Raw genomic sequence first — 69,113 nt, forward strand, 5'->3', positions numbered from 1 at the left:
GGTCTGGCCCTATCACTAGAGGCCCCCTGACCCCGGGCGCGGGCCGAGACTCTGCGTTTGTTGTGGCCCAGCCCTCACGCCGTGGCATCAGGGTTGGGCCGTTAAGGCTAGGGTTAGGGTTAGGGTTAAGAGTTCCAGACCTCCGGCACCCCCATCCTCGGTCTGGCCCTATCACTAGAGGCCCCCTGACCCCGGGCGCGGGCCGAGACTCTGCGTTTGTTGTGGCCCAGCCCTCACGCCGTGGCATCAGGGTTGGGCCGTTAAGGCTAGGGTTAGGGTTAGGGTTAAGAGTTCCAGACCTCCGGCACCCCCATCCTCGGTCTGGCCCTATCACTAGAGGCCCCCTGACCCCGGGCGCGGGCCGAGACTCGGCGATTGGCATGGCCCAGCCCTCACGCCGTGGCATCAGGGTTGGGCCGTTAAGGCTAGGGTTAGGGTTAAGAGTTCCAGACCTCCGGCACCCCCATCCTCGGTCTGGCCCTATCACTAGAGGCCCCCTGACCCCGGGCGCGGGCCGAGACTCGGCGATTGGCATGGCCCAGCCCTCACGCCGTGGCATCAGGGTTGGGCCGTTAAGGCTAGGGTTAGGGTTAGGGTTAAGAGTTCCAGACCTCCGGCACCCCCATCCTCGGTCTGGCCCTATCACTAGAGGCCCCCTGACCCCGGGCGTGGGCCGAGACTCTGCGTTTGTTGTGGCCCAGCCCTCACGCCGTGGCATCAGGGTTGGGCCGTTAAGGCTAGGGTTAGGGTTAGGGTTAAGAGTTCCAGACCTCCGGCACCCCCATCCTCGGTCTGGCCCTATCACTAGAGGCCCCCTGACCCCGGGCGCGGGCCGAGACTCTGCGTTTGTTGTGGCCCAGCCCTCACGCCGTGGCATCAGGGTTGGGCCGTTAAGGCTAGGGTTAGGGTTAGGGTTAAGAGTTCCAGACCTCCGGCACCCCCATCCTCGGTCTGGCCCTATCACTAGAGGCCCCCTGACCCCGGGCGCGGGCCGAGACTCGGCGATTGGCATGGCCCAGCCCTCACGCCGTGGCATCAGGGTTGGGCCGTTAAGGCTAGGGTTAGGGTTAAGAGTTCCAGACCTCCGGCACCCCCATCCTCGGTCTGGCCCTATCACTAGAGGCCCCCTGACCCCGGGCGCGGGCCGAGACTCTGCGTTTGTTGTGGCCCAGCCCTCACGCCGTGGCATCAGGGTTGGGCCGTTAAGGCTAGGGTTAGGGTTAGGGTTAAGAGTTCCAGACCTCCGGCACCCCCATCCTCGGTCTGGCCCTATCACTAGAGGCCCCCTGACCCCGGGCGCGGGCCGAGACTCGGCGATTGGCATGGCCCAGCCCTCACGCCGTGGCATCAGGGTTGGGCCGTTAAGGCTAGGGTTAGGGTTAGGGTTAAGAGTTCCAGACCTCCGGCACCCCCATCCTCGGTCTGGCCCTATCACTAGAGGCCCCCTGACCCCGGGCGCGGGCCGAGACTCTGCGTTTGTTGTGGCCCAGCCCTCACGCCGTGGCATCAGGGTTGGGCCGTTAAGGCTAGGGTTAGGGTTAGGGTTAAGAGTTCCAGACCTCCGGCACCCCCATCCTCGGTCTGGCCCTATCACTAGAGGCCCCCTGACCCCGGGCGCGGGCCGAGACTCTGCGTTTGTTGTGGCCCAGCCCTCACGCCGTGGCATCAGGGTTGGGCCGTTAAGGCTAGGGTTAGGGTTAGGGTTAAGAGTTCCAGACCTCCGGCACCCCCATCCTCGGTCTGGCCCTATCACTAGAGGCCCCCTGACCCCGGGCGCGGGCCGAGACTCTGCGTTTGTTGTGGCCCAGCCCTCACGCCGTGGCATCAGGGTTGGGCCGTTAAGGCTAGGGTTAGGGTTAGGGTTAAGAGTTCCAGACCTCCGGCACCCCCATCCTCGGTCTGGCCCTATCACTAGAGGCCCCCTGACCCCGGGCGCGGGCCGAGACTCTGCGTTTGTTGTGGCCCAGCCCTCACGCCGTGGCATCAGGGTTGGGCCGTTAAGGCTAGGGTTAGGGTTAGGGTTAAGAGTTCCAGACCTCCGGCACCCCCATCCTCGGTCTGGCCCTATCACTAGAGGCCCCCTGACCCCGGGCGCGGGCCGAGACTCGGCGATTGGCATGGCCCAGCCCTCACGCCGTGGCATCAGGGTTGGGCCGTTAAGGCTAGGGTTAGGGTTAGGGTTAAGAGTTCCAGACCTCCGGCACCCCCATCCTCGGTCTGGCCCTATCACTAGAGGCCCCCTGACCCCGGGCGCGGGCCGAGACTCTGCGTTTGTTGTGGCCCAGCCCTCACGCCGTGGCATCAGGGTTGGGCCGTTAAGGCTAGGGTTAGGGTTAGGGTTAAGAGTTCCAGACCTCCGGCACCCCCATCCTCGGTCTGGCCCTATCACTAGAGGCCCCCTGACCCCGGGCGCGGGCCGAGACTCTGCGTTTGTTGTGGCCCAGCCCTCACGCCGTGGCATCAGGGTTGGGCCGTTAAGGCTAGGGTTAGGGTTAGGGTTAAGAGTTCCAGACCTCCGGCACCCCCATCCTCGGTCTGGCCCTATCACTAGAGGCCCCCTGACCCCGGGCGCGGGCCGAGACTCGGCGATTGGCATGGCCCAGCCCTCACGCCGTGGCATCAGGGTTGGGCCGTTAAGGCTAGGGTTAGGGTTAAGAGTTCCAGACCTCCGGCACCCCCATCCTCGGTCTGGCCCTATCACTAGAGGCCCCCTGACCCCGGGCGCGGGCCGAGACTCTGCGTTTGTTGTGGCCCAGCCCTCACGCCGTGGCATCAGGGTTGGGCCGTTAAGGCTAGGGTTAGGGTTAGGGTTAAGAGTTCCAGACCTCCGGCACCCCCATCCTCGGTCTGGCCCTATCACTAGAGGCCCCCTGACCCCGGGCGCGGGCCGAGACTCTGCGTTTGTTGTGGCCCAGCCCTCACGCCGTGGCATCAGGGTTGGGCCGTTAAGGCTAGGGTTAGGGTTAGGGTTAAGAGTTCCAGACCTCCGGCACCCCCATCCTCGGTCTGGCCCTATCACTAGAGGCCCCCTGACCCCGGGCGCGGGCCGAGACTCTGCGTTTGTTGTGGCCCAGCCCTCACGCCGTGGCATCAGGGTTGGGCCGTCACCCCTATCCTCGGTCTGGCCCTATCACTAGAGGCCCCCTGACCCCGGGCGCGGGCCGAGACTCGGCGATTGGCATGGCCCAGCCCTCACGCCGTGGCATCAGGGTTGGGCCGTTAAGGCTAGGGTTAGGGTTAAGAGTTCCAGACCTCCGGCACCCCCATCCTCGGTCTGGCCCTATCACTAGAGGCCCCCTGACCCCGGGCGCGGGCCGAGACTCTGCGTTTGTTGTGGCCCAGCCCTCACGCCGTGGCATCAGGGTTGGGCCGTTAAGGCTAGGGTTAGGGTTAGGGTTAAGAGTTCCAGACCTCCGGCACCCCCATCCTCGGTCTGGCCCTATCACTAGAGGCCCCCTGACCCCGGGCGCGGGCCGAGACTCGGCGATTGGCATGGCCCAGCCCTCACGCCGTGGCATCAGGGTTGGGCCGTTAAGGCTAGGGTTAGGGTTAGGGTTAAGAGTTCCAGACCTCCGGCACCCCCATCCTCGGTCTGGCCCTATCACTAGAGGCCCCCTGACCCCGGGCGCGGGCCGAGACTCTGCGTTTGTTGTGGCCCAGCCCTCACGCCGTGGCATCAGGGTTGGGCCGTTAAGGCTAGGGTTAGGGTTAGGGTTAAGAGTTCCAGACCTCCGGCACCCCCATCCTCGGTCTGGCCCTATCACTAGAGGCCCCCTGACCCCGGGCGCGGGCCGAGACTCGGCGATTGGCATGGCCCAGCCCTCACGCCGTGGCATCAGGGTTGGGCCGTTAAGGCTAGGGTTAGGGTTAAGAGTTCCAGACCTCCGGCACCCCCATCCTCGGTCTGGCCCTATCACTAGAGGCCCCCTGACCCCGGGCGCGGGCCGAGACTCTGCGTTTGTTGTGGCCCAGCCCTCACGCCGTGGCATCAGGGTTGGGCCGTTAAGGCTAGGGTTAGGGTTAGGGTTAAGAGTTCCAGACCTCCGGCACCCCCATCCTCGGTCTGGCCCTATCACTAGAGGCCCCCTGACCCCGGGCGCGGGCCGAGACTCTGCGTTTGTTGTGGCCCAGCCCTCACGCCGTGGCATCAGGGTTGGGCCGTTAAGGCTAGGGTTAGGGTTAGGGTTAAGAGTTCCAGACCTCCGGCACCCCCATCCTCGGTCTGGCCCTATCACTAGAGGCCCCCTGACCCCGGGCGCGGGCCGAGACTCTGCGTTTGTTGTGGCCCAGCCCTCACGCCGTGGCATCAGGGTTGGGCCGTTAAGGCTAGGGTTAGGGTTAGGGTTAAGAGTTCCAGACCTCCGGCACCCCCATCCTCGGTCTGGCCCTATCACTAGAGGCCCCCTGACCCCGGGCGCGGGCCGAGACTCGGCGATTGGCATGGCCCAGCCCTCACGCCGTGGCATCAGGGTTGGGCCGTTAAGGCTAGGGTTAGGGTTAGGGTTAAGAGTTCCAGACCTCCGGCACCCCCATCCTCGGTCTGGCCCTATCACTAGAGGCCCCCTGACCCCGGGCGCGGGCCGAGACTCGGCGATTGGCATGGCCCAGCCCTCACGCCGTGGCATCAGGGTTGGGCCGTTAAGGCTAGGGTTAGGGTTAGGGTTAAGAGTTCCAGACCTCCGGCACCCCCATCCTCGGTCTGGCCCTATCACTAGAGGCCCCCTGACCCCGGGCGCGGGCCGAGACTCTGCGTTTGTTGTGGCCCAGCCCTCACGCCGTGGCATCAGGGTTGGGCCGTTAAGGCTAGGGTTAGGGTTAGGGTTAAGAGTTCCAGACCTCCGGCACCCCCATCCTCGGTCTGGCCCTATCACTAGAGGCCCCCTGACCCCGGGCGCGGGCCGAGACTCTGCGTTTGTTGTGGCCCAGCCCTCACGCCGTGGCATCAGGGTTGGGCCGTTAAGGCTAGGGTTAGGGTTAGGGTTAAGAGTTCCAGACCTCCGGCACCCCCATCCTCGGTCTGGCCCTATCACTAGAGGCCCCCTGACCCCGGGCGCGGGCCGAGACTCTGCGTTTGTTGTGGCCCAGCCCTCACGCCGTGGCATCAGGGTTGGGCCGTTAAGGCTAGGGTTAGGGTTAGGGTTAAGAGTTCCAGACCTCCGGCACCCCCATCCTCGGTCTGGCCCTATCACTAGAGGCCCCCTGACCCCGGGCGCGGGCCGAGACTCGGCGATTGGCATGGCCCAGCCCTCACGCCGTGGCATCAGGGTTGGGCCGTTAAGGCTAGGGTTAGGGTTAGGGTTAAGAGTTCCAGACCTCCGGCACCCCCATCCTCGGTCTGGCCCTATCACTAGAGGCCCCCTGACCCCGGGCGCGGGCCGAGACTCGGCGATTGGCATGGCCCAGCCCTCACGCCGTGGCATCAGGGTTGGGCCGTTAAGGCTAGGGTTAGGGTTAGGGTTAAGAGTTCCAGACCTCCGGCACCCCCATCCTCGGTCTGGCCCTATCACTAGAGGCCCCCTGACCCCGGGCGCGGGCCGAGACTCTGCGTTTGTTGTGGCCCAGCCCTCACGCCGTGGCATCAGGGTTGGGCCGTTAAGGTTAGGGTTAGGGTTAGGGTTAAGAGTTCCAGACCTCCGGCACCCCCATCCTCGGTCTGGCCCTATCACTAGAGGCCCCCTGACCCCGGGCGCGGGCCGAGACTCGGCGATTGGCATGGCCCAGCCCTCACGCCGTGGCATCAGGGTTGGGCCGTTAAGGCTAGGGTTAGGGTTAGGGTTAAGAGTTCCAGACCTCCGGCACCCCCATCCTCGGTCTGGCCCTATCACTAGAGGCCCCCTGACCCCGGGCGCGGGCCGAGACTCTGCGTTTGTTGTGGCCCAGCCCTCACGCCGTGGCATCAGGGTTGGGCCGTTAAGGCTAGGGTTAGGGTTAGGGTTAAGAGTTCCAGACCTCCGGCACCCCCATCCTCGGTCTGGCCCTATCACTAGAGGCCCCCTGACCCCGGGCGCGGGCCGAGACTCGGCGATTGGCATGGCCCAGCCCTCACGCCGTGGCATCAGGGTTGGGCCGTTAAGGCTAGGGTTAGGGTTAAGAGTTCCAGACCTCCGGCACCCCCATCCTCGGTCTGGCCCTATCACTAGAGGCCCCCTGACCCCGGGCGCGGGCCGAGACTCTGCGTTTGTTGTGGCCCAGCCCTCACGCCGTGGCATCAGGGTTGGGCCGTTAAGGCTAGGGTTAGGGTTAGGGTTAAGAGTTCCAGACCTCCGGCACCCCCATCCTCGGTCTGGCCCTATCACTAGAGGCCCCCTGACCCCGGGCGCGGGCCGAGACTCTGCGTTTGTTGTGGCCCAGCCCTCACGCCGTGGCATCAGGGTTGGGCCGTTAAGGCTAGGGTTAGGGTTAGGGTTAAGAGTTCCAGACCTCCGGCACCCCCATCCTCGGTCTGGCCCTATCACTAGAGGCCCCCTGACCCCGGGCGCGGGCCGAGACTCGGCGATTGGCATGGCCCAGCCCTCACGCCGTGGCATCAGGGTTGGGCCGTTAAGGCTAGGGTTAGGGTTAAGAGTTCCAGACCTCCGGCACCCCCATCCTCGGTCTGGCCCTATCACTAGAGGCCCCCTGACCCCGGGCGCGGGCCGAGACTCTGCGTTTGTTGTGGCCCAGCCCTCACGCCGTGGCATCAGGGTTGGGCCGTTAAGGCTAGGGTTAGGGTTAGGGTTAAGAGTTCCAGACCTCCGGCACCCCCATCCTCGGTCTGGCCCTATCACTAGAGGCCCCCTGACCCCGGGCGCGGGCCGAGACTCTGCGTTTGTTGTGGCCCAGCCCTCACGCCGTGGCATCAGGGTTGGGCCGTTAAGGCTAGGGTTAGGGTTAGGGTTAAGAGTTCCAGACCTCCGGCACCCCCATCCTCGGTCTGGCCCTATCACTAGAGGCCCCCTGACCCCGGGCGCGGGCCGAGACTCTGCGTTTGTTGTGGCCCAGCCCTCACGCCGTGGCATCAGGGTTGGGCCGTTAAGGCTAGGGTTAGGGTTAGGGTTAAGAGTTCCAGACCTCCGGCACCCCCATCCTCGGTCTGGCCCTATCACTAGAGGCCCCCTGACCCCGGGCGCGGGCCGAGACTCGGCGATTGGCATGGCCCAGCCCTCACGCCGTGGCATCAGGGTTGGGCCGTTAAGGCTAGGGTTAGGGTTAAGAGTTCCAGACCTCCGGCACCCCCATCCTCGGTCTGGCCCTATCACTAGAGGCCCCCTGACCCCGGGCGCGGGCCGAGACTCTGCGTTTGTTGTGGCCCAGCCCTCACGCCGTGGCATCAGGGTTGGGCCGTTAAGGCTAGGGTTAGGGTTAGGGTTAAGAGTTCCAGACCTCCGGCACCCCCATCCTCGGTCTGGCCCTATCACTAGAGGCCCCCTGACCCCGGGCGCGGGCCGAGACTCTGCGTTTGTTGTGGCCCAGCCCTCACGCCGTGGCATCAGGGTTGGGCCGTTAAGGCTAGGGTTAGGGTTAGGGTTAAGAGTTCCAGACCTCCGGCACCCCCATCCTCGGTCTGGCCCTATCACTAGAGGCCCCCTGACCCCGGGCGCGGGCCGAGACTCTGCGTTTGTTGTGGCCCAGCCCTCACGCCGTGGCATCAGGGTTGGGCCGTTAAGGCTAGGGTTAGGGTTAGGGTTAAGAGTTCCAGACCTCCGGCACCCCCATCCTCGGTCTGGCCCTATCACTAGAGGCCCCCTGACCCCGGGCGCGGGCCGAGACTCGGCGATTGGCATGGCCCAGCCCTCACGCCGTGGCATCAGGGTTGGGCCGTTAAGGCTAGGGTTAGGGTTAAGAGTTCCAGACCTCCGGCACCCCCATCCTCGGTCTGGCCCTATCACTAGAGGCCCCCTGACCCCGGGCGCGGGCCGAGACTCTGCGTTTGTTGTGGCCCAGCCCTCACGCCGTGGCATCAGGGTTGGGCCGTTAAGGCTAGGGTTAGGGTTAGGGTTAAGAGTTCCAGACCTCCGGCACCCCCATCCTCGGTCTGGCCCTATCACTAGAGGCCCCCTGACCCCGGGCGCGGGCCGAGACTCGGCGATTGGCATGGCCCAGCCCTCACGCCGTGGCATCAGGGTTGGGCCGTTAAGGCTAGGGTTAGGGTTAAGAGTTCCAGACCTCCGGCACCCCCATCCTCGGTCTGGCCCTATCACTAGAGGCCCCCTGACCCCGGGCGCGGGCCGAGACTCGGCGATTGGCATGGCCCAGCCCTCACGCCGTGGCATCAGGGTTGGGCCGTTAAGGCTAGGGTTAGGGTTAAGAGTTCCAGACCTCCGGCACCCCCATCCTCGGTCTGGCCCTATCACTAGAGGCCCCCTGACCCCGGGCGCGGGCCGAGACTCTGCGTTTGTTGTGGCCCAGCCCTCACGCCGTGGCATCAGGGTTGGGCCGTTAAGGCTAGGGTTAGGGTTAGGGTTAAGAGTTCCAGACCTCCGGCACCCCCATCCTCGGTCTGGCCCTATCACTAGAGGCCCCCTGACCCCGGGCGCGGGCCGAGACTCGGCGATTGGCATGGCCCAGCCCTCACGCCGTGGCATCAGGGTTGGGCCGTTAAGGCTAGGGTTAGGGTTAGGGTTAAGAGTTCCAGACCTCCGGCACCCCCATCCTCGGTCTGGCCCTATCACTAGAGGCCCCCTGACCCCGGGCGCGGGCCGAGACTCTGCGTTTGTTGTGGCCCAGCCCTCACGCCGTGGCATCAGGGTTGGGCCGTTAAGGTTAGGGTTAGGGTTAGGGTTAAGAGTTCCAGACCTCCGGCACCCCCATCCTCGGTCTGGCCCTATCACTAGAGGCCCCCTGACCCCGGGCGCGGGCCGAGACTCGGCGATTGGCATGGCCCAGCCCTCACGCCGTGGCATCAGGGTTGGGCCGTTAAGGCTAGGGTTAGGGTTAGGGTTAAGAGTTCCAGACCTCCGGCACCCCCATCCTCGGTCTGGCCCTATCACTAGAGGCCCCCTGACCCCGGGCGCGGGCCGAGACTCGGCGATTGGCATGGCCCAGCCCTCACGCCGTGGCATCAGGGTTGGGCCGTTAAGGCTAGGGTTAGGGTTAAGAGTTCCAGACCTCCGGCACCCCCATCCTCGGTCTGGCCCTATCACTAGAGGCCCCCTGACCCCGGGCGCGGGCCGAGACTCGGCGATTGGCATGGCCCAGCCCTCACGCCGTGGCATCAGGGTTGGGCCGTTAAGGCTAGGGTTAGGGTTAAGAGTTCCAGACCTCCGGCACCCCCATCCTCGGTCTGGCCCTATCACTAGAGGCCCCCTGACCCCGGGCGCGGGCCGAGACTCGGCGATTGGCATGGCCCAGCCCTCACGCCGTGGCATCAGGGTTGGGCCGTTAAGGCTAGGGTTAGGGTTAAGAGTTCCAGACCTCCGGCACCCCCATCCTCGGTCTGGCCCTATCACTAGAGGCCCCCTGACCCCGGGCGCGGGCCGAGACTCTGCGTTTGTTGTGGCCCAGCCCTCACGCCGTGGCATCAGGGTTGGGCCGTTAAGGCTAGGGTTAGGGTTAGGGTTAAGAGTTCCAGACCTCCGGCACCCCCATCCTCGGTCTGGCCCTATCACTAGAGGCCCCCTGACCCCGGGCGCGGGCCGAGACTCGGCGATTGGCATGGCCCAGCCCTCAAGCCGTGGCATCAGGGTTGGGCCGTTAAGGCTAGGGTTAGGGTTAGGGTTAAGAGTTCCAGACCTCCGGCACCCCCATCCTCGGTCTGGCCCTATCACTAGAGGCCCCCTGACCCCGGGCGCGGGCCGAGACTCGGCGATTGGCATGGCCCAGCCCTCACGCCGTGGCATCAGGGTTGGGCCGTTAAGGCTAGGGTTAGGGTTAAGAGTTCCAGACCTCCGGCACCCCCATCCTCGGTCTGGCCCTATCACTAGAGGCCCCCTGACCCCGGGCGCGGGCCGAGACTCGGCGATTGGCATGGCCCAGCCCTCACGCCGTGGCATCAGGGTTGGGCCGTTAAGGCTAGGGTTAGGGTTAGGGTTAAGAGTTCCAGACCTCCGGCACCCCCATCCTCGGTCTGGCCCTATCACTAGAGGCCCCCTGACCCCGGGCGCGGGCCGAGACTCGGCGATTGGCATGGCCCAGCCCTCACGCCGTGGCATCAGGGTTGGGCCGTTAAGGCTAGGGTTAGGGTTAAGAGTTCCAGACCTCCGGCACCCCCATCCTCGGTCTGGCCCTATCACTAGAGGCCCCCTGACCCCGGGCGCGGGCCGAGACTCGGCGATTGGCATGGCCCAGCCCTCACGCCGTGGCATCAGGGTTGGGCCGTTAAGGCTAGGGTTAGGGTTAGGGTTAAGAGTTCCAGACCTCCGGCACCCCCATCCTCGGTCTGGCCCTATCACTAGAGGCCCCCTGACCCCGGGCGCGGGCCGAGACTCTGCGTTTGTTGTGGCCCAGCCCTCACGCCGTGGCATCAGGGTTGGGCCGTTAAGGCTAGGGTTAGGGTTAGGGTTAAGAGTTCCAGACCTCCGGCACCCCCATCCTCGGTCTGGCCCTATCACTAGAGGCCCCCTGACCCCGGGCGCGGGCCGAGACTCTGCGTTTGTTGTGGCCCAGCCCTCACGCCGTGGCATCAGGGTTGGGCCGTTAAGGCTAGGGTTAGGGTTAGGGTTAAGAGTTCCAGACCTCCGGCACCCCCATCCTCGGTCTGGCCCTATCACTAGAGGCCCCCTGACCCCGGGCGCGGGCCGAGACTCTGCGTTTGTTTTGGCCCAGCCCTCACGCCGTGGCATCAGGGTTGGGCCGTTAAGGCTAGGGTTAGGGTTAGGGTTAAGAGTTCCAGACCTCCGGCACCCCCATCCTCGGTCTGGCCCTATCACTAGAGGCCCCCTGACCCCGGGCGCGGGCCGAGACTCGGCGATTGGCATGGCCCAGCCCTCACGCCGTGGCATCAGGGTTGGGCCGTTAAGGCTAGGGTTAGGGTTAGGGTTAAGAGTTCCAGACCTCCGGCACCCCCATCCTCGGTCTGGCCCTATCACTAGAGGCCCCCTGACCCCGGGCGCGGGCCGAGACTCTGCGTTTGTTGTGGCCCAGCCCTCACGCCGTGGCATCAGGGTTGGGCCGTTAAGGCTAGGGTTAGGGTTAGGGTTAAGAGTTCCAGACCTCCGGCACCCCCATCCTCGGTCTGGCCCTATCACTAGAGGCCCCCTGACCCCGGGCGCGGGCCGAGACTCTGCGTTTGTTGTGGCCCAGCCCTCACGCCGTGGCATCAGGGTTGGGCCGTTAAGGCTAGGGTTAGGGTTAGGGTTAAGAGTTCCAGACCTCCGGCACCCCCATCCTCGGTCTGGCCCTATCACTAGAGGCCCCCTGACCCCGGGCGCGGGCCGAGACTCTGCGTTTGTTGTGGCCCAGCCCTCACGCCGTGGCATCAGGGTTGGGCCGTTAAGGCTAGGGTTAGGGTTAGGGTTAAGAGTTCCAGACCTCCGGCACCCCCATCCTCGGTCTGGCCCTATCACTAGAGGCCCCCTGACCCCGGGCGCGGGCCGAGACTCTGCGTTTGTTGTGGCCCAGCCCTCACGCCGTGGCATCAGGGTTGGGCCGTCACCCCCATCCTCGGTCTGGCCCTATCACTAGAGGCCCCCTGACCCCGGGCGCGGGCCGAGACTCGGCGATTGGCATGGCCCAGCCCTCACGCCGTGGCATCAGGGTTGGGCCGTTAAGGCTAGGGTTAGGGTTAAGAGTTCCAGACCTCCGGCACCCCCATCCTCGGTCTGGCCCTATCACTAGAGGCCCCCTGACCCCGGGCGCGGGCCGAGACTCTGCGTTTGTTGTGGCCCAGCCCTCACGCCGTGGCATCAGGGTTGGGCCGTTAAGGCTAGGGTTAGGGTTAGGGTTAAGAGTTCCAGACCTCCGGCACCCCCATCCTCGGTCTGGCCCTATCACTAGAGGCCCCCTGACCCCGGGCGCGGGCCGAGACTCGGCGATTGGCATGGCCCAGCCCTCACGCCGTGGCATCAGGGTTGGGCCGTTAAGGCTAGGGTTAGGGTTAGGGTTAAGAGTTCCAGACCTCCGGCACCCCCATCCTCGGTCTGGCCCTATCACTAGAGGCCCCCTGACCCCGGGCGCGGGCCGAGACTCGGCGATTGGCATGGCCCAGCCCTCACGCCGTGGCATCAGGGTTGGGCCGTTAAGGTTAGGGTTAGGGTTAGGGTTAAGAGTTCCAGACCTCCGGCACCCCCATCCTCGGTCTGGCCCTATTACAAGAGGCCCCCTGACAAAACTGGATAGTCTCAACATGCACGGGCCTATTATTACTGTGTTGTTAAGCTAAATAAAATTGAAGAAGGGAAATGAATAAGGTAGGATTCCAAATTAATGTGTTGTGAAATCATATGTTTGTATTTTTTGCAGGTGCTGTTTGGCGATGGATGAGTGGATAGTGTAATGGATTTGAGGATCAAGGTAAGTGTTGTAGAAAGTATTCTTTAATGTGTAAGTCTGTGTCTACAGGTCAATGTGTGTGCGTGTATTTTGCAGGTGCTCTGTGGCAATGCATAAGTGGATGGTGCTAAAGATGGAGATCAAGGTAAGTGTTGTTGCAATTTTTGTTAGTGTGTAAGTTTATTTGTCTGTATGGAGCTCTATGTGGATAAGTAAAAAGGTAAGTTATGTGTATGTGTTTATTTGAGGCTATGTGTGAGGGTGTAGGTGTATGTGTTGTGTATGGACCTAATATATGTATATGTTTGGGTGTGAGTATAGTCAGTACCAGAAGGAAGTATACATCAACAGAATTGCCATGAAAAAATATTTATACACTTTATTTATTAAATGCATTTGGTCCTGTGTGAAAAGAAAAAAGTTAATGTTTTTCAATCAGTCCCAGGGGTGTAATTGTGTTCAACTGTGTGATCCATTTTCTTTCGGCATGCTTCCGCTGTCCCCTGGACCACCCGGACCCCGACTCCACACCAGATATGACGAGGTGGGTGACGGGGTGCTCCTGGAAGTGTGTGACCAGTGTTGTTTGTAGGTGTGCCCGTGAGATGTTGTTCAGATGTTGTTTCAGCCCAGTGTCTATTGAGGCTCCGGTTTCTCCTACGTAGTGTTTGTGGCAGAGGGTGCAGGTGACGATGTAGACCACATTGGAGGTTTGTAAGGTGAGACTGTCAGGGACCGGAGCTGATGTGTGACTGTGGGAGTTTGTGATGAATTTCCTGTTCTTGTAGTGCAGTGTGTGGGGTTTGGCTATTGGAGGGGGCATATTGCTGAATTTGGTGTGTATGAGAATATCCTTGAGGCTTTTGTTTTTTCTATATGCTTAGATGATCCTATAAGGTTTAAGTGGAGGGTATGTGTGTTGAGTTGTGGTGAAATTCTGTTTGAATGCATGTTGCAGTGGTCATGTTCTGTGTGAGAATATCATGACTGAGGGAATGATGATTTTCAATGGGTCTAAGTCAATGCCGGTTGTGAGAGGGGGGGCCGGGGAGGTGGGAGGAAGAATAGGGTTAAAGGGGGGGGGGGTGGCTGCAGGGTGGGGTTTAAGGGCGGGTCAGCGGAGGTGTTAATGGGGGAGTAAGGCTTGGTTGGGGGAGGTTGGGGTTAAAAGCCAGGTTGGATTTACCTATGAAATTAAAAAGAGAGGGGGTGGGGTTACAGGGAGGGTTGGGGTTAGACGCGGGATCCGAGGGGTTGAGGTTAGGGTGAGGGACCAGGCCAGGCGTAGTTTTGGGAGGAGAAGGAATGGGGTTAAAGGGAGGATTGGGTTGGAGGCTGTGACTGCGGGTGGAGTTAAAGATGGGATAGTGGCGGGTGTCAGATGGGGAACTGTAGCAGAGCCCTGGGAAGGTTCAGGGTTAGGAGGGGGATTGGGGGAGGATACAGATTGCTAACCCAGTGTAGGGTAAGGGGGAGGATTCGGGGGGGAGAGACTCTGCTGCAGGTTTTGTGTGTACTGTTGCTTGTATTTGAAATATCTGAGGTGAGTGTGATGTGTGTGTGTTTGTTGTGTGTGTTGTCGTTTTGTTGGATGTGTATGTGGGCTGAGTGGGAGAAAGAGCTGCCAAAGTGTCGTTTTTGATGGTGCGCAGGAACCTCTTGGAGTATCCCCTTTGCCTGAGTGAGTGAAAGAGTGTTTGAATGGCTATGTGTAAATCATCTTTGTGAGATGATATTCTGTGAAACCAGATGATCTGTGATTTGACGATACCTTTAAATGTGTGCTTGGGGTGATAGCTATGTTTGTGTAATAGGGCGTGTGTGTCTGTGGGTTTGAAATATACTCGTGTCTGAAGTGTCTTATATGTTGCATTTATTGTGTTAAAGTAAAACGTGGTGTCTAAAAAGTGAACCTGTTGTGGGTCAATGATGTGTTTAACCGTGATGGATGGATGGTGTGAGTTAAGTATGTGTATGAATTCCGTGAAGTGTTCGATGTTGTGTGGCCATGCTCCTATGATATCGTCCAGAAACCTGAAGTAGAATGATGCATGCAGTGGACACTTTGACAGTGCTTCCCTCTCCCACTCAGCCATGTAGATGTTTGCATATGCGGGGGCGAATTTCTTGCCCATAGCCATTCCCATTGTTTGTAGATAATGTTTATTGTTAAATAAAAAATCATTGTCTAAACTAATTTGTAGTAATTGTAAAATGTCCTGATCCGGTCTATTGTTATCTGGGTGTTTTTGGATTTGACAGCCTGCACACCCATTGTGGTGTTGATGTTGGTGTACAGGCTGTCGACATCGATGGTAAAAATGTATGTGTGGGAGGGAACGACTATGGGCTTGAGCATCTCTAAAAAGTGACATGTGTCCTCGAGGTAACTGGGGTGACGCGTGGATAAGGGGTTGATTTAGTGATCAATGTATTCCGATATGTTGTAGGACTCGCTGTTACAATCCGATACTATGCGTCTACCAGGAGGAACTTCAAAGGGGATGGTCCAGGTGTCCGGTTCTTTATGGATCTTGGGAAGTAAGTAAAAAAATCTTTGTAGTGGGGTGTCAGGTCCGTATACATAGTCCCGTTGCTTGGCTGTTATTTAGCGTCTGTCATAGAGTGATTTGATGATAGTCCTGAGTTTCACCTGTGTCTGTGGTTGTATGCTATCTGGTATGATTTTGTTATGTCTGATGTTTGATGACTGTGTGGGTTGTGTTTGTAGTGATTCTCGGAGTGTGGTGGTGAGGTTGTCCTGTCTGTCCGTCTGTTTGTTGTGGTCACGTTAAGTCCTTCTGTCCGTCTTGATGAGGGTCCTGATGTGGTGGTCTACATGGGAGAGTTTAGGCTCCCAGGTGGAAGGATTGATGAAGGGCAAGTGGTTGGCGCTCTCTGTGTAGTCAAAGTAGTCCAGTATTTTAATTTGTCTGTGATATTTGTGGATGTCCCTTTGACATTCCTCCTGGTCAAAAGGGGTGCGGCGGGGCACAAAGGTGAGGCCTCTCTCCAGTAGTGCTACTTGTGGGGGTGATGGGTGAAATGTTTTGGACAAATTCAAAATGTTAGAATTGGATGGTAGTGGTATATGAGGGAGCTGGGGGGCGGGGGAGGGGCCGTAGATGTGTGTGTCGTTGGTGCATGTGTGGTAATGTTAAAGGTTGTGAGTAGGAGTGACTATAAATTTAACTGTGCACACCAGTGTGCGAATATTGCTGCTGCTGTTTCTGGTGTCCAGTGAATATTATTCCTATTAGTGCGAAATGAATCATGGGGTATTTCATACAGTGTGGGTAGATGTGTGCTGATGTATCTATTTATGATCTTGATGTTTTGTTTCTGTTGTGGAGTGAGAAATGGTGAGTGGCTCATGATGGGGACGTAGATGGTGGCGTTGGGGAAAGTGCTCTTGGCTTCTCTGTGCATACTGGCTAATTGTTTAAGTGATGTCTGGTATGGGTCGTGATCCTTGTTGTTGAGACCCACCGAGAGGACCACCACCTCTGTATGTGGGTGTACCTGTGTTTTTTCCAAGACCTTTTGGAAGTGGTGGAAGGTGGCCCCGGGGTAGCTATCCACTTGTGCCCTAGGGTTCTGGAAGGGGGGGATCCTATTAAGATTGGAATCCCCAATGAATAGATGGGACTTGATGCCTTCGATGTTCCAGTCCGCCACCTTGCGTGCGGGCGGGGCCATGTGGTAGGATGGTGTGACTAATGTGTGGGTGTATTGGGGGGTGGTTTGGTCTTGTGATGGGAGTTGGGAGGTGTGTGTTGGCTGTAGGGATGTGTGTGTTGAGGCGCCGAGTTTCTGAGAGTCCCCTACAGGCCCCTTGGTAGGGTGGAAAGGGGAGGGCTCAGAGCAGGCTTTTTCCAAAGGTGATTTGCCTTTTAGTTGCCCTTTCATCATTTTAGCCAGCAATGAGGGCCTGTTTTTTGGGGGACTTTCCTGTTCGGCGCCTGTGGTCTAGACTACCACGCCGGGGTCACCGTAGGCTCGGCTGGAGCTTGGTTGACCGCGCCAGGAAATGGATGTGGGGGTTGCACGTCCACAGGATCTATCGTAGCTATATAGGAGCTATCGTAGCCTCCATGGTGACGTCCGACGCAGGAGGGATGGCCGAAGGGGTGGTCGGTCATAGGTTGATCCCACGGGAGCGTGTCTCTGTAGGGACTGGGTACCCCTGCGCCGAACGCCGACGCTCCGTGGCGCGGAGAACGGCGTTCCCACTGTGGGGAGGGGGAGCAGGAAGGCTGCCATGGCTGAGTATGGGGAAGACAGGGCATGGGAAACCAAATCCATGACATCATGCAGGGAGAGAAGGAGTGAGTTCATTAGTTGTAGGGGTGTGTGTATGGGCGAGAGAGAAAAGAGTGAGAGAGGGGCTCAAGGTGAGGGTTGGGCAGAGGTCAGGGGAGGTCTGGTAACAGGGTCAGACCAACGATAAAGGTCCCATCGGTCTGGAACTCTAACCCTAGCCCTAATCCCCCAAACCTAATGCCAACAGGGTGAGGGTTGGGCTATGAGTGACTTTAAGTCTCGGCCTGCAACAGAAGTCAAGGGAGGTCTAGTAACAGGGTCAGACCAACAATAAAGGTCCCGGCAGTCTGGAACTCTAACCCTAGAACCCTAAGCTAGAGTGGAGTGTGGTAGCAGGGTCAGAGAGGGGCAGTTCTATGGGTGCATGTGAATCCTTTGTTTGAAAAAAAGGTCTATACAAATAACATTTGATTTGACTTGATGAGTAAGGGAATGAAATGGGAGAGAGTTAGACAAAGTGTCAGCAGAGGGAGGACGGATGACACATAGAAGAGATGGATGAGAGAGATCTGGGATAGGAATGATGTGTTGAGCAGCGTAGTAATCTGAGAGGAGTGTGAGTCGAAGTAAACTTGCGGTGTGTGTGTGTGTGTGTTTAAAGAACCACCACAGAATAGAATGTGCAGCTGTGATATTGTAACGTGTATTATATTCAGGAGACAAAATATTGTAAAATGTCAGATGATCTAATAGAAGAGCAGAGCCGTGACTGAATACTGAATGGTCCTGGGGAACCAAGTGTTCTTCTGATCACATCTCAGATACACTCCTCTTCAAAGCCAACAAGACAGACTGTGCGGTCTTGGAGATGTAAGCACAGATCTTTCTGTATATCAAAACCATCTAACATCACATCTCTTACTGACAAGTCAGGGCTTACAGCAGGAGTAACAGTGTTTACAACGCCACAGGCAACGAACAAAGACTGAACCAGCCAATCAGAGGAAGAATGGCAAAGCAGGCAGGAAGGCCGGGAGACATGCAGGTAACAACACTGGTCCTTACAGATCTGTCAACAAGCAAAGCAAAATAGATTGGGGGATTAAATGTGTGGTCTGCACAACCACACACACACACATTCCCGCAAACACACACAACCACACACATGCTCATCCTGTGATATCAAAGACTGGCTTCATTCAATGCCAGCTCAGCCAAGCAAAGAGTGAACAAAGAGCGCACACGTTGCCGTGGGGCTGGAGCAGCCAATCACAGGTCAATGAGTTGTACTGTATCAGGTATTCTGCTTGTGCACTGATGAGTTAACCTGGTCTGGATGAAGCCCAGAGCCAAGGGATGAGGCAGACACTCATCCCACTAATGCAGACTACTACTATTCTTGTTAGGGTGTTTTTGATTCGCGTTATTGTTGACTTATTTCTCTTTGGCAATAGTGTGTGCATATGGTCTGGGTGACGGTAAAGATGAAGTGTATCTAGTTTAAATGTTTTCATATTCATGGCCATCTTTACAATTTGAATCTGATTCTTCCCGAATTAACAACCAAATTTTTTTTGTCTTGAATGTTTCAGGCACAGCGCGTAGTGAATAACCTGACAGAAGATGAACACGTGTTCCTTGTGTGCTCTGGGTTTGTCTGCACATGTACCTGACTTTCACTGATGGCCTGTTTGGAAGGTTTAGTCCTCTATCACACACACTCAACTGACACAGAGTACAGAGACACACAGCCGTGTGTGTGTGTGTGTGTGTGTGTGTGTGTGTGTGTGTGTGCAGACTGAGTTGGGGGTTTGTACAGATGTGTGTGTTTCAGTGTGAGAGACCGGCAGTTTTTAGGGTTTAAACAAAGCCCTTCTTAGGTTTCCTTGGTCACAGTGGTGGACGGAAAACACACTATTGCTATGGCCCTGTGTGTGTGTGTGTGTATGCATGTGTGTGCTCCCTTGCCTCGTATCAATGGCAGTCACTTGGTGGAGTGTTGGAGGAGTGCGTAAGTGTGTTTACTGCTTTCACAGATGGAGCAGAGAGACTGTCAGAATAACTGAGATAAATGACTCGTGCTTCAGCACAGCAGATGGGAAAAACAACAGTCTCTCAGGCACACATGCACACACAGGCTAACACACAAGATACACACACACACATAGACACGCACAGACACTGTACATGCACACACACACTGACACGGAGCATAATGGAGCATTGGAAGTGATCCACTTCCTTGCAGAAACTCGAGAGGAGACGTAGAGTGGGAGTTCACTCATAACTCACACACACACGACTACGTGTGCAATGCATACACACACACACTATCTATTCTACAACCAATGGTGTAAAAAAAGAACACAGACTGTATTTTTGTTCTTAATAGCTGACCATGGTAGCAGAGCTACTTATCAGTGGCGTGGCTTTAGATCCTGATGGGCTCAATATGTTCTCATTCCAGCCAATGAGGACTGTGCATCTGGTATCAATTAACAGTTTGGCTGAAGTAAAATAGACTTTAGAGTCTGGCCTTTACAATGAAACACTTTACACAAAACCTCCCCTGTAGTTTCTTCTCTTTCCCCTTGAACTGCATTTTCAGGTGTCCTGATCCTCAGTGGTAAATACATTAAACACAAAAACTATGGGTGTATTTTCTTCCAATACTTTTTATATACAAATGGGAATGGTTATGATGTCCATATTCATAAACATGCAGCCTGTTTACAGCCTGCGTGATGGCTAAGGGAGTCAGCTAAACAGGTTATCCTTTCGTGAGCAGTTAATGAGGAGCTGGCATTGGGAATGAAAACACTGATCAAACACAGACCTCTAGAGGTTCCTTAGAGTAGTGCAGCTACAAATCCTGAATTACTGCAGATAGTCATGGTCTGCAGGTGATAAGATATGACTGAGGAAGTCAGTGAGTGAGAGGGAAAGACAGACTACCTGACAGAGATTACCTGGAGCAGACTAACATGAACACAACACTCAAACCAGAACATTAAGAAAACACTCTTGAAATATAATTTATTGCACATTTAAAGATAAACATGAAGTGGCACAATACCCATTTCCATTTCAATCTTGTTACACCAAAGAAAAGAAGACTTTGAAAAGAATTTGTTACAAAATTCTTAGATCTTCCTTTTTTTATATATCATTGTCAGTTTTTTTGTAAATTGTTTTGAGAATGAAAAAGTTTGAGGGACCAGAAACTGCATAGGTTTATGAAACGGCCGTGAGGCTGAAGTGAGCGCTCTGAGCCAGGCGCTCTGCTCACAGTTTCTGATGAGTTCTTGGCTTCACCCTCTTGGGTGTCCGGATTGATTCCCTCAGAGGTTCCGGTCCTTAAGTTATAAGGAGTTCTAACCTTGACAGGGCCTAAAGGCCTGGGACTAGAGTTAATTTGTAACCAGGAAATGTTGAAGGGCATTCCCATTCTGTGACAGTGTGGCAGAATGTCTCTCTGGTTTGACAGCCAAACAACTTACTCCTGCTTGGCAACCTACAGCTGAGAAGAGCATGTGCCTTGTTTTACAGGTCTGAGTTTGGGGTTGTAGCTATGCAAACCCATGGCCGTCTAGATAGAAAACTGGAGATCTATCACAATATTATTATTAGTCAATTACATAAATGTAAAAAACATGTTGGCCCGCCCAGTTGACAGTATTTTCATCATCACACGTTGGATGGAAAGCGTGCCCTTAAAAAAAACCCTTAGATTTAAGGTTTAAGAAGGAAAAAAACTATACAGACAAATTACATGATAGTCACAGTCATTTGTTGCAAACATATGTACACTTAAGATTATCATCCAATGATTTCATTACAAAAACACTGTGCACCTTCTTCAATATCTTCCTCCTCCATGATCATCACTGTTTTGGCTTCTGTTCAAGGACTGTACAGAGTTAATTCATCACCATGACAACTTCTCGTCTCCTCCCTCCTATTATTGCTGTATGGTACAGGTCTTTCAGGCCCTGCCCACACACAAGCAGGGCCCAGTGTGACGGAGCAGCCACTTGGCTTTAGCCAATCAAATGTGTTCTTGGGGGTTCCATTGAGAGGGAGGTGGATGTAGGGGGAGCGTGCTGAGGGAGGAGAGCCCTTGGCTGAGGGGCTGTGACGGGAACAGGACCAGTGAGTCTTCAAGGCCCAGAGTTCTCTCTCCAGTGGTCTGGGCTGTGGAGACACTTCCTCTGGCGCTGGTGAATGGAGACTTTCCATTCAAACTGCCTTTTTAGACCCAGATTGACTTAGATCTACTTTGGGCTTAGCAGAACAGACACAATCTAGCCAATGGTCAACTAGAGCACCTCTGGAGTAAAAATGACATTGGCATGCTAAATAGGTATAGAACTAGCTATTGACTATATGTTTGGTTGGTCTGTTTGAGGCTCTGACTTTTCTCCAGTGCTTTTAAAGCACTCAGGCAAAGAACGACTAGTACAGGTCAGTCCTGACCTGCAGTGACATGGTGGAAGGGGGTCCCTCCATGTGTTCTGTACCACAGTGAGGTTAGACATTAACTTCAGCTGCCTGCTCCCTCACTCTACCTAGCAGACTCTTAGGTCAGACGGAGGTATGTTTGATTTGTCTCAGTTAACATCCCATACCCTACTCTCGACACTTCATTTGGTCTCGTTGCCCGAGCTTACCTAAATCAAGTGCACCTTAAGTGTTTTGACAGCATGTGCGAACAGTATTTGAAACATAACACCTTACCAATTCACCTCTTCTTCGTCTTCAAGTCAATAATGATTACTCCAACCACAAAGGTCCACAGTTGTATTGACCTGTACGGTCCACATCGCACTCCTAACGACACAGTACTCCAGTTCCACCAGGACTGACAGGGTTACAGCCCACTGTTACCATGGTTACATCAGCAATGAGAACAGAAAGACATAAATATACATCACATAAAGACAGAACAGTTCCAGAGTTGTTTGACGCTCTTGGAGGAAGAAGCACTTGAAAATAGAGAGAGAGAGAGACACAGAGACAGAGAGAGACAGAGAGACACAGAAAGACACAGAGAGAGAGAGAGAGCCAGAGAGAGAGAGAGAGACCCAGAGACAGAGAGCCAGAAAAAGAGAGGAGGATAGGCAGGCAAAGGACTGCCCAGACAGACAGACACACTCCTTTGGCACCTGTGCCACGGTGGGAGTGCTCATCAGCAGGAACAGTTGGAGACATGAGAGACAGAGAGGAAGAGAGATGGAAGGAAGGAGGGGGGAGGGGGGGAAGGAGCTTTGAATAGCTGTCCAACTATGATATCTTCATTCTTCTTACATTCTCTCTTACATCTACTCTGTGATGATTCCCTTTCTTGTACTCCTAAAGAACCTGTACATCAATGCACCAACCCTAAGCTGAACCACTAGAACCCACTGGAACCTACTGGAACCCCAACAGAAGCAGGAGGTTCTTTTGCAGGTTCTGTAGATTCTTTAAAGTCTGTTACAGGCAAAGGATCCGCAGGTTTTAAGTGTAATACACACTCCCTGTGGTCATATAGGTTCTAATAGGTTCTTTAAGAGCTGATGAGATCTGTAGGGGTTTCTAAGTGTTCTGTGTGATTTTTCTAAGTGTTCTGTAGCTTCTAAGTGTTCTGTGGGCTCTTAGCATTTCGTGGTGTCTATAGGTTCTCCCCGGGCTGGTACTGGGGCTCCGTGGAGGTAAAGTAGTCTTCCAGGAAGCCCTGGAGGTATTCGAAGGTGGGCCTCTCCTCGGCGTCCTTCCTCCAGCAGGACAGCATCAGGTCGTGCATGGAGCCCGGGCACTCAGCCGGGCAGGGCATCCTGTAGCCTCGCTCCACCTGGTCCAGCACCTCCCGGTTCACCATGCCTGGGGGTGGGGGAGTGGGGGATGGGCAGGGGGAGATAGATAAGGAATGGATGGATTACGGGGCCAAAAGGGGGTATTGGTCATATTTAGCTTTGATAACCAGTTGTTCAACGTTAATAACTTAACTTATACACCACAAGCATTCATCTCTTGGGTGGCCATGTTGACATACCTGGGTAAGGCACTCTGCCCTTGGTGGCCAGCTCTGTGAGGAGCACGCCGAACGACCACACGTCTGACTTGATGGTGAAGCGTCCGTACAGAGCCGCCTCTGGAGCCGTCCACTTGATGGGAAACTTTGCTCCTAAACAAAACAACAACATCCTGGGTTTGTCCAATTCAAATGTTCTCTTTCGTCTCTCTGGTGACAAGAGAGACCTGGGGGGGGGGGGTGGGGGGGTGGTGGTTATTTTACTAGGACAGGATGAAAACAAAGACAAAGCAATAAAACTGAAAAAGGAGCAGGACAGGAAGTGAGGGGGAGCGGGACAGGAAGCCAGGCAGGCTGGGCCTCACCCTGCCGAGCGGTGTACTCGTTGTCCTCTATGAGGCGCGCCAGGCCAAAGTCAGCCACCTTACACGCCAGGCTGTCCCCCACCAGAATGTTGGCAGCACGCAGGTCTCTGTGGACGTAGTTCATCCTTTCTACGTAGGCCATCCCTGCGGCTATCTGAGGAGGTGGAGGACAGGGGGAGGGAGACAGGTTAGGGAGAGACAGAGAGAGAGACAGAGAGAGTTGGTTGAGGATAAGCGAGACAAAACAGCGAGAAGGAGTTTTCCACAGGCAGAGATGCGATGGTGACATTCTGAGGTGGTGCTGTCTCAGGCAGGTGTAGGTCTGACGCCGGGTCTCACCTGAGAGGCCATGTCCACCAGCTGGGGCAGACGCAGCATCTTCCCTGCGTCACCCTTCAGAAAGTCCAGCAGGCTGCCTGAGAGGTGAGGAGGAGAAGCACCAGGTCAATACGTGCGCAGTTGTTCAATACGTGCACTGATTTTAGCACCTGCCTCTCCATGATTATATATATATATGTATTTTTTTTCTTCATATAACTTATGTCATTTTATTCAAAGCAGGTACATAAAGCATAGAAAGCCCTTGTATGATACACAGCGCGAGTGTGTGTGTGATTATTATCTGTGTAGCTGTGTGTATCCGGCAGGGTGACCTTGGCTCATGTACTCGGTGACGATGTAGATGGGCTCTTCCGACACCACGGCGTACAGCTGCACCAGCTTCTCGTGCCGCAGCTTCTTCATGACCTGGGCCTCCTGCAGGAAGGCCTCAGGGGACATGGTCCCAGGCTTCAGGGTCTTGATGGCCACCTGCGTCACGCCGTTCCACGTGCCTGGAACGCACGCACACACACACACGCACGTCACCTCACACACACCTTCACGGAAGACGGCCCGTGCACAGTTTCAGGACTCACTGGAGAAGACTTAAGGGTATTAGTACATGGTGAAGGTGAAGGTCCCTGTGTGAGTCAGCCTACGGTGGGTCACTAGAAAGTCCCCTGACTAGTGTCCTGTAGATGTGCATGGTGGGTTTAGATAGGTTAGGGGAGTCCGTACCCATCCAGACCTCTCCGAAGCATCCCTGGCCCAGCTTGAGGTCCAGGCGGAGGGACTCCCGGGGGATCTCCCAGGCGTCCCGGGCCAGGCCCTGGGTCTGGGGCTTCGACACGGGGCACACCTCCGTCAGGGCGTGGCACAGGCCGTCCGAGTGCTCTGGAGGGGGGGAACAAAGGGAGATGAGTCAGGGTAAAGGAGGTGAAGAGAGGACGACATCCCAATAGGATGAACAAGAAGCCCCACCCAACACAAGCGCCACAGCGTGCACGGCACAGCTCGACAACTGCTACTTACTGCGGTAGTGAAAGACCAGCTGCTGTAAGCTACTGAACTGGGTCCTAGAGGTGATGTAAAAGCCCCCACTGTCCAGCTTGCGGATCTTGTAGTGTTTGACATTCAGGCCTTTAGTGTTGTCATAGTCAAGCACAGACAGACAGTAGGCCCCTGAGAGTAGAGAGGAAGCAGGGAGACGGAAATAGATAAGTAAGGTCACTTGAAAACGTTCGATCTTCCTGCTTGAAAAGCGCATGGTATATTACAGTCAACACACAGGATATCAGCTGCAAAACTAAACCACTAGGAGGCGACATGGAGGGATGAGACGGTGGAAGTTACAGACCTTGCTGTGTGTGTGGATAGGGGAGGAAAGGGGGGGAGGGGGGGGGATCAGGGTTAGAGAGCAGAGATTTACAGCCAGAGGGGAAACCCAGCACCTTCTCATGCTGACCTACTTTCGCATGTACTTTGTGATTCACCCATGTCCATTCACAAGCATCCCCCCTCCCCTCATCTCCCCTCCCCTCGGTAATAATTAGCCTAGCCCTGCAGGTCTACCATCCAGGGACGGTATCTTGAGTTGTTCCCCCGTAAAGCTTGGCCATCTTCACCTTTAGTGGTCTCTCACTCCCTGACCAGGAAGGAACCTCACCTTTAGTGGTCTCGCTCTCCCGGACCAGGAAGGTTCCTCGTCTGTTCTGCACACTCAGCAGCAGCCTCTCGGAGTCCCGCCTCGTTATCTTCCCAAAGTACCACCTGTCACGCAGGATGACAAGGCAGACACTGACACAGGGCGGAAGCTGCTGGCTGCAGCCACAACTGACAGCTCTGTAATTACCCTTTAAAATGGTGTTATTTCAAAATCACAGTTTGTGTCCAGTCCATTCAATGGTAATCAAGCACGACCCACCAAACAAAAGAAACAAGAGAGAGGAGAGAGGGGGGGGGGGGGTTTCCCTGAACCTTCTGTAAGTCGCTCTGAATAAGAGCGTCTGCTAAATGTTAATGTAAATAAGGTGATAAGGACTCACTCTTCTGCCTGGATGGAGTCAGACGGAGCCACATAGTTGCTGGGGATGTAACCACTCTCTCCTGTGGTCAGAGAGCGAGCGAGCCACCAGTCCCCTTCCCTGGAGGCACAAACGGACACACACACACACACACACACTTCAACGCCATGACGATGTTGCCTTGGACAACCGTAAACCTTCCCCAGAGTTCAATGAGCAGCATATATTTCCACAATGAACACAATTCCTAAAATCGGCAGTACGGACAGGGTGAGGTGAGGGGTTAGCGGGTTACTGACCTGAAACTGTACTTTCTCCTAGGAGAAACCATGAAGCATGAGAAAGAGAGACAGAAAGATAACAGACACAGCACACGCATCAGAACACAGCAGAGAGAGAAAGCACGCGGCAGCACCAGAGGAGAACTTGTCTACGACTACCGCTCAGCTACTGTAGTTGGTTTAAAGAGCAGGAGAGAGATGCTACTTTGACAGGGGTGAAATAAGGGGCTCAGAGTAGCATAGGGCACCCCCAGGAGGGCACGGGTACCACCAATATGGTATTAAACCATTTCAACAAAGACTTATTTCCATTTTATGCTAAGGTTTCCGATTTCTACGGTCCCTTCATGTTACCTTGCTTGAAATCTGTTCTAAGGGTTCTGTTGAAATACAGAGTGTATACTGAGTGTGAATTAATGTCAGGAAACTAGCGGAAATGTCTATTCACACGAGGGCTGGATATACTACAAGAGACTACTGAAATAAATGTGAACAGTGTCTGCCCAATGGGAGTGATATGATATACACGAGGTATCCAGACAGTCCCTCTACCCAGTGTCTCACAGCCCAGGCTGACTTAGCATCAGCTGTCACAGTGGGCCTGCAGAGGAGCTGGCCTCCCTCGGTAGGTTTGGTTACTCGAGTCGGGTTTAACTGGGGAGGTACCAGAGGAGGCTGGAGTCAGGAGCCAGAGAAGGGGGTTGGACTGGGGAGAGGCTGGCGGGGGGATTGGTGACCCCGCTGGCCTTGGAGGATCACAGACAGCATGGTGAGTGACACTAGCCAGATGGACTGGATGGACACAGTGCAGGCACTGCCCGGGTACCACACAGTTATCAGTGTTCGGTTAATTTGTGTGTGTGTTAGTGTGTGTGTGTGTGTCCAGAGGGAAAGACAAGCGTGTCCTTACGTGTTGTTGACGATCTGCAGCCGCTCGCCTTTCTGGAAGGTCAGATCAGAGGCTGTTCGTGACTCATAGTCGTAGAGAGCCACAAACGTAGTGACACCTCCTTCGGGTGAGAGAAAGAGGGAGACCGAGAGGAGTGAGTTAGAGAGAGAATATGTGTGTGATTAAGAGAGTATGTGAGAGTGTGTAAGTGTGTGTGCAAGAGAGAGAGAGAGGAAACCATTAACAGATTCCCCATTATCCTCATAATGCAACCCTAACCATATATGTTTGTGCACTGTTGCAGCATCTATAAGCCTGTGCTAAGTCTCCATCTTCTCTTAATGAAAAATATTGATGTTTGAGCCGGGATTCCTCCAGACTGTTCATGGAGGTTGTCATGCCGACAGATTCTAATACACACCTTAATGAGCCCCTGATATAGACCTCGGAACCAGCTGGCCAATCACCAACAGCCACAGAAACAGATGGCCAATAACTAATAGACCTGGGAACTGGCTGGCCAATCATTGATACACCTGGACGCCAGCTGGTGAATTATTCATAGACTTTAGAACCAGCTGGCCAATCACAGATGCATTTTGTTTGGCTATCAAGAGCGGTGGACAACAGGCATAAATAAACTGAAAGGCCCTCATGGGTCAGGAGGTGTTAGCCTCCATGCTGAACAACCATGCAGCATGCACACTCACCCTAGCTTGTGTGCCAGAGAGGTTGTGATGTGTTGTGTCTGTATGTGTGTGTTTCAAAGACACAATGGACCTATAGGCACAGCTACCATAATATACACTATAGGTTGTTATTTTCTTTACAATTTAAATGCTATTGCAAATCCTATTCATTCCAACATGCAACACCTGCCTTGCAACAGGGCGAAACATGTCGCCTCATCCGATGTTCGAACATGGAGCTTCCTACCGTTTCTCCCTAACACGACCTGGTCCACCTACCAGCCAGAGGTCCTCTGTGAGGGGATGTGATGCCGCCCATGTGGTCCACCCCTCCAAACAGAGCCAGCACGGGGGTGTTGGTGGGGGCGTGTTGGTGCTGGGGCCCTCGCCTGCCTCCCCCCACCGCAGGGCTCCTGTTGGGGGTCTGGGTCTGCTGGGCGGGGCTGAGGTGGTGGAAGTGGCCGCTGTCAGAGCCTGTGCCGATGGTGCCGTCCAGACTCATGGAGCGCTGGCCCGGCTCCTTGGGCTTGCTCTTGCCCGCCCCCATCCGCAGGCCTGGCGTATTAGGAGTCAGACAGGAGTCAGGTAGGTGTCGGTTGGGAGGAAGTAAGTAAGAAAGACTATTTATATAGCACATTTCATACAAGAATTGCAGCTCAAGGTGCTTTACATAAAATCAACAAAAACATTAATACCAGTGATAAAAGTAATAGATCTAAAACATATAACAAACCAGACTAAAACTCCACTTGCAGCTTGGGAGATACAGAAACTTTGAGTAGGCCTGTTCATACCCACTGCAATATCGTGTAATTTATACTCAAAGCAATCGCTTAATTTGATTCCTGAGTTCAGGTACAGTATCCCTGCCCTTCATCCTTCCTCTCCCTACCAGTCACTAGCTCTCAGCCAATCCTGATGGAGAAGCCCTGGATCGCTTCCAGCTTCAGTTGGGGCTGTTGAGAATGCAAATACCCAGAGACAAAACACCTTGAAACAGTCGACATACAGGCAGCCGACGGAGGATTCAAGGTCAGGCAATCTGTTGATTCAATCTGCTCTGAATCAATACAGATCTGCAGTGAAAGCAGCACGCTGGGATCAGTTCTACTGGCCGGCTCCACTAGCCTTTCAGCACGTGAGTAGAGCTAGCTGTTATGTACACACAGACTAACAATCCCAAACCTTTCTTTTGTCAACTACAGCAGGGTGACTCACTGTGAGGATGCCTATTTTAGGCTCGTTGAAACACACACACACGCACGTTGATCTGGTTCCGTTGTGAATGGCGGCTCTTTTCCAAACCATGTGTTTAAGCAGCTGTTCACCCTGTCCCTGAGAACACATCTCTGACACACACACACACACACACACATATACAGGGAGTGTTTGGGGAAGACAATGTGTGAGAGAGGTGTGTGTGTCAGACTGGGCTGACTGTGACTAAAGAAGACAGGGGGAAGGAACAAGGAACAGCTGAGAAAAGAATGAGGAGGTGGGCGGTGTATTTAGCATCTGGGTCAGGGAGGCTGCTGTGTGTGTGCTTGTGTATGTGTGCTCGGTGTGTGTGTGTGTGTGTGTGTGTGTGCATGGGAGTTTATGGAACTATTTACAATGTGCAGGTGTGAGAAATACATTGTGTGTGTGTCTGGTCTGGTCTGTGATTCCTCTGGACAAGGAGACACTCCTGCTGTGTCTACAGAAGGTGTGTGTGTTTGTTTCTGCGTGTGAGGAACAGGAAGGCTGCTGTGAGGCTTCTAAATTAGTTCAACTCAGTGTTCAGTAGACATACCACCCACCCCTTGTCATAGACATGCTCGCTTTGCAGTGGTGTAGGTAGATCATTTGTTGTTATAGCAGTGGTGACGAGTGTGTGGGCGGGATAGGAGCTGCAGCCTGGTGAGATGTCATAAGCTGTGTTAAGGTTCTCCTGTTGAGGTTAGGACACGGACAGGCGTTTGACATGCCAGCTTGTTTAAGCATGCCAGCTTGTTTAAGCATGCCAGCTTTGATTCACGCTGCGCCAGTTCAACAGTGTTCCAGCAGGGGGTAAAGGCATCCCACGGTGCACTGCAGCTTGGCATAATCACAGAGGAGGAGGACCTGAGGGATGATGACTGGTCAATGTTAGGGGTGGGGTCTCAGAGCAGGGCGGGGCTAGGGAGGGGGGGGGGGTTGATCGGGCTGGTTACGTCCACCGGGACAGCCGGTCCTGCACTAACCTGGCCTGGATCAGACATAGGTCAATTATAACTGGAGGAACGACCTAATACAATGAAACCACTGGCTCATCAACAGAATCAATGGCATTGACCGAGAGCTCTGGATAGCACCTCCCTTCCTTCAGAGGCAGAATAAGCATCTCTGCCCTTGGGGAACACACAGCACACTGTACCAACTCTGGAGATAGATGTAATATTGATAATGATGCTCATGACAATAATAATAATCATGAGGCTGTTGATTTGTCGTTTCTCTGTGAAATTCAGACGAATTATGTAGCAGGCTAATCTCTACAACCAGGCCTCTACTGAAATGACTGTTTGATTCTATCGTCCTATTGTATTGGAAATACACACCGCGCAGTAGAACTGCTTTTGGAGGAACTACTAAAGTACAGATAGTATTGCAAAATACAAAGGATCGCAAAGCTATATGGTAGTATAGTGATACTATCAGAGGCTATAATGTGCAATCTGCTAGAGAGAGAGGAACTACAGTCATGTTTGCCAAGCCCTGAGGATGGAAGATGACTGGGACATGAGCACAACACCATACACAAATGAGTCACCCCGCACAAGTCAGAGAGAGCCGTTCACGGTTCCATCCAGCATTATACAGAACTGACAAGAATTCTCTCTGGAACCCTATAGTTCTATATTGAAGCCTTTGATCAGAGGGTTCTTCTGCTGAGGGGGCAAAGAGCACACCTGTCTTTCACACCATTCATGTGCTATGGGTGGGTGATGACGAGTTGGATGGTAGCTAAACAGCCAACGTAACTGACTCACCTGCCATACACAGCCCTTCCCCTCTCACTCCCTCCCTCCCGCCTGACCACTTCTGTCAATGGCAACCCAATGAACTCCTGTTGACCTTGCTTGACAAACAAATGGCTAGGGGGTTTCCATGGTGACCGGGGGGGGGATACGTTTACATGCGCCCTTCCCTCCTTTCTCACTGACTTGAGTCAATATAACAGGTGGCAGCGTGTTATGTTCTACCCCGGTGTTCCAACCCAGCTCACAGTGCATCCAGGTTGCTCAAAGGAAGTGGGAAGGAAGGATTCACTTGACCAGCATTGAGACCCAGCCTTTAGGCTACTCTACAGTCTCTTCCCTGAAGGTCTCTGAAAGCCATGACCCCTATCCTAGGGCTCTCTAGGCATGGCTATGACCTCATGTTCTTCTTAGACCCATAACAAAAAGGACAAGGTCTCTTCCCCACAACTAAAAGAATGAAGCAAGTTGAAGAGAAATATGCCATTGAGGAGACATATAAAAAAAAAATATCATCCTGTCTTGAGGTGGTCGGGCTCCCTGAGGTACACAAGGTACCAGACACAATCATCATCATCATCATCATCATCACCAACAGGGCCGGTTTCAGGTCATATGGACTAGAAGTATTTAGAGCTGGACCCTATTATCTTCACCTTCCCCCCCCTCTAACACCTCCCCCCCCCCCCCACCACCGCCACCACACACACACACACGTGTGGTTGGAGCAGAGAGAGAAGGTAAAAGAGAAAGAGAATGATGGGGGCAGAGAAAAGAAAAAATGGAGAAGAGATATAAGAAGTGCTGCTGCTAATCCTCTTGCGGTTTACTATCCGCCTAGGATTGAAGGAATGTTGAAGAACCAGATTGTACCAGTACTCGGACTGCCAATGGAGGGGAGCAGAGACAATATGGGCAACTGAATCTGTGTGTGTGTATGTGTGTGTGTCTAAGGGGAAGTGTGTGTCTAAGTGTGTGAGCCAAAGACGAACCAAGCCCTTGTCACGTTAATGTAGAAGAACACACCCTGGACATAACTGCATTGGCACTCACAGAAGGATTGAAGAAAATATATATTGTTTTTGCTGTAATTTTACAGTAACATATTTAACCAGAAAGGTGTGATGCTGGTGTGTAGCTCAAACTATTTGAGCACTAAGTCTCAACGAGGTCTCTGGCTTCACTCTGACTTTGTCAGATGTGTAAATCGTTTCTGAGAAAAGAATAATGTCTGTATGAGTGTCTTCTTCAATGATATGTTCTGTTCAGCAAATGACAGACATTCTCATCAGCCCAATAATTAGAATGCTTTTATCAGCTGTAGTCTGGGAACAACACGGCAACAGACCAGACAGAAGAAGGAAGACCATTGTGTTCACAGTATTACTTCCTGTGTGGTTAGATAAATGTTAATTAATGTCTTAGCGGTTTCTTTCAGGGTTTTTTTGTGAGTTTGCGTGGGTGTCTTGGGCACCACGCAGAGAGCGGACTGACACGTCTCTCACCAATACATGGCATTGTATCATATATGAGAATCATTCTCTGCTTGTTTCTGATCCTCAGCTGACCTCTCTCCAATGTGCTCCTCTGCCGGCCGTATCGGCCTGTCCTATCGGATCTGCTCACCGAGCGAGATGAGATGAGAAGGGATGGAGGACTGGAAAAGGATGAGCGTGGCCCCCAGCGGTTGAACTCACTTCCGTTTCAGAACATGGCAGAGTAGTAGTTCCTGGCAACGCGGAGCAGAATCATAAACTCGTGTTCCTCACAGCTCTGGTGAGGATGTGGACGCGTAGTCAGGACCGAGAACTGACTCAACGTACGGAACTCTGCTGCTTCAGCATCTAATGAGGAAGCTCTAGAACACGTTGAAGCTTCTGACATTCTATACCGTACGTTCCCTTCAGGGAAGGCCCAAAAGAAGCAGTAGGCTGGGGAGAGTGTTCCATGAAAGAAGTACACCGAGATCATACCGACACCATATTCACTGATCTTGACACATACGTCTTACTGAGTCTGATCAATCAGTGAATAGGAATTCCCCAAAGAGTCCTGTGTGCAGTTCAAAAGGAATGGGAAGAACACTATTCTCTTCTACAGGCTGAGAATCTGCCTAGCATACATCTGACGTGGAGGAGACGATGAACGCTCCGGGCAGGTAGCCTATTCTTTCCCTGTCAGCTATTACAAATATCAAGTAAACAGATATCACACACACCCACACAAAAGAATTCCCTGATCAACGATAGTCTGCCATATTGTAACTTCATGACGTGAACATGTATCATGTTGAGTATGGAGGTGTTTATTGTGGGCCTGTCCTCGTTGTAAACATTAAACATTGAGGGCAACCAATATAGCTAAACAGTGCTGGTGTCTGCTGGAGAGGATGCGTCGGGCATACACGATTCGCAGTAGTAGGCATCGAATGGAGAGAGGGGAACTGGCAACAACAGAGCCCACTTACACTGGCCATCGGGAAATGGCATGTAATGTAAAAAACGGTAGCCCAATTAAATAAATGTTTGTTTTGCCAATAACATGCATTTGAAGATACCACACTTGCTATAAAACTAGATACAAAGGGTAGGGGCGGGCTTCGGAGACAAAAGCATTAACAAAATGCTTTCTCTCAAACGTTCAGTTTCCAAATGTAGGGTACAATAGTCTTGATAAAAAATTCCTTCTCCGGTTTTCAATGAACGACAATTCAGCCCCTCACGATGAACACTCACCTTTGAAGGGTCTCGCGGTTTGCTCCAAATCACGGACGCGTTGTGGAGAGACCCGTCCGTATCAAATCCTTGCAGCTGTCCTCATTAGCTAACGGATCAACAACCGATATCGAACTGCTTGAAGGAATCCAGAATCCGCAAGGCAAATCCCATTTAGAAAATTTAGGAAGCGTGGTGTAGAGAGGTCATGACGTGAATCGCCTTGAAGGAGCAGAGGGCACTCGGCTACTCTGTGTGCGGTTCTCCAGATTGCGAACTGCCCACAAAATGGGTTTCTTATCCGTAAGGTTACGGTGCAACCAGTAGCCTAAAATATAAGAAATCGTGAAGAAATACGGCACGGTGAATTTAACCGATGAAATTAGTCAGCGTGCCACATACGGGCGATAGAGAGAAAACATGCCATGTAGGGAAAAGGCAAGAACACTATGCATCACTGACGAAACGGGAAAGCACAGATATGATAGGGAGACTGGATTACGCTTTTTGCGCAACCAGATAGACTCAGGAATATAACGCCCTTGCTGTGCAAGTAGACTACAGCCGTAGCCTTTAGCACAGGCAAGGAGTATTTTGGGCCTCAATGTAGACAGAATAACTGGCTCAGTTCTGACGATTTGATACCACAGAATTATAGACGGATAGCCGTTTTATAATACAGAGATTTCACAAGAAATAAAAAAACATCTCAAAGTTTACAATCAACATAAACCCCACCCAATCCATTTGACATTTGTGATTTCCAATGTTTAATGACCATACACAGGAATTTAGAGTATGCATATAATACAACCCTAATTCGAGGTAAAATGCACATTTAATACCAAAAACACGTATATAAAAAAAAAGGTTTAGATAAGCATGTGTTGTATAATGTCTCTGCCATAAGGACTTTGTTTGGAGCACCAGTTAACTGTCCAATGTCCACAGTGTGTTATATTGTCTCCTCGTTCTAATGGAACTTGTGGTTGTTTGATCTTTCAAACCCCAGTAACAGTACATTTACAGGATTATGATGAACAATAACATTCTACCATTTCTGAAGACTATGTACCACTGAAGATACAAACAAGCACTCGTGTTTTTTCATGTTTTCGCTCACTCACACGCACACACACACACTCAATCTCTATCGCTTCTTCTTGCTCTCTTTCTTTAGTTTCTGGCGAATCTGTGGCGCAGGTCCTTTAGTCTTCTTGTTGGGCTCTGCAGGTTTCCCATCTCCAGCCTCAGACTCCTGCAAGAACAAACACAACCAGCGCATGTCATCCTCCACAACAGCACTCTTCACAGGCCCTCACTCTCACCTTTTTCTATTGCGAAATACTCCTCTTATCTGCTGTTCACAAACCCCCCACTCCCCCACCAGTGCTGGACATGCTGTTATAACCCAAGGTTTTTTCATCCTTGCTTAGGGGGAGCTTTCCAATACAGCCCGTGATACAACCCCATTCAAATATATATTTATCTGATTGATGCATTTTATTAGTTACAATTGTGATTGGAGTAGCAAACTCTCTACCTCTTCTACCTCTCCAGTAACAGGGGGGCAGTCTAGCTAACATGGCAGGAGTCAGGACACCCAACTTTACACTACCTACAATGTTCCTAAAATACATTTTAAATCAATACATGGTTGATTAAAGAAATAGGTCTAAAGTATTTCTCTCAATTTCCCATTACCATTTCCTGTAGACTTATTCATAAAACAAATGTATCTGATTACGATAGACTAGGTTTCTTCATTGCATTTCCACAACAATTCCGTCCTTGCACGATTCCCGTTGGACCACAACACGCTAGACAACACTTTCTCCCTTCCATGTTAGCCGCAGTCTACAGGCCTACCATACCTGTTCGTGTGTCTTCGAAGATGGTATGATGATGGCCAGGATGCATATGAGTTGGAAGATAGCCCCCAGGAACAGACCATAGCGAAGCAGGCTTTCTAGCAGGGTCGGCTCAGGAACCTCCGGGGGTGACAGGTCCAGCTCCGCTGACATGATCCTGCCCTTGGAGCTAACGTTTTGTAGTCTGTGCGTCGAAATCACGTAGACATATTATTCAGAGGTTTTTCAATACAAGTAGCTAGTAGGCTAGTACCTTTGTAAGACTCAGTGACTGAGTGTGGGTACACTGATGTTTTCCTTATGTTGTAATATATCGGGCATACGTTTAGTTTTAACGTAGGTGGGGACAAGTCTTTTTACCAATCTATATGCTAACCTTACCCCTGCTCTAACCCTAATTATTGGTGTGGATATTTCAATGGTCTCTGGCATTTATAACGACTACGTTTCTGTGCAACCCAAACCTACGCCCCATCTAAGGTTACAAATAGTTGTGGTAACAGTCTGTTAGTGAGCGACCAAACGTTTTAAAAGCAACAAGAGCAACAATTAAATCTTACCAGAGCTATGAATAATTCGCCCTCCTTGTCGGTTTACACAAGTATGCTAAAGCATTGAATGTATCAGAACGGTACGTTATAGCTTTTTAGAGTGCAAAAACACACAAAAGGATCCTAAGATGTTGTGTCGGAAGTGAGGTGAATGAAATTCCATCCGCTTCCGATGGCCATGTGAATCCCGGGCAAATGTCTCCCCCTACAGTCTTTCAAAAACGATAATACACGCGCATCTTACGATCCTTGATTGTCGAAATTAGTCATCCTCTTACTTGGAGTCTATTGGGTTCATTCAATTTAATTCTGACAGATTATATAAATCAAATGTATCATTTGCATAATAAACAAAATGATAATCAGTAAATAATTAAGGCACATTTTTAATCATCCCGTAGTAACACTATGCATGTATTTACAATAAAACAGCAGGCTTATCAAACATTTATAATAACAGTGGATAGGTGAGTAGGACCATCCTGGCCTGGCCTGGTATTGGTGGTTAACCTCAGGGGAGCTTCAAATGTGGTCTCCTGTCATTGATTTACAGGTTGCTGCTGATGATATCATTCACTGGAAAACAAAACAGGATGTGAGTCGTTTTACATCTATGGGGGCCAGGTTTAGACTATATGAACTGTACATATGTTTTACACATTATTTTGGCACTTTCAGTGGAAACCTCACAGATGCCTTTTCATAAATCACCATATAATATAACTGATAATAATTAGCGTTTACTGTCATAGCACTCTTCTTTGCTCTATTGAGACATTTCAGTAACACACATTTTCCACCAGGTGTCATTACATTCCTTTGAACAAGTGGCAAAAAAAAAGTCTATGTACACATTAACAGTAGCTTTGAAAATCTGTGTCTGTGTGGGATCACAGACACTCACTGTATTTGGAGAGCATCTACCTTCATTTCCTGTATGTATGCTACATCAGTGAGGTATGGATGGAAACTTACTCCCCCGCTAGTGAAAGTGCAAACGAGTGCTAAGCTTTATTTTTCACCCCTGAAGGATGTCTTAAACTAAACATTTTGACTCCTTCTACATCACAATTCTTTCCTTTCCCTTCTGTTCTACTCACTTCAAGACTAACTTGCTGACGCAGTCAAAACACAGTTTAGCACCAGTCTTGTGTTGATAAGTACTGGCAACACTCTGCCTGATATTGATTGACTCGGACTAATAGAACTCAATAGTCTGCTGGTTCTGTCAGAGGCTATTTAAAGATCAACATAGACCCAAATGACACACATAGTGGGATGAGAGAGAGAGAGAGAGAGGAAGGGAGAGAGAGAGAGAGAGCAAAAGAAAGGGATGGAGGGGGGCTTAAAAGAGACAGAGAGAGCATCCATTTGACAGTAGTGAATTTGTGACCAAAGCCAACTGTGTGCGTGTAAAAGACAGAGATGTAAAGAGGGTGAAAATGAGAGACAGATGCAGACAGAGATGTAGAGATGAAAAAGAGAGAGAAAGAGAGAATGGGTGAGGGTACAATGGCAGTCTATGTGACGTCCTCACCGTCATCCAAATAGTTCTGGTTCAAGTTCTCCTCTTTGACTGTGATTTTCCCCGGGATCAGCCCAGACAGGCAGCTGGTCGCTGGGCCTCTCTGGGCCAAGTTCTGACCTCCTTGGTCCTGTCCAGATCTAGCTCTGGGTTTTGGGTCTCTGTGGACTAGACCCTGGGTGTAGCATGGTGGTGACCTGCCCAAGGGCAGCACTTTCTGGACCTGGACATACCCTCGATACATCTGGCCACCACTGGCCCCTGGGGAAGCTCCAACAGGGCAGGGCGACACTGCAGCCAGATATTCTCCGTCCCCTGGTCTGGTCTGGTCTGGCAGGGCACCTATCCCAACATGGTGACTGGCGTGCAGGACCTGGGACTGGGGCCCTGGCTGGGGCTCTTGCTGGGCAGCCTGGCAAGGCTGACCCTGCTGGGGCCTGGTGAGAGTTTGGGCGGGGCCGCCACCGATAAACGCGCCCCCTGATCCTGGAGGCTGGTGAGCACGGTTGATGCTGGTGGGGTGGTAGGCAGGTGAGGGCTTGTACTGGGCCTGGTAAAAGCTGTCACTGTAGTTGGGCACTAGCCCCAGCTGCTGGTAGGGTGCCGTGCCTGGCATGGAGTGGTGGCTGGGGATGAGGTGGGTACTCTGGGTGTGGTAACCTGGTGTAACAGTCTGTCTGGAGGCCTGGGACACAGCACAGCCTAGCAGACTGTACTGGTAGTCATCCACGGGCTCTCTCTTCACAGCTGTGGATGGACATAGTGGAGAGCGCTGTAGTGTGAGTTATTACAGTTGCAATTGTGTTTGTGTGTCCAGGTTGGAACGTGAGTGTCCTGGTGAGAGTGTGTCAGGTGGTGCTGACCTGTCAGGGGAGCGTAGGTGAAGGGCTGGGATAGACTGCATTTGCGCCTACCATTCATCACAAAAAAGTTAACCTGGACTGCTTGGTGAAGGCTCAGGTCTCTGTACGGAGGCACCTCCACAAACAGGATGTTCTGTACACACATACAGAGACAGAGAGAGAAAGACAGAGAGAGATAGAGTGAGAGTGAGAGAGAGACAGAGTGAGTGAGAGAGAGAGACAGAGAGAGAGAAAGAGAGAGAGATGGGACAAAATGTTTCCAGAAAATGCTTTCCGTTGTACAAAAAACAATTTTAAACGTTGTTTTGTACAACAACAAAAAACTCTCTGTTCCTGTTAAAACCCTGTATTGTTGACATGGACATGAAAACATTTGCTTGATAAATGTACTTGAAAGGTATTTCTAAATGAGCTTCTCATTGGGTGTACCTAGGAACAAGTGGATGATGTATACTCTTGGCTCTAGATTGCGCCTTTGTTCCTGAGAGCGTAACACATTTACACTATGGACATTTGATGCAGAGGTATAAGAGAGTTGGACTCACAGGGCGGCTCTTGTCTCTGTCCACATTGGCCTCTGCTTCCCAGATCTGCACCTCTGACAGCAACCACAATCAACACAGTGTCAGTTTTTATCTGAAAACTGATTTCTTAAAGTAACAAAAAGTTTTTATCATCTAAGTTGATTCTGATTCAGATTCTGATCTAAGCTTTCTTCAAGTAGTCATCTATAGCTGACGTGGTAAGAGTGGCAGAGATACTGTCCCATATCAGGTCGAGGGGACTTCCATATCCACTTTCACTAAGTTTCGCTTCAAGTACATGACTTCAGTTGATTTTGATGCAATCATGTAAATAACATATGTCAATATCTGATTATGGGGATTATTGTTCAGTTATAGATAGTATAGTATAGTTATTGTTCAAATTATAGAACCCAGTGTAAATCAGTGTAAAATGTGTAAAACAAAAGTCAGAGATCAATAGTTCACTTTTTTGCGAATAATTTCGATCCAAGTTATGACTCAGCCTACTTTCCCCTACAGTAGTGCTCATATCACCACACACAATCATAGACAGACAGCTCCCTGACAGTTCTCCACCTTAGCCTGGAGATGGTGTATGCTACCACTTCCTGTTGCACTAAACCACACTCTAAACAAGACCAGTTCAACTCATCCTGCAAGTACACATCCTGTGTCTTCTCTTCTCACACACCCACAGTGTTACACAGTGTATCTGCCACAGCAGGCAAGAGGTGTCATATTTCCATGACAGTCGAATGATGATGGAATTAATGATGCAACGCAGTTATGTTAAATCCTATCTGTGTAATCAAACGATATTTGTCAGTTTCTTGTAAACATTTGTGAAAACACATTGTTGAGACTGAGACTGAGAAACTCCTTTTAGACCATTGACAGTTTTGCATGTTGCTTCTATAGCCCTAAAGCATAGGTCCTGAATAAACATCAACGTCACCTATGCAAACACGATTGAAAAACCCTGATGTAAAGATTACGCTTTGACATAATACTAATGCACAAGAGCAACTCGAGAATATGAATCTGTCTCCATCTATGGAATGGGACTACAGACACAGCCACTTTGAGGACTGAAGGGGTATCCGTAAACTAATGCTCATGTAAGAAAAATCCAAACGAAAAAACAAAAATAACATAATATTATCAGTACATAATATTGTTAGATTGTATACAACAGCAAAATTAGTAGCAAATTGAAGCACCATGAGGTACATAAAGTAAGCTATGTCACATAAAAGTAATAGCAAAAGTATTAAAGATAAAAAAAAGTAACTTTCTGTGATTAGTTTGTCTCACCATGTGTCTTTTCAGTGAACACCACCCTGGACTCGGAGGTGAAGTTCTGACCCACCAGGATCATCAGCTGCCCACCCAGAACCGAACAGCACTCCAGATCCTGGTTCTCCACCCTGGGGTACTCCTGGGCCGATCTCTGGGCTGTAGAACCACAACAGAACACTCGTGTCGCTGAACAAAATTCTCACAAATAACACACATTTGAGAATCAAAAACAGTACTTGACCGTACTTATTATGTTATTAGGTATGTATGTAATTATGTATGTTTACTTGGTTGACTTGAGTGTGTCAGGGTAGTGGGAGGTTGGCCTGTGAGCAGGGGCGAATCTAGGTTCCCACTTTTGGAGGGGGGAGGCTAAGCCCCTACATAAAACCTATTATTTTTCCTGTGACCCAGCAAAACTAGGGGGGTCTGGGGGCATGTTCCCCCAGAAGAAATGTTTGAAAATATCCTTTTAAATAGTGTCCTCTAGTGTTTTTTTTAATTTTTATTAAAGAATTTGGGGGGGGCTAATGAAACTTTAGGCTAGATACGCCCATGCCTGTGAGACAGGAAGACTTACAGCACTCGATAGGCTGGGAGGCCACCTGCAGGGAGACCACATGACCCGCTGGCTCTGGGATGTGGACGCGGTACACCAGGCGAACCCGCGTGTTCTTACGCCCGATGTTCGTCTCTCCGTTCCTCAGCTCGATATCAGCGTTCCTCAGCTTCAAGATTCCGGCACAGTCAATCCTGTACATTGCAAATGCAGATAATAACTGTGTATTGAATATATGCAGTACAGTTACATTACGAGTAATATATATGCAGTGGTTACACTATACAAAGGCCTATTTGTAGGTTGAATGTAATGAATATATACTGTATATGTAAAGTCATGTATAGTAAATGGTGATCGCAGAGAAGATAATAGATTGTGAAAATTTGCATTTGTGTGTGTGTTTGTGTGTGTGTTTGTGTGTGTGTTTGTGCATACACGCGTATGTTGTTCCCCTCCCTCCCCCTTACACGACTCTCATGTTGTTGCTAGGCTCCAGAGGTAGCTCCAGAGCCTTGGTGCCCTGGATAGTTCTCTCCAGGCTGGGGGTGGTGACCGTCTTGCCCGTGATCCGGTGGACCTGGTAGAAGGAGTGGGGTCTCATGACCTTCTCGTCAGCCGTCCCGATGAACACCAGCAGACCCAGGGGCCCTGAGCCTCTGTACCCACACAACTGCAACAGAACAGATCTTCATGGCTTCCATAAAGTCGCTGAATAGGTGAGGTAAAAGGTGGATTATTCATACACTAGATTGCCGGCTTAACGGACACAACAGGAAATTACCCAATGGGAGTGGAATAGAAAGAGAGAGTAAGAGAGAGAGAGAGAGAGAGAGAGAGAGAGATGAGAGGGACCCAGAGAAATTGAGAGAGAGACAGCTTGATAGAAAAAAGAAGTGTGAGAGAGAGAGCCTACCTGGACCTCTGGGTGTCCTCCCCCAGGTGCCTTCACAGGCCCCCGGCTGCCCTCGGTCTCGTAGTGGGCCCGGTGGTGAGGCCGGGGCTGCTGCAGGATCTGGAGCTGGTACTGCCCTGACTGGCTGGGCACAGGCCGATCCAGAGGGGGCACCGAGGACAACGCGGGGACACTATGGAGGGAGAGAAGAGAGGAAGAGACAGGAAAGGGGACGAGATGACGGGAGAGATGGTGGGAGAGGTGTTCAAGAATTAGGAACACTGTTCTGATTTTGCTATAATCACTACTCTCATGACTGATTCCTTTTCTACGATCGTGCAGTGGTACCTTAAGGCTCCATTGTGGGTCAGAGGGGAAGACCAGATGGGTGGGAGCACATAGAGGGTGTCAAGTCTAGCACCAAGCCCAGTACCAGGCCCAGAATCAGGCCGGCCTCTCCTCTCCTGCTCACAGACCCAGATCTTAGTGTCAGCATACAGACTACTCTGGTTCCCGGTGTCCCCATATGGACTGTCCTGTGTCTGGTTCTCACCAAACAGGATACCCTGCGTCTGGGTCTCCCCCCACACATAGCTCTCCTTGCTGTTCCGCACCATCTTGGACGACACTGCTCTGTAGGGGCTACTTAGAAGCTCCTCCAGGTTGGGTGAGGCCTGAGCCTGGAGCTGGAGTGGAGCCTGGGGCTGGAGTTGGTGGTGAGATCCCTGGGGGATCAGTGGGCAAGGGCTGGGGCTCCGAGATCGCGGGTAGACTGGGGTTCCCAGGCAGGGGCTTCCACTGTACTGGTCATAGGTTCGTTTCCCCTGTGGTGAGGCCGAGCGTGAGCGGAGGTGGGACAGGGAGTGTGGGTTTGGAGAGGGGGAGGAAGTCCGCTGACTCTGCAGAAGCTGGAAGGTTTCCTCTGTGATGCTGTTACGGGGGGACGTGCCTGGGGAGGAGTGGCCTGAAGAGGTGCATATCCCCTGGAGCCCAGGGCACAGGTCCTGGGCCAGCTGCCCCACTCCACCGCCACCTCCACTGGGGGAGACGCAAGGTGAGGTCCAGGGTGAGTTGCTCTCTGCCAGCCAGCCTGTGGAGGAGTTGCTGCTGGCAGGACTCAGGCACTGCTGCTCCCTGTAGGCCGTCAGGGCTGTGGAGCCGGGGCTGCAGTCCAGGGACAGCGGCTGGAGAGGCTCCCACGATGGAGTGATCTCGATCCTGGGGCTGGGAGTAGGGGCCAGTCCTGGTCCGTTGGCTAGAAGCTCCAGGGAGTCGAGCCCAGCTCCAGACCCTAGGAGAAGGTCTGAGTGTTGGCTGGGGTCTTCAGGGTAGCTGTCTTCACATAGCTGGGGCAGCAGAGCAGGATGGGGGCTATTCCCTGTAATCACACAGTCAGTATGAGACACAGAGGGGAACTCTTGCTGGTATGGGGCACAGCACAAACCTAGACTGTATGCAGAATGTACTCCACTGTTACAATACAATTTATACATTAATGTTACAAAAGGCAATTGTAATTCAATTTACTGTACAGGGTGTCAATCTCTGGTTTATGGTAATACAACAGTTTCATTTTGTGACACAAAAGAACCACAACTGAAAGTGTTGTGGGATACCAATTAAACCATGCAATTTGTTTCCATTATTGGTAGTACTAGTTCGGATGGTCTTGGCTGTGTGGCACTGAAATATGTCAAGAGAAATCTATAGGCACCAGACTTACTGGGCAATGTCAGTCTAGGCTTACTCCACTAACTGTGTAGACAATCGTTTTTAGTATGACATTTAGTCATTTAGCAGACGCTCTTATCCAGAGCGACTCCTACACCAGTTACATTGACAAACACATGTATTCTTGCATAAAATACCTGAAATCTCACCGTTGTCACCCCCAGTGGAAAATTCAGGTCGGTTGTAATGGAACAAGTAGGAAAAGTCCAGGTCCTCTTCACTGTTATCTTGGCCCTCCGTTGGTTTCACATAGTTTGGATCCAAGTCTCCATATGAAAACGCCATCGTTGTCGGTCAGTTTTCTAGAAATAAAAAATTATCGAAAAGTGCGCAAAAGGTTGTAGCCTTCTTGTTTCGATGGAACTTTGTGACCGCAACATGAGAGATCAGACTGTTGCTGCGCGGCTTCCTGCCTGCGTTGATGCACGCATCTGATACCGGTGACTCCGAGCGTTTCACTGAGCCTGGAAATGATGTGCATTATATACGGTTCAGATATAGATCATATCTTTGAACGATGACGATGACACGTTCTAATTTATTCAAAACAAGGACGATGGCCAATGATTCAATTAAACAGGTTTCCTTGTTGTAGGCTGTAGGCTGGGTCTTAAAACCGCGACAGGTGCATCTGAAGTTACAGAACAAGGGAGGGACAAAGATTACCTCACAGAAATGTATTGGAGAACTTCCAGTCTTCTTTATCAATTCCCACAGTGCACTTTGCAGAATTTCACCAGTAGGGTGAGTCGTTACTCCGCTCCACCGATGAGGCATAAAAGTCAAAGCAGCTGGTTGTGACAAGCCGTTATTAGCCGGTAACATCTCAACTTTAGCGTTTGTCTAATTGTGGGGCACAGCAACAAATCCACCGTTTTTTTTACATGCGTTATCTTTAGATTTTAACGTAGGCCTATTTAATTTAAATTCACGCAATTTCATTATAAATAATTTCAAATACATAAATGTAACTGTCCAAACTGTGTATTGTATCTTACAACTGACACCAATTGAAATATACCTTAGCACTATATAATAATATTTATACAATTAGAACACTTTCATAAATGTATGTCATGAATAAAGGAAGAGGAAGGTGAACCTTTCCCAGGCAATTCAACTGAGGAATGTTCCTGTAGGCATAGTGTTTCTGACTAGACCCCTGTCCCGCCCTCGCCTGTAGGCAATATTCTTACAGCAGTCACAGATTAGGCCTCCACAAATCAATACATTCAGTTTAGGGCATTCCCCCCAAATGTATTAGATCACCCAATCATTTCTTCACTTTCTTTCACTTGTTTTTTTCTATTACTACATGATGGATTCAATTAGATAATCTAGTTTTGTGCTATTAACGCCAGATTACCATGAGGGATTAGTGGTCCCCCTAAATATTGACTGTGACAAAATGAGATAATCTGTAGCTCAGTAGCCTACGTGGTTAATGTGCAATGTGTATTTCCCCACGTCATTTTAACGGACTCTTAGCCCAAATAGAAGGCCTGCAGTACTTTGTATGCATACAAGTAATGATAAGTAAACACAATGCTGTAGAAATGCATGCATTCTGTTTGATTTTATAGCATTGACTTTGTTGATCCTATTAAAGGTTTAATCTCATATTTTTGGTGAATAGGTTGTAATTGCAAAATTTCAGTTGAACTACAACACAACATACATACAATATATCACAATCAAAAGAAATTGGATTGTTCACCTAAATGTCCACAGAGAGAAAGAGATTAAGTCAAACGACTTAAAAACACACTTTAATCAAAGTGGTCAAAATGTAAATCCATAAGCATACAGTGGAGTATGTCTATAAATTTTTTTATGTGAATAAAATATTCTCAGTAATGCAATGTTACATTTATGTACAAAATTTAAGAAATATATAATATAATAGATAATTTACCGTACAAGAGAACGTATTATACAGTTATAATAGCATAGTAAGAAACGTATTATAAAGTCAAAATGTCACAAATGTATTACACATATGTTTATAACATAAAACATTCTTTAAAGATCGTTGGCAGTTGCCTTGATACATTTCAGTTGTACATCACAACTATAACTACATCAACAACTAACTATTAGAATTAAATAGTTGTGTATTAGTTTGAGGTATATCTGACATGATCACATGAATATATGTAGTCTTACATATACTATGAATTGTTAATCTTATTTACACAGCAGCAGTTTATGGGAGTTTATGGCCTTGAAGGTCCATGGTAACAGTGGTAATGCCTTTTGAAGAGGGCAGGGTGGTCTGGGGGGGTTTAAGGGTTGCAGGTCCAACATCCCACCTGTAGAGAGGAGAAAACAGATGATGAAAGCCAACTGACATTTCTCGTCATTATTTATTTGAATGAAAACAATTCAAGTTACCCTGCTTTACCTTAACAAAAACACAAAGTGACTTGGCATCAGTAAGTCAGATTTACTGTGCCCCTCAAAAAAAGAAAAAAAGAATAGCAGTTTTGTTCAACTTGTTCTACTGTGAGTGTGCTAGCAACGTGTTGCCCGTGAGTGTGCTAGCAGCATGTTGCCCGTGAGTGTGCTAGCAGCATGTTGCCCGTGAGTGTGCTAGCAGCAGTCCTTGAGGGATAAGCACCCATCTTACCTGATCTTATCGCTTGTTGAATGCCACTGGGAGTTCCCGGTTTGGAACCAGGGTTCCAGAATGGATTGCTTCCACTGGCTCATTATCTGTGGCCACGATGTCATAATCCCTGACCAGCTGATGGAGAGGGAGAGGGAGAGAGAGAGAGAGGGAGAGAGAGAGGGAGAGAGAGAGGGAGAGAGAGAGGGAGAGAGAGAGGGAGAGAGAAAGGGAGAGGGAGAGGGAGAGAGGGAGAGGGAGAGGGAGGGGGAGAGGGAGAGGGAGAGGGAGAGGGAGAGGGAGAGGGAGAGGGAGAGGGAGAGGGAGAGGGAGAGAGAAAGGGAGAGGGAGAGGGAGAGAGGGAGAGAGGGAGAGGGAGAGGGAGGGGGAGGGGGAGGGGGAGGGGGAGAGGCGACCATTAGATCATAAACAACTTGCAAACGTTTTGTTTTTGCCATGTGGACTGAACTGAAACAAATCTAAGGTGACCTGACCTCCAAACTGAACCAAACTGACCTCACACGAATAACATGGAGTAGAATACAAATCCAAACATAACACCAAGAAATACACCAGTGCTAGTGTTTCGGGCATACCGAGGACAATCCTTACCCAGCACAGTGCCAGCTGCAGCTGGAGCTCTGCCAACCTGCGCCCAATACACATCCTCTTCCCAATGCCAAAGGGAACGTGGGCGAAGGGATTTATGGTACTGGTCTCCCTCAGCCAGCGCTCGGGCTTGAACCGAGTCCCCTCACTGAAGTAGTCCTCGTTAGAACCCAGCGCATGACTGTTGATCATCAGGACAGTCTGAGGAGCAACATTCAATCAGTCATTCGGTTTGCCAATTAATCAACAATTCAATCTCAATATATACAATCAACATTGTCCAAAAGTGAGACAATCCCAGGGCTGTTGGTGTGGCTCAATATCCTCCCTCGAATCAGACACTGATCATGGGTGATGTATCCAGACTTTCAGAGTGCCTTATAAGCTGGGCCCTCCTGAATCATACCCCTTTTTCCTTTTCAAGTCTTTCCTAATCTGAACCCTGGGAACAGTTTTGTGTACAAATGCGCCCCCTGCTGGAGAGACTAATGTATGGCAGTCCACTTTGACTGAGGCCATAAGTATGTGATTCGGTTACAGTGGATCAGTGATACTTTAAAACAGCTTCAGTCGAACATCAATCAAACATAAATTAACGTACTAGTAAGCTGCAAGCATGGACCATGGGGGTGAGGAGAGCTAAGCCACTTACCCCCTTGGGAATGGAGTAATCCCCCAACACAGTGTCTTTGTCCAGGGTCCGACTCGTGAATGGGACCGACGGCGATAACCTGCAAGAATTTCAAAAACAGCGCTTGGGAATGATGCCTTTATCTGGTGTGGTCGGGGTCTGCATGGCCTAAAGCTCTTTAGCATTAGCTAAACATACTTCAACTTCTCTCAAAAGGCAAATTGAAAAGGACTGTAATCCCTGTCAAAGGCTGAGGACATTCTCTGCCTGGGTTGTAGTATTAGGTAACATGTAAAAACACTTGTGACTGCATGGGATACAGTGTTGTGGTGTACAGGGGGTCAGTGGGGAGGTGTTTGAACGTGAGACACCATACTGTTTTTGTGAACCCACATACCTATCCCATGAAGCTTGTTTTTGAGCTAGCTATTCATGCATGCACTTGCTTCTTAATCACTGGCCTACTTAGGTGTATTTCTACATAGTGCAACCATATTTGGTTTCAATCCCTATCCGTGTGTAGGATATGGTTTATCATACTCTCACATTATGTTACCCCTATTCTAGAGACACTATGTGCATGAGAATATGGTTAACATAAATTCTACAACATAAATGTATGTGAATATTGTTGTGCTGCAATTTTCCTGACTAGGTTAGGACACACATTTAATTATTTGAACTAGTTTGGCACTCATGATGTTATTGTCCTGACTATGTTGACACCCAACACTATTGTTATTGTCTAGATTAGGTTGGCACACAGACAAAAAAGGAAGCAGAGTTTAAAGACCAAAACATTCAAGTTTTGTCCAAAAGGAGCCAATGGACAGTCCTCATATATTATATAAATCAAACAGACATATATCAACAAATAGAACTGTGTACCTCATGGACTCCTTGAGGCAGGCCTTGAGGTAGGGCATGCTCTTGATGTGCTCGGAACACGGGTTCTCATTGGCGGGAATCACCTGTTGGATCTCCTGCAGGAGTCTCTCCTGGGCGCCATGGTTACGGGACAGGTTGAAAATAGCCCACAGCAGGCTGTTGGCAGTCTACGGAACACAAACATTGAACATTTTTTGTCATTTAGCAGACGCTAAATGGACAACATTACAGGGACATTCCCTCCTCGAGGCAAGTAGGGTGAAGTGCCTTGCCCAAGGACACAACATCATTTTGCATGGCCGGGAATCGAACCGGCAACCTTCTGATTAATTCCCGATTCCCCCAACTGCTCAGCCATCTGACCCCCCCAAACATTGTGGTGGGGAGGCATGGGAAGAAGCAGAAGAGAGGGGGAATGTAAGAGAGAGTGAGGGAGAGAGGGAGCGAGAGGGAAAGGGGGGTGGGGAGGGGAGGGAGGTTGTCATTTAGGGAGCTACTATAACAGCATTCCAAAGAGGGGTCCTAAAAGGAGCTCTGGAATGTGTTGGTGTTCCTCAAGAGAGGCCACAGCTCCATCCAAACAGGCACGTACTACCACATCCTGCCTTATTTCAGTCCTGCTCTTTTCACACCTGTCAGTTTATTTCCTTGAGGGTTTGAAACTTAAAAGGCAGCTACTGGGGGAAAGGTGAAAAACTGCTGAAGATGTTTATGAAGGGCTTCACTCACATCTTTCAAAAGGGGTTAGGTTGAGTGTGCTTGTACATATGCGTGTGTGTGTGTGTGTGTGAGAGAGACTCACCGTCTCCACCCCTCCAATCTGCAGCTCAGTGATGGCCGCGTACAGTTCCTTCTTGGACAAACGGCTGTTGCGGTAGATGTCAGACAGGAAGGTGTCATCACCTGTACCAGCCGAGTGTTGCTTTAGCTTCCTGTCGATGTAGACTTTTGCTGAGGATGAAAAAGCATTTTTTCAAGGATGCTGCCGTCAAAAAAGCATTACAGGATGTGAATCCTTCATTTCAGATCTCATCATATTGGTTTGTTTCTTAAATGTTTGTCTCACTTGACTCTTTATTTTTCCTTTTTATTTTTTTCCATCAATTTAGCAAAACCGTTTTCATCCACCCCATATCCACTTTAAAACTGACAGATAACAAGCATGGTTGTCCATGCAAACACACTGTGTACTATTTCCATAAGTCATTCTTCACTCACACACTTTGCTCATCGCTACTTTCAAAAGACCTCCAGCAGCTTAATCCCTGGCATTTTAAACCAGCACCCATGTGCAGCCACTTTTTATATGAGATGAGAGTGTGTTTGTATGTGTGTGTGTGTGTAAGAACAGGTGCTTGCATGACAACAACAATGAAGAATGCAGCACAACAAACTGTCAGTAGCAAGGCTTAGGCAAATAGTTCACTCCCCCCTTGTACTCTACTTTCTCTATCCCTCTATCCCTCTATCCCTCTATCCCTCTATCCCTCCTTCCCTCCTTCCCTCTGTCCCTCCACCACCTACTATAAATATTTGGCAATGTTTTCCCCCTTATGTCACCCAGTTTACTACTAGCGGCTTTCAATTACAGAGCCCCTAGTCCACACCCTCCTCCTCTTCTCTCTGTACTTTCTACCCTGTCTCCAATGCCCCCCCCCACTCCTCTTTCTCCGCCTCCCTGCCTCCTTCTGTACAATCACCTGACTGGAAAACACGCAAATCGGTTTGTGGGTCACACGTCATATGTTGGAACACCGGAGCACATTTGAGGGGGGGATGGGGGGGCTGGAGTTCAGTGGTTTAATTGGAAGGAAAGTGTAAGAAAAGGGGAGGGTTACTTTTAAGGGGGCGGGACACAAGGGAAAAACAATACAAGGCAGAGAAAGCTCATTGGACATGGTTGTGGGGCTGGGGGCTGGGGGCTGGGGGCTGGGGGCTGGGGGGGTCACACCACTGTCGGGGTGGACTGAGGACGTGCACGAGGGTTTCAGGAGGGAGGGGTGCTGTGGGAGTACCTGTGCTGAAGATGCGATCCCAGGCGGCTGTGTGGTCTTGCCAGGTCTTGGTGTTCAGCTTCCTGTGCAGCTCCACTGGTGTGACCATCATCATGCCAAATGAATTCATCATCTACAAAGAAAAAAAAGATCGAAAAATAATAGTGTCATAAAAACACAACAACATCAATCAATCATGCAATCCCAAAAATTCAGAAGTCTCCAACATCTCCCGGCATTTTCATGGGAGATTGTAACTATACAATGTAAATAACGGATAGAGGTTATTCTGCAAGACCTTTGTAAAAGTCCTGTTGGTTCGTCTGTTTTTCACTCACATGTCCGATAGCGTAGGCCCTACCGCTGTGTCAGTACGTGTAATGATTATAGCCCGCACTAGTGAACTCGGTGAACCACTCTAGTAAAGGCTTGGAGTAACTCAGCCTGCAATCTGCCTCCCGTTGACGAGATAATCAGTTTATCAAGTGATATGGAGGGTCCACCCAGCACCAACAGTGAATACAGTATGCTAAATATACAGATGTCGTCGTATAGTGATAGTTTAGATTGTTTGCAGCAATATAGCTCTGTCTACTTACTGTTTTTACGGACGTGATGAAGTTTATTGCCTCTTCATCGATTTTCTCATTCAGAAGTCCAAATCGTTTGTCGTAGAGAACAAAGCAAATTGCTGTAACGATAAAGCAGGACTTCTTAGAAAAGTTTATTCCTGATTTTTCAGTCCAGTTAAATCTTTTAAACTGTGTATTTCCTGCATTTTTCATTATAAGCATTTTTTGGAAAACTAGTCATTTAACTTACTTTCAAATGACCATTTATTCAGTTCGAAATACAAATCGTCCATTTTTCCACCGACGTTCTCCTTCCCAATTCTTTTAACGAAATCTACCATGACCTGTAAATAAAAATAATAATAATATTTTTAAAGCAATTTAACAGGTTTTTGATTAAAGCTCATCAAGGATCAAATGTATTTTTGACAAACGATAAACTAACGAACTAACCTCATTTATCTTCCCATCAAGTTTCATGATCTCAGTGGGTTTCATCAGTTTCTGCTGAAAGACGCTCCTCACCCTCTGCCAATCTTCGCCCTCCCTGAAAACAGCCCAAGCATTAGGCTACATAGAAATAATCAAAACACAAAATGCTCCCTAATCTTGTAAGTATTAAATGTAAATGAAAGATCGTTAGGAAAGAATGTGAGTCTTACAGAATGAGGAGTCCATACGCCTCGTCTCTCATGTCTCTGTAAGCCTTCCACGGCTTGATCTCTAAGCGCTGTGGATAGTTGCTTTCCTTTCTGTAGAGCGCCTCTAGCAAGCAAGGAGCGCCGATGTGGACAGACTCAAATGATCCCAGTTTCATCCGGAATATTTTCCCGAATTTCTTGTGGTAATCAACCTAAATAGTGAAAAAGACAACGTATTGAATCAACAAGTTCCAGTAATGGTAGTATATTGTGTGGATTTTTTTTTTCTTCGGTGTATTTATGATAAAATTACAAAACGTTCTCATCAGTGTTTACCAGTGCGTTGTGTTGTCGTGTCAAGCCTCCTCTGAAGAGAAGCTCAATCAGGCTGCCAACCAGAGGCCATCTGGTTGGTCCGGGAAGCGCATCAATGCTGGGCGCCGCGGCACGGATGTGTCCACAAGGCGCAACCTCCGCAGCATCCTTCGAGTCCAGGACGCACACTGAAGATGTAGGCTTGAAGTGCTGCAAGCCCACTGATTTCTTTTTCAGTAACTCGACAATCTGCGGGACTTTTTGAATCTGTGCCCTCATTCTTGAATTAGTGGAATCGTTTTATAAATGTTTTGGGGATCTCTGGAGATGATCAATGTCTGTGCGTCAAGAAAAACTGAATTGTTTCCTTTATATTTCCTGGGCTTCTGTTTCTTGGAAGCGATACACCTTTTCCTACTTATATACCCTGAGCGTTTATTCCAACTCACCACAGAACCAATCAGGGACCGGTCCTGCCCGGTGTGGCCCGCGAGCCCACCATTGCTCCATGTATCCACGTTGTGAGTCTTACATGACCCCAGATAGAATGAGGAAGTGCGCCCCCTTCTCACCCCCCTTCTGTGCTTTATAAATAAACAGCCAGGTCCAAGAGAAGGTGACGCGGTTCACTTAGACCATCATGCCTGGATTGGTAGAACTTATACTTTGGCAAAGCTAATACTACGACCTCACTCCGGCACTTCGTACAAATATTTGATAATTTCGATCTCTGCGTACTCGTGGAGGGGAGGGGGACGAAAGGGGAATGGAGTGTACTGAGTTGAAGATTTGCGCGTGCTTTGTGTGTTTAGAGTGATTGAAACATTTGACGATGTTTGATTAATCAGTTGTCTACTATCCAACATGTCAAACATCTCTTCGTTTTTATTATGGTATGATGCATCAAACTACAGTTTTTTGTGTGTGTTTTTTGTGTGTCAGTTCTTCTCTCACACCTTCCATGGTGGCAATAAAATACAAATTAAATTGTGCTGGAATTATTGCTTATTATTATAATTTCTACAATATTCTACATTGATCAAAAAGTTCTCAAACAAGGAAACAAAACGTAATGAAACACAAACATGTGTTGAAGTGGAAAAGAGGGTCCAGTGTGTTGAGCAATGCCCACCCACAATGTTTGGTTATTCCAATTGGTTACATGTTCATGCACTGTAAAAAGAAAAGCATTGCCTCGCAACAACTCCAATCATTTGGAGTGCCCACCCAGACTACCATGCTATCATTCCCCTGGAGGATGAAAACAAGATCGGCTGGCTGTTGACAAAGTGTTGTTCTCACTGGGACTTCAACCTTGCAGTGTTCCTGTTGGCAGTAGGAACATCAGTCGTTACCGGCAGGGCTGTTTGTAGAGATCCACTGGCACCACAGGAGGGGCAATAATCATTATTTGCATGAGTTGTAGGCATGCACACACAAGCACACACTGCACAATCCAACACCACAAATATTGGATTTATCTAAGAAACCTTCAGTGGTTCCACAAAGCTCATAACTTAACCATGTATATTTTAAATCACTGAACACAGCTGCATAGAACCATACTGACATGACGTTTTTAAGAAAATCACAAATGTTTTTGAATGTTTTGAGTATGTGCACTCACACCAAATACACACTCATAGCATCAAGGTGAATCCATAGAGATCAATGTTGTCTTTACGTCTTTCTCAGTCCTAAAGTGAGTAACTAAGTATGTCAGTTATAGTCCACAAGAGAAGACAATGTCTGCACATTACTGTCTCCCTTCCTTCATGTCTGTGTCCCCAACTCCATCAGTCCAGGACTACCAGCCTGTCAGCCAGCCAGCCAGCCAGTCAGTCAGTCAGTCAGTCAGTCAGTCAGTCAGTCAGTCAGTAATACAGATACAGACAAGCAGACAGATTGACAGGCTGTCTGTCTTTATGTGTTTCTGCCGGCCTCCCTTTCGAGCTGCCAGCATCCCTCACTCTGTCTCCTGGCCTCGCTTCCTGCCTGCTTGTTTGTCTGCCGTCCCTCCTGCTTGTCTGTCTGTCCAGCTGACTGCCTGTCTGCCTTTCTGCCAATCTACCAGCCTGCCTGTCTGCATACCTGTGTACCCATTCCCCTTTTGAAACCACTGACCTGATATTTAGACATCCTGAGTAATCAGGGCTGTCATGAGTTATTAAGATAACTGCCACAGATTCTACAACTCCTGACGCTTGAAAAGGTCAGCTGATATTGGAAATTCATCTATCTCAGGTTCCTCTGTGACCTCGTCCGTACGTGCTTACCAGAGATTATCTGAACATTCTTTGCAAGTATGCCTCAAAAACCTCAACTCTCTCACCTGAGATCTCTGGACAATTTGGAGCAGGGAAAGCTGGGTTGTTCCTGTGTTTTGCAGAAAACTGACCAGACAGACAGACAGAGAGAGAGAGAGAGAGAGAGAGAGAGAGAGAGAGAGAGAGAGATAGAGAGAGAGAGAGAGATTCCCAGACAGGCAGGCATCAGTGAATTAAGTAGGTAGATGGCAAGGAAAGCATGCAGGCACACACAAAAACAGTGCTGCGTAACAAATAATGTGATTAATGTATCGCAGAATAAACAGTTGGAATGTGAAACAGCTGCCCCCCCTCAGCAAAACACACACATACATGTTAGTGTCATCTCCAAACCCATCTTCACTGCTTGCGACATCACTGGCAGAGCAGAAGAAAACAGGATGAGGCCCCATGTACTGTGTGTCAAAGCACACACAGTACCCAGGTTGGGTTGCGCAACTCAGGAAGAAGAGGACCCCCGCAGGATACTATCTATAAAGCAAAAGCCAATGGCGTTGTGTCCTTGGGGAAGGCACTTCACCCTACTTGCCTCGGGGGGAATGTCTTACTCCTGTACTTACTGTAAGTCGCTCTGGATAAGACTGTCTGCTAAAAGACTAAATGTAATGTAAATGTAGAGTTCTAAAACTGGTTGTTCCCATCCTTGATTGTGATTGGCTATATCGCATTCCATGCCGTTGTAAAATCCAGCATAACTTCACAGGTTGTCCTCATAACATTCTTTAACATTCCATATTACTGCGCATCAAATATTTCAAATTGAAAAAGACGGCAAAGATGTCCATCTGGCTGTTGCGTGGCAACGATTTATGTAGGAACTATACTTTGTAGTAGCGGAAGAATGACGGTTTATTATTAAACTATTTTGTTTCTAATTGTTTTTATTGATGAAACCATATCAAATATTTGTAGTTACAGTTTTAGAAAAGCAATAAGCCCCACGAGTCCGTGGTTTACGCTGATTTTAGAACAGGTAAGGGGAGTTGTTAGGCACGACGCGAAGCGGAGTGCCGAAAACCCCCTTACCTGTTCTAAAACAGCGTAAACCTCTTGGGGCTTATTGCTTAAGTAACCTGCGTAACTACCACAGCCAGGCCAGGTCTAGAACTTCCGGGAAATTTAGAAACGTGACTTTTAATAACCAGCTAAGGTTATGTTAACCCTTAGGCATTGCTCTCTTATTAACCCTGCACTCACATTAAGCGGCTTTTCGCTTTTTTTATCGACAAATAACAGGTCGCCCTCATGGAGATCTCTCCCGTTTTTTAGATTTTTGTCAGAATCTGAGAAAGACATGTTACATTACATTATCCATGGGGAACAAATGATTCAGCAATTATTTGTTAAACATGGTTAGCTGGCTGGCTAGCTATCCTAGCTAACGTTTCTGCTCAAATCTGATAGCTTGAGCTAGCCTAGCGATCTCACAGGTGGGATTGAGGCTAATGGGGTGGGGGAGGGTTGATGAGAAACAAGCTAGGGGGCTGCAGGGGATGTGGACGAACCTGCTGACCTTCCCTGTGGAACTGCTGTTGTGCTTGCTCTGCATGGTCTCTCTGCTCCTTTGCTCTGAGGGCGGTGGGGGGTGGGGGGCACAGAGGAAGATAAAAACACATACAGGTAAATCAGAGTGAAGTAAAATGCAACACACACACACTCTTGCATGTACAAATGACTAGGGTTAGGTCTTAGCAACCGATAGGATCATAATGACATATTTTGATAACTGTTATATGGAATAATCAAGGCCCTGTAAGTGCTCCATCAAATGTACAGTCAGTGGTGGGGGGTCCTCAGAAGATCACACACACACACACACAGTTAGGTCATTGAGAACACTCTGCTGAAGTGCACCCCACATGCGCCCTCTCCCCTGTCTCTCTCTCTCTGACACACACTCACGTTATCTTATCATTGTTAGGTAAATAGAAAAGCAAGTGTCAGCGTGCCCCCCTCCCAATGCTGTGTGTGTGTGTGTGTGTGAGAGTGTGTGTGTGAGAGTGTGTGTGTGAGAGTGTGTGTGTGCGTGTTGCTGTGTGAGAGAGAAAGAGAGTGGGTGGGACAAACAAGGGGTGCGCCGCATATCTAAGAGAATTTGTTCTTGATGACCTGCTTTGTCAAACAACAGGAGAATGTCCAGAGTTCATGAAGTTCCTCATGGCACTAAGATCATCAGAGAGTTCATGAGGTTCCTCATGGCACGAAGATCATCAGCTGGCTCCACCTGATTCAAGGCAGTTGGGTGTGATGTTGCAAAACACTATTCAGAAGGAAAACACTCAGCATCTTTGGATTCCAATGTCTAAAATGTCTAAAACTAAAACAAAACTAAAATGAAACTAAAACACACACACATACGCACACACACATATTCACTGACACACACACACACATCATTCCTGAAGAGCAGTTTCCTCTGTGTCGCAATCCTGACAGCAATGTTGGCCTTAGCCTGACCTCTGGATGACCCCTGACTCCTACCCCCCTCTGACCAAAGCAGGCACCCTGCCTTACATCAGCCTTCCTGTCACCCTCTAATCCACCTCAGTTTGCTATCTAGATGAAAGGCAGCACGGCCCAAACACTAACCAAAACAGAACAGACTATTATTATCAGCCTGACACCTGCAGGAGCATAATGAGATGGATGACTGTCAACTGCTTTGCTCTGGAGCCAGTTCTAAGCAGACCTGGTCAAGAACACTCACTGCCTTGCATTGTTGGCAAGAACACCCACTTTCTAATTCTTGTAAACATTCTTGGAACAGGGGCTCCTAACCTCACAGAGAGAGAGGGAGAGAGAGAGAGAGAGAGAGAGAGAGAGAGAGAGAGAGAGAGAGAGAGAAAGAGAGAGATGGTACTAAAAGTCACCTTTTCCTTTTGTCATGAATTGTCAACAAAGTGTTTCCCTACTTCTCAATTTGTCAAAATAGACACCCACTCACAGACACCCACTCACAGACACCCACTCACAGACACACAGGTAGACCGACAGACACAAAAGCACACAAAATCCACACACACTTCATGAGCTCACTCAGAAACATGCACACACACAAATTCACACACATACGCACACACTACATAAACAGCTCATGCATTCCTTGTTATTTGGTGTTGCTTTACGTGTGACATTAAGAGGCGGCAATCTCAAGACATCACTGTGTTTGATACTGCGTCACGCTCACATAACAGTAGTTGAAGACGTTGCTACAAAATCTAGTACCAGTAAAGTCCCACTCCTGTTTCCGTTTGACATGTGTCCCAGTGTTTTACAACCCATTCAAACTAATAATCCTTACCTTTTTGTTTTTCAAGAGGCTCAAAGGCGCTGTGGTAGAGGGTGGGGGTGAGTGGGGGTGAGTGGGGTGGGGTGGGTAGCAGCGACCACATTCACAACCAATGTGAGGTTCCCCTGCAAGGATATGTTGGAAAACGTAAAAGGAGCGTGTGCGATGCCTCGGACACGAACAGGGCCACACCCAGGAGCACCACATTCCTCACAGTACAGTAAGCATCTCAACTTTCACTGGGACCAAGTTGCTCAATAGGGCCGTAAACATCTTGGCGCTGGCCCAGATTCTCAGGGGGGGAAGGAGGCAGCGTTGTCAAAACAAGCGTGTTCAGACAGTGCTGTATCTTAGACACATCTACACACACAGGCAGAAGTGTGTGCGTGTATGCATGTGACAGTGTGTGTGTGTTCTTGTTTGCATTTGACAACCTGATCTGTTTTTTTTAATCATCTACCTGTTTTGGTTTTTGTGTTCCTCTGTGGTCCCCCCCCCCCCCCCACCCTGCCCCCCAACCCCCCCGTGCCCTCTGCTCCACGCCCACTCCTGCATCAGTCAAAGCACCAATTACAACATCTGACTGTGTTTGATGTCAGCAGTGGGTACTGCCAAAGTTGTGTTGATGGGGCAAAGAGACGGGCAGGGAAGAGGGCAGGAAGGAGGGGACGGGGGAGGACAGGGGGAGGGGACGGGGGAGGGCAGGGGGGAGGGCAGCCAGCGCCCCCATGTCGCTCTGTTGATCAGATCAAACAGACAGCTCACGCTGTTTAAGAGTGGCGTCAGTTATTTTGGAAAGCAAGGCTATAGTTAACACGTGCTGTTGTCTGTGCTTACGTGTGCGTGGAGGATGTGTGTCTGCGCGTGTCTGTGTGCATAAGTGATGTGTGTGTGTGTGTGTGAGAGGGAACTGGTGTGTGTCTGTGTGGGCATGTATAGTGTTCTCTGCCAGGAACGCTGTAACAGAGGTAAGATGCATGCTGGGAAGGAGCCAACTTGTAAAGTTCAGAGGGGTGCTTGGGTTCCCTGCTCTGAACCCTAGCAACCTCAGAAAGAGTGAAAGACAGCAAGAGAGAGAAAGGGGGGGGGGAGAGAGAGGGTACATGAGTGAATGAGCAAAAAAAACATGCACTGTTTGACCTTGTTGCCAGTGGGGTGGAATGCAACCCCTCCTCGTGTGCACACCTCACACACACACACACACACACACGTTATCCTGTATAACATGGGGCCTCAACTCAGTTTCATTCATGTGATGGAGACCTCCCATACTGGTCTTAACCACAACCATCCCAATAAACACTGTCTTCAACTGGTACCTTTACTATGAGCCCCTGAAGCAAAGAAATACTTAGAAGAGAGGCTGAATTAAAAACGTTCGGTAATGTCTGTTACCTAAAAGATGTCTTGCTTTATAACCTCCTCATTTGATTTCCTCGTCAGTTCCATTGAGTAATAGTTTACTGTCACGTTTTCAAATTTTACAGTACATTTTCAGACCTAAGAAAAGTTGAGTAATTTTACTTTCTCAACACTGTTTTTGGAAAACAGTTACAAAGCGTAACACCTACTATCTGGCCCCTGCCTTTGCATGTTAACAATGCCAACAATGTACAGTGCTTCCACAGTCCCAAACTGGCCCCGAAGCAGAAAACCTTAACTTTCCCCAGTTACATCATTCTACGGCAGCACCCCATCATGGTAGAGAGCTGCAAGTCATACTGTCACTGGATTATTTATGATACCAACATAAAAAACTGTTACAGCAGAAACTATTAAATGAAGACTAAAGGTAATTTTGATATGAATTAAGGGATTGTCCTATTTTGATTTGTATTCTTTCAAATTTCCTCTATATTGTTAATATTTCTCTCACAACCATAGTTGTGTCCTCCACCAGTCTCCAAACTTTGTTTTCAAAATGTCACTGTAAGGCATGTCTTTTATTTGGATAATAATACTTTTATCTTGCTTCATATTTGTTGGTTCTCCTCATAATAAACCTCAAGTCAAAGCGAAATATTAAAAAATGTTACGGATATTTGAGCAGAAACTTAAGTCCTTTTAAATACAAGTTTAAGAAAAGCTTAAAAAGGATTTCCTGGCTCATCCAGTAGGGTGTCTAAACTGATAGTAACGTCACTTATCATGCTATCCATTTCTATCATATATACAGCATTATGTAACTGTCAGTGATCAAAGTGTCTGTTCAAGTGTACACGCACTTGTATGTGTAACTGTACATGAGTGACCACCCACACACACACACACCTATGTCACTGGGTTTCTAAAGGGCGGTGGGGCCATGGAGTGACTGACCTGCCCCCAGGCGATATGACCCATCTCGGGGGCCTCGGATCGTTAAGTGGCCCCATCGGAGCTGCGTAATCACGCCACCAAGGCCACTGTCACTCCACAACGGGATTTCACGTACTGTATTTCTTTCAACCCCATCGATTTCTCTCTGAACTAACTCCTCAAGGTCCCGCTAACCCTGGACTCTGAAACACAGAGGTAGACTTTGTAACCATAAACTTGTTATTCTACTCGGCTCCCGGTCAACAACGCTTGAAAAACAGGCCCCAGAGAGAAAGAGAGCGTGAGAGATGACTTTCGATATCTTGATTTGACATTTTTCATTTGAGTTTGTCCCTCAAAGTCGAGGTTCCCTGCTGATAGGTCACTTCAGTTTCACAAATTTGCGCAACACAGATAGTTTATCACAGGCAGATCGTAAAAATTACGATTTGACTACGGAAGTCATCTTTAGGACATTGTGTTGTAAAAATTGTTTTTCTATCTCTGAAGATATTTTATTACCTCTACTTAAAGGGATCAGCAGTTTGATGGAAGCTGGGAGAAAGCTGTTCTTTTCTTTCTGGGTCCGGTTCCAGTTGTATCTAATTCTATCCCGATTAAATTGATAGTGTGTCCCATTTCTTTCACAACCACCTACATGTTCTACTGTACTTTGTGTGCGAGGGTCCTGGTTCTCCCCTTACCACACTTTAAGTTTTTATTTTGTTTTTTAGATTAGTGTGTGAGTAAAAAAATTGATCATAAAGCTAAATGTCTAAATGTCATTGGAACACATGAACAATGTTTCCAATTGATGACACAGAATGCTGAAGCTTGGCTCCAGAATATTCTTTTAAAAGAGTTCCAGGGTAAAGACCTGATATTTTTTAACAAAAATGCCAGACAGGTAGAATATTTGTGTAGATATAGGATGTATTTTATAGCCTTACATGCACCCCCCTCACATCTTAGCTAGGGTATCACAGATATAATTCTCTCACAATACTTTCAAAAACAAGAAACAGGTAAACAATGATTACCTTTTTGTACCAAAGTCTTTACTGAGTTATTGCTATGAAACTCCGGACAGTAAATAATGACTGATGACCTTCTGAAGGCTCTCATAGAACACACAGGAGAATAAAACAATTGGGTTGTAACAGGTAACATGTAAAATATACACATATGAATATGTATGTATATATATATATTTATATATATACATACATATAACAGATGTATGTAATAATAGACTCAGACTGTAGACACAGCCTGATGAAATACATTTTAGACTCACATGTTTTCATCAGTCGCCGTGTGTGTTGTAATCTGATCATTCTTGGCAGTACACTCTGCCACATGACTGTAGCATCTTGTGAAACCACAACCATCAAAGGACAGAAGGGAATATGTATGTTATGTGTGTGTCTTTGTGTGTGTGTTTACCTCTCTATCCAGTCGTCAGTGTCCCCACTACCCAGTCTTCAGTGCCCCCTCTACCCAGTCTCCAGTGCCCCCTCTACCCAGTCTCCAGTGCCCCCTCTACCCAGTCTCCAGTGCCCCCTCTACCCAGTCTCCAGTGTCCCCTCTACCCAGTCTCCAGTGCCCCCTCTACCCAGTCTCCAGTGTCCCCTCTACCCAGTCTCCAGTGTCCCCTCTACCCAGTCTCCAGTGCCCCTACCCTGTATCCGGTGCCCCCTCTACCCAGTCTCCAGTGCCCTCTACCCAGTCTCCAGTGTCCCCTCTACCCAGTCTCCAGTGCCCCTACCCTGTATCCAGTGCCACATCTACCCAGTCTCCAGTGTTCCCTCTATCCAGTCTCCTGTGCCCCGTCTACCCAGTCTCCAGTGTTCCCTCTAGCCAGTCTCCAGTGCCCCCTCTACCCAGTCTCCAGTGCCCCCTCTACCCAGTCTCCAGTGCCCCGTCTACCCAGTCTCCAGGCTCTACAGCATCCCCGGCTACCTTTTCCCCCTTCACGACCCCCTTCAGCATTGCCTTCCGGTTGCCCTCTAGACTCACTTTCCTTCAGCTGCTCTGTCCTTCAGCCTGGCCTCCCAGGTGCCCTCCCATCCTCTCCACCCTCCAATGTCAAAGTACAAAGTTGTGAGGACATTGGTCTGTCCACAGAGCAACATGGGAGAAACACAGGAGGGCTGATCTGGGTCCAGTTTGGCTCTTTGATAACGACAAGCTGGGGATCTGATCCAGACCCAGCTGTCCACTCACTGCTGCCTCTCCCTGGGGATGACACCGTGTGGACACATGCAATGTGTTTACCTTCCAACTGGCCTTTTACGGTAGCCGGGTTCATGTGTTTGTCCTGTCAGTCACCTGCCCAATGACACAGATTCAATATTGTCATCCTGTCCCCCTGGCTTGAACAAGTTCTGAACTTGGATGCCTTGATAGGTAGAGGTGAGGGGGACGAGAGAGCAAACAAAAACATTGCCAAGTGTTATAGCACAGCTTGAGTTTACTCTTGGTTTCCCAACTCTCTCTTTGCTTTGGGCTACTTTAGGGTCATTCACCTGAAATATAATGTGTAGACAACCTGCAAACATATGGCAGGTGTTGGTTGGGTTCAAGCAGAGTGGGGTCGTAGAGCTATTCTCTGGTAGCTCACTAGGGGGTGATGAGTAGCCAGTGGAGGAAGGATAACAACAGCTACTCCTTCACCCCAACAGCAACCCTGTGGACAATTTGGACCATTGATGATCTCTGACTAAATTTAAAGTTGATTGTACGGACCGTACGGAATGCACTTTTGTAGAAAATCGGAGATATCCACCACCGATAAACAAGAGCCTATTTAGTTCCTCATTGATCAATGATCACAGCCGAGACCACATTGACCATCTATAGTTACATAACTTTTTCATTGTTAGTAAGGTGAGCTAATGTGGACGCAAATAAACAAACAATGACTGCCTGTCAAAATAAATAAATAAAAGATGGTCGGGCGTTGGTTTCTTTCCAATTCACTAGGTGGCACTGTGCTGTATAGATGACGGATGACATGTACTTGTGCTCATTCTTGAGCAGTTTCTTTATTAGTAGATGAGTTTGAGATGTGTCCAATGGATAGGAGTATGGTGGTTGTGTCTTCATTATTACCCAAGACTTCCCTTCACGGAGGTTTCAATCCTGCAGTCACCTCCCACTCACATGGGCCTGCCCCCCTCTCTCCTTTCTCCTGGGTAGAGGATAAAACAAGAGGCCTGTCAACTGTCTTGAATAAGATGACTTCTTTATGTGTTGCCATAATGTCTTCATACTGCTGTCGAGGTAAACAAATTGATTAAACCCAGATGTGAAAGCGAGAAAGAACTGAGCTTGAGTATGCCCTCTAGTGCTTGTTTGTGATAACGTCTCCAGTTCAGATCCAAAGGTTAGCTGTGTAAGAGAAAACGTTTTGCAATCTCACTAACGTGGCATGCGCACACGCGCGCGTGCAGGGAGTGGAGGAGTACGCACATACGCATGCCTTGGTTCTGCTTTTGTCCCACTCTGCTCTCCTTCCTTCCAGGGAAGCTAGGAGCACTGGCAGCCACACCAGCAGCCCACCAGGGGGCTGAGTCCCTGGGGGCATGCCATGGGGAGGAAAGCCATCTGTTCTGCATGTTTTTACTGTACATTGGGGTTCTTTGTGGAGGAAACTCACGTGAGCACAAACCAAGGCCCAGGAGAGGAGCACCGAACAGTGCCCAAGGACATCGAATCCAGGACCTTCTTGTTGTGAGGGGGCAGTTGTCGTGGATGTTTTTGAGAGAATCGTTTAAGCTGAAGTCGGGTGAAGTAATAATAACGTTACCAACATAACATCATCGACACACAAACATAAGATAATAACACAAAGACAATTCCATCCAGTTCCATCTAGAATTCTAGAATGGGACTGGAAGAATCCAGCCCTCCAGCACTACCCAGCTGATGGGCCTGAACCCCCCCAAGAACGTTCTTCAATAGACCATGTTAAAGATACGACAGTTCTCAAAAGTCATTGGTCCATCCTACAGACATGCAGCTATACCAAATCTCTTCTGTTATTGGTTAACTACTCAGAATAATACACTTGAATCCACAACTGTCTCTGCCCCCCAGGTGAAAAGAACTCTTCCAGGTCACCCAGACTTCCTGTGTCCTAGACTTCACGTCTCCTAGTTAGGTGTCATAAAACTACAGGTGGATTCTCTGCCAAATGGAGTTGAATCAACATTCATTGTATCAAGCTTTTTAGCCATCTGTAAACTTCTTTTAAAACACCTTCATTGTACATGTGACACATTTCTTTCACAGCAGTACATGAAGCAATCCTTGTAGCAAGCCTCAACAGTTTACAGCTCGTTATTAATCATTTATTTTCTGACTTTGATAGAATTTTTGCTTGTTGTGCTTGGATTGGTCTGCTTACAATGACTAACTGCACAGTAAGCAAGTAGCAGCTAGCTGGAAAACCATGATGTACCTTGTGTTTTCACAGAATAGTATTGCATGTGCTGTAATATCGTTCAGAATAACTCATAAGACCCAGACTGAGAGCTGACACTTACATGTCCCACCACTTCATTTATCAGCTTCAAGGGGAAAAAAATAAGCAGGATAGAAATTTGTCTTCTGTCATTGTCATAAACCAGATTGAAATTCAAATGCTCGTGTGCTGCCTGTCTTACTTGAAACTTACAAAAGACAACAATGTAGCCTCTGCTTATGCTCTTCCCCTATATATAGCTCAGAGAGTGGAGCTGCAATATTGCCATGACTACGTGTCCAACCATGAGCCAAAGACCAGCGCATTTCCTGCGGAGAGCATGCCACAAGATGTTACCAGTGTGTCTTTAAAAGGTGCTCTTTCCCTACATAGATTCATTCATTCAAGTCATTCTTAGCCTCATCTCTTAGCAACATGGTACCTTAATGTCGTTTTCTCCCAAGTGTGGGAGTTGAAGGTCATTGGGTCCCTAAATAGTTCATAGATTACTCCCACTTTGTGTAAATACGGTTACCTGTATCATAAACAGACTATGACTAATCTAAGAGGGAGGTAAATCATTGAGTGCTTGATAAAGGCATAGATATCCATGTTGTCCAATATCCATCCATAGAATCAAAATTTGGTTTGATTCGCCATGTAGGTTTATACAAACATGGAATTTACTTTGGCCGGAAGGTGCAAACAATAAACATATACTTCAATTACAAAGTTGAAAAATACAGTAGTCTAACTAATCCTAAGAACTAACAATCTAAAAAGCATATAGCATCTGTGTTTCTCAAGTTAACATTAATATCCTTATCAACATGAGTACCGCATCAGTGTAATCTTACCAGTGTGTGAAAGATATGTATGAGGAGAACCAGTAAACGCAAGATAAAAGGTTTATTATCAAAATAGAAGACATGCCTTACAGTGCCATTTAGTCTTTTTGAAAAAAAGTAGTTTGGAGACTGGTGGACGACACAACTATGGTTGTGAGAGAAATATCAACAGTATAGAAGAAGTATGAAAGAATGCAAATGAAAATAGGCCAATCACCGGCTTTCATCTAGCTGTGATAAGAACCAAAGTGATGCCTTTGGAAGACAAAAGGAAGATGCATTCAAAATTGGTCAGTCCCAGACACTCAGCATGATAGTCTAGTTTGTTCGTTCAATAATGGTTTCAGGATAAAATCAAAACAACCCTTTAATAGCCTGTCTGATGTGGTCCCATTTCCTGTATGTATCTTTCATGTTTACAAGTGATGAATTTGTCCTTTCTACTTTGACAGTGAAAGACATGTATATGCTCATTACTGGCTAAATGAATGATTGATTGATGCTGATGATACAGCACATTGGAGTACACAGCAGGTTACATAGCATAATGAGAAAACGTTCTAGTCAAACTCCTTTGACAACTGCAAGGTTCAGTGAGTCACGTAAGACCATGGATGAACATTAACCCCACACCAGTCTTATCCCTCTATCTGCTTCTCCATCTTGAGAATATGAACTCCTGATAGCTTAGTTATCCAATCAGGAGCATGCGTCTCTCTGTGTGTGTGGACACAGGTGAATCCCATCTTCTTGTAAAGGGCCACAGCAGCCGTCTGGGTGGAGCTGGTCTCCAGGACAACCTTGGAGAAGCCATGCTCCTTGCAGAAGTCGATGACCGTCTGAGCCAATCTGGAACCCAGGCCCATCCGTCGGCACGACGACGAGATGATCATCCTAAACAGCTCCCCATACCGCTCCCCTGTTCCCTCGGCTGCGCTCTGTTTGGCCACTACGGCCACCATACCCATGACCTCCGACCTTCCATCCACCTCAGCCTCCGCCACCCAGAAGCAGTTGTCTGGCTGACTCAGGTAGCAGCCAGGTATGTCCAGCATGTCTGTACGCAGCTTCTCTCTGACAAAGCTGTCGTACAGCTCGTAACAGCAGTAGTAGACCAGCGCCACCCATGCCCCCGCCAGCAGCAGGGCACAGAGCGGGCCCCCCCCTCCCAGGTGGTGGCCAACAGCTGAAAGACCCAGGGTGATAACCAGGTACAGCGGTTGGGTCATAGCATTGCGGAACGATGGTCCGATATGCTCCAGGATGCCGTCGCTGAAAAGGACCAAAACAGCGTCCTTGTCCGATGGACGGTAACGTCTAATCACCAGCTGCATGACTAAAAAGAATTACAGGCTAGATGTTAGACACCAACATCATCATCATCATCATCATCATCTCTAACATAAGATATGGTCGGACTCGGGTAATTTTGGTGGACATCGTAACACCATTTCGGCTAATCGTTGTTGTAGTCAATATAGTTCACAAAGAAAATGGAACTAGTTTGATGCTTACTTGATACGATTAAACACCTGTCGTTAAAGAAGGTTTTCTTACTGTTTCGCTGAAGTGGTGGTCCGTGGTTTTCTTTTAAAGTTCCAGCGTAACGATGTAAAAACAAAACAAAAGATCCCAGTTACAAACTTGACAGGAGAGAAGTTTGATGAAGTTTGATACAAACTTCTACCTTCTAAGGCAAAGTTTTAAGCTACGGCTTGTGGTTTATTTGGGTCCAAAGGTTCAAATGTTTTCGTAAATTAGAATAAAACGAGCCCACAGCGCGTCGTTAGGCCTTGCCTCCTTCTGAGTATGGATCCAAACAGCGGGACGATACAAAAAAAAATTCTCTACAAATCAATGGCTCACACTGAAAGCCCCAAAAGCATTTTCAAGTCGTCCAACTCTGGTTCACTTCAACTGAGCATGTGTTAAGAAGGAGGATCACGTGATCGCGTCCCAGGGGTTGGGGTCACCGGGGGCAGTTAAGCTGGCTACACCAAATGTGTTAATTTACATTTAATTTAAACTATATTGACTACAAGTTGATGACAAAGATTAGCCGAAATTATGTTACGATGTCCACCAAAATTATATAGGTTACCCGGCCATATCTTGTAGTCATGTTTAAGATGATGTTGATGTCGTGTTCTTATATTCTTTTATTTTATTATCTTTTCATCTGTGCACCTAAGGAGGATTGCCTCCAATTTTGTTGTACAGTGTACAATGACAGTAAAGATATTCAATTATATTCTATATAGCCTATTCTATTTTATTCTATTCTAATTGAGATTTGTTTATCCAAAGCCATTAGATGCCACAACAGAAGGTCCCGGTTCAGAAGTGCACTTTTCTAACAACAGCATTTAATCATTTTCAACGAAAATAAAATGATTAGGCTACATTTTTGTATTTCAAAAATAAAACCGTGTTTATGGATTATGTTTTACCAGATAGAGATCATGGCTATTTAACAGAGACTTTAGCCTCTCCTATATTGACAAGTAGGCTACTGTTGACACCGGAGGAGACGGTCATGCTATTGGCTTACAGTCTGTGCTGATTAGCATACGGGTTTATAGGAATGTTTATGCTCGTGTATTTTAGCCTAATTGTGTTTGTGTAATGGTGTGTCCATGTTCATTGGATCATTGTTGTGTTACATGAGAAAGGGTTTAATTCATTGATTGTGCTGGGAACTGTTTAATGATGTTACCATGACATATTTGGAGATCGGATTTTTAAAATAATTTTCCGCTGACAAATAAATTGAGGAAAACTAAGCTTTTAAACAGCATTCCTGGGGTCGTGCGGTCTACGGGAAACAGGGACATTTATCGGCATAAATAGCAGATTACGGAATGCTATTGTTATGATTCAAGGCAGGCACATAGGGCTATTTAACAGAAATTAGGCTATCTAATTACCTTGACAAATATAATCCTACACAATGCTGTTAGATATTTTTCCCAAACGAATCTACAGTAAACAAAGCTCACATAGCTTGACTTGGGGAGACAGGGACATAAATAATATAGAAGCCGGAAAGAAGACATCTGTAGGGTATTGAGAGTCTATATCCTGTCTAGTCTAGCGTTTAGTCAAGCTCCCATCATCCCCAGGCATGTAACCTGCCGAACCCGGGCGCTAGGACCTGGATGCGCAGCAGCGTCCAGACACCGGTTGATGAGATAGCGCTTGATTCCAGAATCACATCTTGTGAACACCGAAAGCCGCAGTTCCTCACTAGACGTAGACGATAGGACACTTGTTGTCAACGTTAGAAAAACTGGTGAATGACACCAAGAGCCTCTGTAGAGTCTCAAGAAACCTCGTGTGTAGCTGATAAAATAGCCTATCTGTCTGTGTCTTCATCATCCTCGGTGAATTCCTTCACCGGGAGGCGCCAATACAAGAGGATTAGAGACCCGCCGCTCGTCTCTCCACGACGAGCCTGCCGGTGACACCATGAGCCAGAGGTTTACCGTGACCGCTTTCTCCAAAAGCGACGGAGACCGGTGTGGCGGAGAGATCCAGGGCGAGGTGAACCAGCTGTTTGAGGGAGACGAGCCCACGACCAGCTCGGCTAACAGAAAAGAGGAGGCTGCCAATGCCGAAGTGGTGGTGCTGAAAGGTAGGATGCTACAATGCACTGGTCCTGGTGATTGTCTGTCTGGCTGCCGCTGGCTGCCGCCACCGTGTCGGTTGACAGATGTGTGTGATTGGAATTTTAAATCTAGACTGTCCTGAGGAGTGGCGCCGGTCAACAAAGGTTGTCATTTGCCCAAGCCCCACATGTCTTCACGCTGCTACAGGTGCATTGCGCAAAACTACTCTTCCAGGTTTGTTTCATGTGGTTGACATGAACCGTGAAGTTAACTGAGAAGATTCTAGAGTTCCGTCTCTGTCCAGTCTGCATGACTTGATAATGTTTATGATATCTAGCATATTGGCTTGTAACAAGCAAGTCTGTAACACAAAAAGGTTATATGAGTGTATGTGATTTGTTATAGTAGAGTAGTGGCCTGTTGACGTTGTTGTTGCAAGTGAAGCCTGAAGGTCTCGTTTGTCCCTGTTCTTAAGTTCTGATCAGGTGGTCATTTAGACAGGCTTGCATTCATTCGTCAAGACCACATTGAGACACAGACAACTAGGTCTGTATGGGTACAACACCCCCCCCCCCCCCCTCTCTCTCTCTCTCTCTCTCTCTCTCTCTCTCTCACTCTCTCTCTCTCTCTCTCTCTCTCTCTCTCTCTCTCTCTCTCTCTCATCCTCTCTCCATCTCCACGTCTCTCTCTCCCCCTCTCACTCCTCCTCTCTCCATCTCCCCCTCTCTCTCTCCCCCTCTCTCCACCCCCTGTTAGATCAATTCCCCCCAGGGTACCATGGTCTGGTGTTGTTCGTCCCGTACTATGCCATTGGAATGGATGCAGACATGTTTGAAACACCTGGTTGCAGATGGTGGTGTTATTCAAAGAGTGTTTGGCTGGCATGTTTCACTCCAACATCTCCTGTCTGTCAGTGACCTTCAGGGGTTGAAGTCAGTGTGGCGTACACATGCTTTACTTTATTTAAGGTCTCCTCCTCCAGGCACAGCAGCTGAATCCCCCATGCTAGTTCTGTAGCACCAGCGTACTGGGGCACGGTGTGGGGCCGGGGAGTGGAAAGCAACTGGTGTGTAGATGTAACCAAGCTCAAGTGGTTCAACAGTTCTGTCTGTGACATGGTCGAGGAGACTGTCGACTGAGGGAGTCGTGTTGAGGGGTTTTGTTAATAAAAGGGTGTGTGTTTGCAGTGTGTGCGTGCGTGTGTGTGTGTCTCAGTCAGATGTCCCCAGA

The 69,113-nt window shown here is 49.3% G+C and overlaps 6 protein-coding genes across 11 annotated transcripts in view; 1 reads left to right on the forward strand and 5 right to left on the reverse strand.

Annotated features, from left to right (window-relative positions):
* Positions 1–19,690: 19,690 nt before the first annotated feature.
* LOC146272494 (proto-oncogene tyrosine-protein kinase Src-like) lies at positions 19,691–33,379 on the reverse strand. The gene is made up of 12 exons (XM_084704645.1): positions 32,988–33,379; positions 27,533–27,808; positions 26,586–26,685; positions 25,416–25,514; positions 25,037–25,140; positions 24,403–24,552; positions 24,109–24,264; positions 23,703–23,882; positions 23,389–23,465; positions 23,050–23,203; positions 22,706–22,837; positions 19,691–22,533 (listed from the first exon to the last, which is right to left on the reverse strand). Exons 2-12 carry the CDS (start codon positions 27,798–27,800, stop codon positions 22,325–22,327), a joined length of 1,629 nt encoding a protein of 542 aa, XP_084560771.1. The 5' UTR covers positions 27,801–27,808; positions 32,988–33,379; the 3' UTR covers positions 19,691–22,324.
* Positions 33,380–33,712: 333 nt separating this feature from the next.
* On the reverse strand, positions 33,713–35,555 carry manbal (mannosidase beta like). The gene is made up of 3 exons (XM_084705347.1): positions 35,398–35,555; positions 34,841–35,021; positions 33,713–34,224 (listed from the first exon to the last, which is right to left on the reverse strand). The coding sequence occupies exons 2-3, from the start codon at positions 34,988–34,990 to the stop codon at positions 34,117–34,119; spliced, it is 258 nt and encodes an 85-aa protein (XP_084561473.1). The 5' UTR covers positions 34,991–35,021; positions 35,398–35,555; the 3' UTR covers positions 33,713–34,116.
* A 201-nt stretch (positions 35,556–35,756) lies between these two features.
* Positions 35,757–43,221, reverse strand: nfatc2b (nuclear factor of activated T cells 2b). The gene is made up of 10 exons (XM_084705594.1): positions 42,925–43,221; positions 41,405–42,434; positions 41,078–41,249; positions 40,632–40,834; positions 40,183–40,355; positions 39,618–39,758; positions 38,322–38,374; positions 37,777–37,909; positions 36,926–37,660; positions 35,757–35,964 (listed from the first exon to the last, which is right to left on the reverse strand). Exons 1-10 carry the CDS (start codon positions 43,070–43,072, stop codon positions 35,936–35,938), a joined length of 2,817 nt encoding a protein of 938 aa, XP_084561720.1. The 5' UTR covers positions 43,073–43,221; the 3' UTR covers positions 35,757–35,935.
* A 1,319-nt stretch (positions 43,222–44,540) lies between these two features.
* Positions 44,541–55,577, reverse strand: cyp24a1 (cytochrome P450, family 24, subfamily A, polypeptide 1). Of its 4 annotated transcripts, XM_084704987.1 has the most exons (14): positions 55,482–55,498; positions 54,878–54,941; positions 51,067–52,425; positions 50,752–50,942; positions 50,543–50,636; positions 50,340–50,433; positions 50,117–50,208; positions 49,539–49,650; positions 48,326–48,474; positions 47,524–47,690; positions 46,657–46,735; positions 46,008–46,205; positions 45,417–45,533; positions 44,541–45,099 (listed from the first exon to the last, which is right to left on the reverse strand). In XM_084704987.1, exons 3-13 carry the CDS (start codon positions 51,322–51,324, stop codon positions 45,423–45,425), a joined length of 1,545 nt encoding a protein of 514 aa, XP_084561113.1. In that variant the 5' UTR covers positions 51,325–52,425; positions 54,878–54,941; positions 55,482–55,498; the 3' UTR covers positions 44,541–45,099; positions 45,417–45,422. The 4 variants fall into 4 exon arrangements, with proteins under 4 accessions (XP_084561113.1, XP_084561114.1, XP_084561111.1 ...); XM_084704988.1 differs by having other exon boundaries at positions 51,067–52,371; positions 54,878–55,577; XM_084704985.1 differs by having other exon boundaries at positions 54,878–55,577.
* Positions 55,578–64,317: 8,740 nt separating this feature from the next.
* Positions 64,318–66,175, reverse strand: nat8l2 (N-acetyltransferase 8-like 2). Of its 2 annotated transcripts, none has more exons than XM_084705690.1 (2): positions 65,833–66,175; positions 64,318–65,611 (listed from the first exon to the last, which is right to left on the reverse strand). In XM_084705690.1, exon 2 carries the CDS (start codon positions 65,607–65,609, stop codon positions 64,914–64,916), a length of 696 nt encoding a protein of 231 aa, XP_084561816.1. In that variant the 5' UTR covers positions 65,610–65,611; positions 65,833–66,175; the 3' UTR covers positions 64,318–64,913. The 2 variants fall into 2 exon arrangements, with proteins under 2 accessions (XP_084561816.1, XP_084561817.1); XM_084705691.1 differs by having other exon boundaries at positions 65,791–66,175.
* A 1,429-nt stretch (positions 66,176–67,604) lies between these two features.
* Positions 67,605–69,113, forward strand: part of slc12a5a (solute carrier family 12 member 5a) — an 85,928-nt gene continuing 84,419 nt past the window's right edge. For both annotated transcript variants that reach the window (XM_084704374.1, XM_084704375.1), the window contains exon 1: positions 67,605–67,909. In XM_084704374.1, the coding sequence (XP_084560500.1) occupies positions 67,744–67,909 (166 nt within the window). In that variant the 5' untranslated portion in view covers positions 67,605–67,743. The remainder of the gene's footprint in view (positions 67,910–69,113) is intronic.

This window comes from Hypomesus nipponensis, chromosome 9 (genome assembly GCF_054491055.1).
Source record: "Hypomesus nipponensis isolate SF chromosome 9, ASM5449105v1, whole genome shotgun sequence".
NCBI lineage: Eukaryota > Metazoa > Chordata > Actinopteri > Osmeriformes > Osmeridae > Hypomesus > Hypomesus nipponensis.

Coding starts and splice junctions, on each gene's coding strand:
- LOC146272494 (XM_084704645.1), bottom strand. CDS start 27,800: ATGGGGGCGGGCAAGAGCAAGCCCAAGGAGCCGGGCCAGCGCTCCATG. Junction 23,883..24,108: donor CTTCGGAGAGGTCTGGATGG/GTACGGACTCCC, acceptor CGTGCGTTCCAG/GCACGTGGAACGGCGTGACG. Junction 23,204..23,388: donor TGGTGGACATGGCCTCTCAG/GTGAGACCCGGC, acceptor CCACCTCCTCAG/ATAGCCGCAGGGATGGCCTA.
- manbal (XM_084705347.1), bottom strand. CDS start 34,990: ATGTCAGCGGAGCTGGACCTGTCACCCCCGGAGGTTCCTGAGCCGACC. Junction 34,225..34,840: donor CTTCGAAGACACACGAACAG/GTATGGTAGGCC, acceptor TTGTTCTTGCAG/GAGTCTGAGGCTGGAGATGG.
- nfatc2b (XM_084705594.1), bottom strand. CDS start 43,072: ATGGCGTTTTCATATGGAGACTTGGATCCAAACTATGTGAAACCAACG. Junction 40,356..40,631: donor AGCAACAACATGAGAGTCGT/GTAAGGGGGAGG, acceptor TGCAATGTACAG/GATTGACTGTGCCGGAATCT. Junction 37,661..37,776: donor CACCTACGCTCCCCTGACAG/GTCAGCACCACC, acceptor GTCCATCCACAG/CTGTGAAGAGAGAGCCCGTG.
- cyp24a1 (XM_084704988.1), bottom strand. CDS start 51,324: ATGAGGGCACAGATTCAAAAAGTCCCGCAGATTGTCGAGTTACTGAAA. Junction 49,651..50,116: donor TCATCACGTCCGTAAAAACA/GTAAGTAGACAG, acceptor TTTTCTTTGTAG/ATGATGAATTCATTTGGCAT. Junction 48,475..49,538: donor GGATCGCATCTTCAGCACAG/GTACTCCCACAG, acceptor TTTCATCCTCAG/CAAAAGTCTACATCGACAGG.
- nat8l2 (XM_084705690.1), bottom strand. CDS start 65,609: ATGCAGCTGGTGATTAGACGTTACCGTCCATCGGACAAGGACGCTGTT.